Source organism: Chiloscyllium punctatum, chromosome 43 (genome assembly GCF_047496795.1).
Source record: "Chiloscyllium punctatum isolate Juve2018m chromosome 43, sChiPun1.3, whole genome shotgun sequence".
NCBI classification, from domain to species: domain Eukaryota; kingdom Metazoa; phylum Chordata; class Chondrichthyes; order Orectolobiformes; family Hemiscylliidae; genus Chiloscyllium; species Chiloscyllium punctatum.
In genome coordinates, this window is record NC_092781.1 from 37,895,506 (window position 1) to 37,967,594 (window position 72,089).

General features: G+C 42.2%; 1 protein-coding gene across 1 annotated transcript; it reads right to left on the reverse strand.

Annotated features, from left to right (window-relative positions):
• Positions 1 to 30,566: 30,566 nt before the first annotated feature.
• LOC140466519 (procathepsin L-like) lies at positions 30,567 to 49,848 on the reverse strand. The gene is made up of 6 exons (XM_072561996.1): positions 49,791 to 49,848; positions 49,429 to 49,570; positions 48,487 to 48,609; positions 44,896 to 45,075; positions 39,970 to 40,185; positions 30,567 to 30,663 (listed from the first exon to the last, which is right to left on the reverse strand). Exons 2-6 carry the CDS (start codon positions 49,558 to 49,560, stop codon positions 30,628 to 30,630), a joined length of 687 nt encoding a protein of 228 aa, XP_072418097.1. The 5' UTR covers positions 49,561 to 49,570; positions 49,791 to 49,848; the 3' UTR covers positions 30,567 to 30,627.
• Between the last annotated feature and the right edge of the window lie 22,241 nt (positions 49,849 to 72,089).

Here is a 72,089-nt window from a genome sequence, read left to right on the forward strand (position 1 = left end):
ACGTTTTTTTTCCAAGTGTGTCAAGGAGGGATTGTTGACTAAATATATACATAGGTCGACTGCTGGAGGCCATGTTGGATTTGGTGCTAGGCCCCGAGCCGAGCCGGGTGTCAGATCGCTCAGTGAGAGACCATTTCACTTAAACTAGCCACAACTGCGTCAGGTTTATCATAGCGATGGCAAGGGATATGAGTAGACAGTACAGCAATGTTTTTAATTGTGGGAGGGAACATTCCGCCTTTATTAAATAAGTATAAATTGGGAGTGTAAATTGGGAACAGTTGTTCTACCGGAAATGTACAACAGAAATGTATAGGCTGTTTATGGAACACTTGTTGCGAGTGTTGGATATCTTTGTCCCACTGACACAGGTAAGGAATGCTAAGTGGAAGATGCCTTGAATGAAAAAAGCAGAGGAGTTTTTCGTCAAAAGGAAGAAGGAAACCTACTTATGTTTGAGGAAGCAAGGATCTGGCACAGCTTTAGGGTATCTGAAAAAAAAAACATGAAAAATGGATTGAGTAGACCCAGGCGGGAGCAGTAAAAAGCCTTGGCGGGAAGGATTAGCTAAAAGCCAAAAGCGTTTGACACAGACGTGAGGAATAAGAAAATGATGACAGGTAGAGTGGGCCAATCTATGATTGCGGATGGAACGTTTGCCTGGAGTCTGAACAGGTAGCCGAGTCCCCAAATGATTGTTTTGTTTCAGAGACAGAGACTTTGTTGTTATGAAGTTAGAGATGTGTAATGTACTTTTAAGAGAGAGTGAAACCTGGCAAGCACCTGTCATATGACTGATAATTGAAATATGCAATTTAAGAGGAAAACTTTGGCTGTAATCTAGAAACCTCAATTGTTTTGTCAGAATTTCGAATTAGCCAATCAGTATAAATTAAGTCCCAAGAAACAAAAATCAAATTGAATTCGAATTTTACTATTTTAACAATATTGAATCAATGAGACGATCCAATACTTGGAGTATAAAAAGCAGGCGTTTTGGACAGTTAGCCAGGAAGAACAGTATCGACAACTTGTAGTATTGTTTTCACCAAATTCTGTGCCGAAGGTACCTTTTTCATATGAAACACACAAGCATCAGATGACTGAGGACGACTCAGGCAGATACACAAAGAGAGGAAGATCGACAATGGGAATGACAACCCTTGTCTGATGTTGAAAACTGAGTATTTATAAATTTAGTAGGGGTTTTATTGGACCAGTGCATTGTTATAGCTTTCGAAGTAAATACAAAATTATTTAGAAAAATGAGACTCAGAGTTGCAAGTTGCTCTTGTTTAACGTTCAGTTTTAGAGGGACAGCATAAAATCAATATTTTTTGTGAAGTGGTTGAATTTTGGACAATTGATTGTCATTCATACTTTAGCAGATTATGAGGCGAAGTGAGGTTGAGTGTGTGTAATTGCTTTAATTAGCAGAAGGGTTTGCCAGCGCGTCACAACAACTTGGGGGCTTGGGTACGTGAATTGTATGGAATAATCAGATCCTGTCTGAGGTTTGGACAGATTTGGACAGATTTGTGGTAGGAAAGATCGCAGCAGAATTAAACATATGCTAATTAGTGTCAGAGATATTAAATAAAATGTAGGCGAGACAATTTCTTTAATTTCTGTTACTTGTGATTGGTTACATTAAAAGTGAGAGAAATGGCTCTTGAGAAAATTGCTAAAGACATTCTGGGATTTCAAAATGGCTCCCAAATTTGCCAAGAACTTTTCAAAACAAAAGGGCATACTTTTAGAATTTGTGAAGAGGGTAGAATTCTGTTTAATCAAGGACAAATGTAAAACTGAAATTGTAAGTGAGTTATTCAACCACTTAGGTGTTTCGGAGAAACACACAAGTACAGTAAAGTTAGAAAAATAAACCTAAATTATAATTAAGAAAAATTGAGTTAGCAGATGTATCAAGAGAGAGCGGGAAGTGAAAAGAAAGAGAAGCTTCTGAGCTGAGCAAAGAGAGAGAGCGAAAAAAGTGATGGATAAAAAGAGAAACAATGGAAAAGGAGAAAGAAATTGAACTTCAGAAATTATGACATTTTCAGGAAAGTCAAGTAACAGGATGGAGATGGAGAGGCAAATTAGTGACAGATACGAATATGTTAAAATACTGTAACGTCTTGATGAGAAAGATGTCGAAGACTTCTTTATTTTATTTGAATTATTGTCGAGGCAAATAGAGTGGTCAGTGGAATTGTGGGTAATGCTAGTTCTGTCTAATTTCGTAGGCAGAGCCAATGAGGTCTGTGCAGTGCTGTCAGCTGAGTGATCAAGAGATAATGAAGAGGTGAAGCAGGTTAAATTGAGTGCTTATGAATTGGTACCAGATGCGCATAGACAGCAGTTCAGAAACTTCATGAAGAAACCAGGAACAGGCTTATGTTGAGACTGAGAGAATTAAAATAGTCATCTTGATAGATAGTGCAAGTCTTAAAAATAGTTAAGACCTATGAGACTCGAGAAGAGATTATTCCCATGGAAGAGTTGAAAAACTCAGGTCGCGACACAACAAGAATTCATGTGGATAAACAGAAAGCTCAAGAAGTGAGACGACGTGGCAGATTGGTGCAGAAGGCAAAATTTAGTTACTGGCAAGACTTGCATCCTGTGAGGGATAGAAATTGGGCGAAGGGGAGATCCTACACGAAGGAACAAAGAGTAGGGAACACTGGTTATTGTTTCCCACAGGTTAAAAAGGAATCTAATGATTTCGAAAGAAAATGAAAGGAAAGTATAATTTTGAGAGATACAGAATCGAGTCATTTTGTAATAGTAAGAGACGAATGTATTTGCACTCTTTTTGATCTGTTACCCGAGACAGTGGTAATTGCTGGGATAGATGGATAGAAATTCAGCATTGCCCTCTGTAAGGTCAGGTTGCAGCGCCAACTCAAGACTGGGGAAGCACTGAATGACAGAGTGTCAGGTCCAGAACGTCAGTTTGTTCTTGGAAATGTCTTGGCAGGATCCAAGGTGGGAGTCACACACTTTTTTGAGGAGAAGCCCGACAAAGACCACGTAACTGAGAACTTAAAAGAAAAATATCCTGAAATTTTCCAAGACAGTGTAGAAACCAGATCCCACAATCTGGGATTCTCACAATAGAGAAAGAAAACGGAGCTGAGGCTCAGTTAACGGACACCTTGTTTGACATAATAGCCTTTGGAAAATCCAGAACAGGAAGGGAGTCAGGCAGAAATGCTCAGTCCCGAAAAACTCTTGAACTTCCAATCGAAAGATGAGACGATAAAAAAAATATGTTGATGCCTACTCTGAAAGGGAGGCAGAGAATGTTCCTGAAGGCTATTATCTTAAATATGGAATCCTAAGACGAAAGTGGAGAGCACGGCATGTTAGTGCACAGGAGAAATAGGCAGAAGTACACAAGATTGTGTTGACGGTAGAATACAGGCAGGAAGTGTCACGGGTTTTACATGAACTACCTGTAGGATGCCATCTCTGTGTACGAAAGACTCAGGTAAAGGTACAAAAACATTTTTACTGGCCTGGAATGAACAAGGACTTGGTTAAATATTACCGTACATGTCGCACATGTCAAATGGTAGGTAATCTAAAGACTAATAAATTCAGGACCTTTGTTGCCAATTCCTGCATTGAAAGAACCTTTCACAAGGTTTAAAACTGCATGAGTATGTCTTTTCCCAAAAACTAAACTTGGGAACCAGCACTTGCTAATCAAAATGAATGCGTCCACCAGATTTCCGATGGCCATTCAGTGACAGAATATTAAGGCACAGAGGTTAGTAGAGGCGTTAATTGCTTTCTTCACACAGTATGGGCGACCCCACGAAATTCAGTCAGGACAAGGGTTCAATTTTAATGATAAGCTTTTTAAGGAAGTCATGTATAGTTTAGTCATAGGGCAAATTAAATCCATTGCGTGATGTCGAAAATCTCTGGGAGCTTTTGAAAGCTCGCATCAGACCCGGAAGACCATGCTTATTGTCTGGAATACGTGACAGATCGGGATAAAGGAGTCCCATTCGTATTGTTTGCCGTTGGGGAATTCATAAATGAATCTAATCATTTGACTCCCTTCGAATTAATATCTGGGCATGAAGTTAGAGACCATTTGAATTAATTATTCAGAAATTGGCAGGATGAATGTCGGGGATCTCACATTTAGGTGATGTGTCGGAGGTGAGAGGGACATTAAATTGGGTAAGGAATTTAACTAAACACCACCGAAAGAAGGAACAAGACACAAACCCAAGTGTTCCCAGTATAGATTTGTGCAGAACACCACTTGTCATGGAAAAGTCACAGTGGATCCCATCCATCTTAATCTATTGGATGAACCTACCGTGATGGACCTTGTTAAACGCTTTAGCAAAAAGCATGTAGACAACATTCACTGCTCTATCCTCTTTGATCACCGTTGTCACCTACTCAAAAAGTTCAATCAAACTTCGTAAGACATGATCTGCTCCACACAAACTCATGTTGATTGTCCCTCATTAGCACACGTTTTTAAAAATGCACATACATAGTCACTATTCTTTCCAACAGCTTCTCAACCATTGATGAGAGACTCACTGGTGTACAGTTTCTTGGATTATCCCTTTCGCCCTTCTTGAACAGAAAAACAACATTAGATACATGCCAGCCCTCCAGGATCTGTCCACTGGCTAGCGTGGATGCAAAGATCATCAAGGCCCAGGCAAACTTCTCTCTTTCCTCTGAGGTAGATACCATCAGGCCCTGGAGACATATTCACCTTAACGCTCTTCAAGAAACCCAACACTTCTTTCTTATTTCAAAATGCCCTGGCATGTTCGCATGCCATGCATTAATCTCACGATCCTCCACATCCTTCTCCTGGGTGAATACCAATGAATGTTCCCTCCACTATCTTCGAGTGATCATTCCTTCTCCCGATTATCCTCTTATTTTGAATGTCTGTATACAATGCCTTGCGATACTCTTCAACCTTAATTGCTGAAGTCATTTTATGGAACCTTCTTGCTCTACTAATTCACTGCTTGAGTTATTTCTTGTTTTTATGGTCATTATGGGCCCTGTCTGATTTTAGCATCCGAAAACCTGAAATACGATTCTTTTATCCATTGGACAAAATTTACACTTTCCTTTGTTATCCAAGCATCCCTTATACAGCCTTGTCCTTCATCCTTCCCAGAACATGGCGCTCCCAATATTCACCATTTGCGAACTCTATTCCAAACCTCACTGCAGATTGAAAAACATCGAAACATCCAAACAGATCTTCTGCCTTTCCCACCACACAGTTTCTGTTGCATCCATGTTACCCCTCCCTGTTACACTCTGAACGACAACGAAATTCAAGTCTGTTGCGTGGTACCTTCAGGAAATCCATGTAAACCCCATCAGTAGCATTTCCCTCATTAAACCCTTTGTTAATCCAGTGAAAAACATTAGCAAGTTAGTTATGCACAATTTCACCGTGACTTTTCCTTACCAACCCACTTTTGTCCACATAACTTCGAGATTTATTCCAAATAATTGTTGCCAGAAGCTTCCATGGAGTTAAGCAGCCATGACTGTAAGTAACTGGATTAGCTTTCCAATACGTTTTAGAAAAAGGTTGTCGTGTTGACAACCGTCCAGTCTCCTGGGACCTCATCAGAATCTCGAAAAGGCTATAATCTTATCGCTAGTGTCTCTATAATGTATCCTTTCCTCGCAAAATCTTTGGATTCAACTTATCTAGTCCTGCTACCTCTGAGTGCCAACACCAATTGGACTGGTGATTGGATTGGATTGGAGCCTTTCATTGTGGGAACAGGCATTTCGGCCCAACGAGTGAACACCATTCCTCCAAAGAACAACCCAACCAGCCCCATCTCCCTGCAAATCGCTGCCAAACCCTATAATCCTGCATGTCTCACAACTAACGCACAACTATGCCCCTAAATACTAATGGGATCGTTCGCCTGCCCGATTCACCTAAACTTGCACATTATAGAATGTGGGGGGAAACCAGAGCAACCAGCAGAAACTCACACAGAGAGTTGGAGAATACAGAAACTCGACACAGTCGCCCGAGGGTGGAATCAGACCTGGGTCCCTGGTGCTGAGGTAGTGCGAACCACTGAGCCACCACTTCATCTGAAAGGAAAGTTTCAGAGGGATAGGAGCCAAACGCAGCCAAATGGAGCGAGTTCAGTTGAGGAAAGCCGGTTAGGTGGTGCCAGTCCAGAGAGAGTGCTGTCAGCATGGAGGGTTTGGCCAAAGACAGTTCTCAGGAAAGCTCACTCGACCCGAAGGGTAAACTCCGCCAGAGCCGTTGAGCTTTTCCAGCAATTGGGGCTTGTGTTTCTTGTGGCCTGTTTCCCTGCTGTGGGCCATTCTGACCTCCCTGCCCGGGGAAAGTAAGCTGTTTGATGTTATCTCTCTCACAGTCTACCGACACATGTTAACAGTTTGTGAAACAGCATGGAAGCTGTTTTCTTGCCATCAGTGAATGGATTTTGGTTTTACACAAACCCTTTGACTCCAGTGCAGCTAACACTCCGGGAGAGAGGGAAAGCCAGCAGCCGTCCTATGGGTCCCAGCTTGAAACGCGAAGCATGCGCAAGCCCCGACCCTCCCTCGCGCAATGTCAGTTCAACGGCGGCGCCTCGAGACACCGCGAGCCCACAAGACGGGACCGAGTTCAGTCTCCGGCTCCGATTTGGTAAGAGCTCTGTCAATCCAGTGGTGCCAACCAATAGGGATTGCGGTCCCGCTTGGGGCCGCTCCCTAGCGGTGAATCCTTGGAAAAACTCAGCAGGTTTGGCAGCTTCTGTGAGATTAAAGCAGAGGAAACGTTTCCCATCCACTCACCCTTCATCACAATTGACAGCAAGAAGGAAAAGCAACCCTCCTTAATCAGCTTATTGTGCAGACAATCAAATGTCTTGAAAAATTCCCAGCACATTTATTTTTGTGACCACTCCAAGTAAACGTCTTTGAGAACTGGAAATGTGATCTTCGAACAAGAAGGATAGGAATTTTATTCAGTAATAAGATGGGGGACAGGGGAAGGAAATTTGGGTTGAGTGTGATCATATCAGCCATGGTCTGATTGAAAGGTGGAGCGGAATTTGGGAGTGAATCACTTCCTTCTGCTGTTCCATTTTATGATGATCCCTGTTCCATTGGGACAAGAACAGTCCACACTCAGTCCCATCAATGTGACTGTTCTCCTGTTTGGTCTAACAACATTTCATATGGTGGCTGGTGGATCAGAGGGTCAGCATACCCCAGGTGAGGGGAGAGTTTGAGAAGGTGAATCCTTCATGATAACCCCTGGTTGTGGGCATTGAACCCACACTGTTGATATCACACTGTATTACAAACGAGCTCTCTATCCAAAAGAGCTAACAAACTTCATTCCAGGGGGCTTGCCTTGTACAACACAATTATAGCCAGCTCTCAACTCGATTGGAGCCAGGAGCAAGCCCATTAGCGCCCCGCCTGAGCCAGAAGGGAGAGCAGGGGAAGCCAGTGAGGGAAATTCGTCCCTCCCATGTGTCTTTCACAAACTGCGCTGGAGAAGAGAGCACATCGGGCCTGCTATTTTTATCCTCGTGACTGGCCTTCTCCACCTTGCACTGAGAGACTAAGGGCAGCTTCGAAGAGATTTAACTTCTCACTCAAAATCTTGAACTCAAATCCGAAAAAGTTGGTTTACTCCTAAACTCTAAGAAGAGTGCAGCAATTTTTGGGCCAAGAGTTGGAGGATTGCATTAAGAACATAAGACCATTCCAAATTGAAACAGAAGAGGCCAGATATTGGAGTTGAAACTCTGACAATACAGCGAAAGAAAGAATCATCAGACAAGAGATGGAACCAGAGAGAATAGTTGAACACCTCCTCTTTACTTGTCGTTCATAAACACACAGCGAAGAGAAATGAGGGGTTTAGGCTGTCTCTGGGATTTTACCCCCAAGGTTGAGCTCTAGGTTGGGTCGTGTTAAATAGCAATAAAAGATCGCGCAGGGGCTGCTGCATAGTCTTATCCAACAGCTATCACTGACTCCCTCTGTCACTACAGCTCTCATCTCAATTTCCACTTTCCCAGAAGTCTCTCCTGCATCTTTTCTTCAATCCCCATCCTACCCCACCGTCTTTATTTCTCTACCCTTGTTCAAATTCCTTTCAGATTCCTTTCCTACAACTTATGGCCTCCCTGTCACCTCGCCATCTTTTTTTTTCCAGGAATGCTTCTTCATTCAATCCCTTCAAAACTAACATCTTTGCTCATTTCTCTCTGCATCTGTCTCTCAGCTCTATGGGACTTTGTTGTTTGTGTCTGTAGACCATTTTGTCTGCACTGCAGTGGCACACCCACTCTCTTAGCTCTACCTCTCAGTGTTTGCAAATCTCTTTCACTGCCCTACATTTCTCCTTGGGATTTCTCTCCTCCTCTCTGTCTTACCTTCTTTCTTTCTCTTCCTTTCTTTTCCCTCCCTCCATGCCCTCTTCCATCCTATACCTGTCGGACATTCAGCTGCGTTCCGCAAATCCCACCCCCCCCCTCCCCCCGGCTTTCACTGTCGATCTCTCCCTCACGTTCTCTGCCTGCCCTTCTCTCATTCTCGCACTCCCTCCTTCTATCTGTTGGTCCTTCTCTCATTTTTCTCCTTGCATTTTTCACGCTTTTATCCTTTGACTCCTCTGCTCTATCCTATTGACTGTACAGGCAGCATTGGGAAGACATGGACTCAGTGACACAGAGAGCTGTGCAGTTAATGCAGTGGGATCCTCCTTACACCGCCTCTGTCCCACGTTTTACCACCACTATTTTTCTCAACAGAGGATGGGGAGTGGAAGGGGCATGAAGTAACCTCCTGATGACAGTGTGCCCAGGATGGCTGAAGACTGGAACCTTGCATTGAATTCATGTGGTCAGTGAAACGGCGAGATCGTATTGAGCGAGGGTGGAGTGTTTTATTTGGGTTTGGGAGGGAGGAAGGAAGGGTCTGTTGTATGAGAGAGATAGAGGAGTTAGCACGAGATGCAGTATGTAGGACAGGATGAAGGAGTGGTCTCCACAGAAAGATTAGTCAATGAGGCCATTCGCGGAATATCCTGAGCAATCGCACAGGACCAGGATCATTGCATGAGGAGCCTAAGAGGACAGCCATTGTGACGTGAAGCTTCTGTAATTTTAGCACTGGGGTCTTGCTTAGCGTTAAAGCCATCTGATATTTATAAGTCAGTCCACACAGACTCACTTAACTCTACCTCAGAGAGTGGGCTTGGCATAATATTTGGGGACATTGGTAAGGCCACTGTTTGCAATTCTCGTCTCCCTGCTTAAAGAAGGATGTTGTGAAACCTGAAAGGTTTATAAAAGATTTACAAGGACATTGTCAGCTTTGGAGGGCTTGAGCTGCATTGAGATGTTGAATAGGCTGGGCCTATTTTCCCTGGTGCACTGGAAGCTGAGGAGTGGTCATATAAAGGTTTAGAAAATCATGGGGTGCACTGATGGGGTGATTAGCCAAAGTCGTTTCCCTTGGGTGGGTGAGTCCAAAACTAGAGGGCATGTTTCGAGGTGAGATGAGGAAAACGTTTAAGGGATCTAAGGGGCAACATTTTTATGCAAAGTTTGGTGTGTCTATGGAACGAGCTATCAGAAGAAGTGGTGGAGGTTGGTACAATGATAACATTTAAAAGGCATCTGGATCGGAATGTGAGCGGGAAGGATTTGGAGGGATATGGGCCAAGTGCTGGCAAATGGTTTAAGAGTAATTTCTGTTATCAGATCGGCATGGACAATTTGGACCTCAGAGTTTTCTGTGCTGTACAACTATGACTCTGTGACAAACGTAGAGACACGCTGATACATTTCCAGGCAGAAGTAAACCCCAGGAGAGGAGGAGTGTCATAAAATATCAAAAGCGATGGGAGTAACTGGGATAGTGAGAAACACCCTTCATTCTGCCGTCCTTGTTTCTCTCTGTTCTCTCTCCCGCCTTCTCTGTCCTTCTCTCTATCCTTTCTCACTGTCCTTCTATCCATCTTTTGTCTCTATCCTCCCTTTCTCCCTCTTTCAGATCTGTGTGTGTTTCTCCGTGGCAGTGTCTCTGTGAATGGGATCTCTATTATATTTGGACTGAATCCTGTCTGCCTCTCTCATGTTCTCTCTCTGTCCAGCTTGTGCTTGGAGTGATAAAATACCACCTTGTACTGGACAGCCACATCACTGCATAAGTAGCTGATTTTGAGGCGGGAATATCAGAGTCTGTGTGCATCTCACATTGCAAAATAAAAATCATACAGATTGTGGATGCCATAAATCAGAAACATACATAGAAAATGCTGGAAATGCAGAGCAGTCTGGTAGGATCTGGGAAGAAACCTCAGAATTATCTTTTGCGTCGGTGCAGTGGAAGCATTCTATATAATGTATATAATGTCATGAACACTGCACAAACACGAATCATTTACCAATTCGAGAGGGAGCACAACATTTCCCCCAATGACGATGTTCCACACTGAGACGTCTACGTCCAGTTGCAACCCTTTCCACAACTGTCTTGTATTTGTGTCTCCCAGTGTGTGTGTATGTGTGTGTGTATGTGTTTTTGCATTAACAGTGTTGTTAGTTTAGATGGTGTTGTGAGCTGCTGCCCTCCTCCACTCCCTCCATGATTGAATACTTGAGTGCTTTCAACCTTCAACACCCCATGTGCAGTAGTGTGGTGGCCAGCAGCGAGTGACTAATGAGACACTTTCAACACAAGGGAGCTTTGTTTGCACTATTTCGACCGTTCACTGCATGACAGAAAATTGCTTTTAAGACTGCATTGGGATTGAAATTGGAATTGGGAAACTTAATGGCTGAAAAGTAAGGAGCCCAGACATTTATTTATCACTTAACCGGTGAGTGTGTTCTGATAATTTTTACTGAGGAGTGAGACAATGTATTTAATAGTGAAACATATCCTGATTAACTATTCTGTTTAATTTTATCAGCACCATAAAAAGGATTTCATGTTATTGGAGACTTACAGAGGATTCCAAGCTGATAGGAATTACCCGGCAGGATAATCCATTTCCTTTGTACAATCCAAATGAATTGTACATGATGGGAAATTCATAGTTTCCAAGCTAAACTCTACCCCTAAAGTGGGATAAGAACTCACTGTCAGAATGCGATGAAATACTCCTGGATTAGTACAGCTACAACAAACATTCGAAGCTTGACACTAGCCTGCTTGATTGGCACCACATCCACAAACATCCATTCCCCCAACACCGACCCTCAGTAGCAGAAATGTGTACCATCTACAAGATGTGCTGCAGACATACATGCAAGATCCTCAGACAGTACCTTCCAACCTCGCGTGCATTTCCATCGAGAGTGTGTTGCAGACTCTAAAGAAGGACAAGGGCAGTAAACACATTGGAACACCAACCTTTTGCAAGTTCCCTTCCAAGCCTCTGACCCTCTTGATTAAGAAATATATCATACTTCTTTTGTGATACTGCATCAAAATCCTGGAATTCCCTCCCTCACAACATTGTGGGTCTATCCACAGCACGTGGACTACAGCAGTTCAAGAAAGCAGCTCACTGCCACGTTCTCAAAAATAAAATCAACTAGGGAAGGGTAACATGTTCTGGACCCAACCAGTGATACCCTCATCCCATGAGTGAATAACAACGATTATTTCATAACCTGAAAACAGTGGGACCGTCCTGTGGACTACACTGAGGAGTTTGTTAAGTCATAATTCAAGGAATTCATGTTAGCAGTTATTTTATTGCATGACCGTTCTTCATTGTGCACCTAAACAATCATGTCTTTGTGCAGCAACGTACGCTTTATGACATGAAACCAACTATAATAAAGTCATATGGAATCAGCAGGTAATCGACAAGATTAAATCCTTGAAAGACATAATATGAAAAATTTAAATGATCGACTGAACACAGGTAGTTGAAGCTCCGAGATATGGTGAAAAGCAAAATCGCAGAATTCCTTCTGTCTTCCATCTCTGGGTCTCTGATTCGGTCCTTGTTCTCTCCCGTCAGCCTCTTCCAAACTTGACTGATCACTATAATGTGTCTGACTGTCAGAGCATTGAGCAACAGACTTAAAGCGAATGGCAGTAAAGGCGTTAGAAACAAATCAATCCAGTCTAGTGCCACCCACAAAGTCTCAGTAAGATAGCTTCATTTTGTGTGGGCCAGGCAGGATCAATCGTTGTGTTGGGGCCTGAAACCGTTTCACCTGAGTGTGTGAGGAGGCAGGGTGAATTGAGGATTTAGGGACAGGGACAATGTGCCGAAGAGTGTGGTGAGGACAAGGTCAATTGAGGGGTGAGGATCAGTAACATAGTGCCTGAGAATGTGGGCGAGGCAGGTTCATTGAGTTGTGCTGCACGTAGCCTGGTCCTTCAGCCCAAACTGGCCCGTGTCGACCAAATTGTCAATCCATGGTTACCCTATTTCCCTGGACCTGGCCCGAATCCTTGTAAACTTTTCCTATCCATGTATTTGTTCAAATGTTTTTTTTTAAAAGTTGCCAATTGAAGTGTTAAGATATTGAACACATTGACTGAGAGTGCTTCTCAAGGATTAAGGGTATGAAAATGCTGCCTGAGGGAATAATAGATTTAGGGTCCACAAAACACTGCCTGAGAGTAAGGCAGGGGAATCGAGGGTTTAGCGTCTGGACATGCTGCCTGACAATGTGGGGAAAGCAGATTCGATCGAGTATTTAGGGTCTGAACATGCTGCCTGAGAGTGTTGATAAGACAGGGTCCATCGAGGTGTTCAGGCCTGAAACGTGCGCCTTAGTGTGTGAGGGAGGCAGGGTTGATGAAGGGTTTGGGGTCTCGAACATTCTCCCTGAAAAAGCAGTGCGAGCAAATTCAATCGGGAACCTTTGGAGCAGAGTTCGACCAATATCGAAAGGGACACTCCAATACTGCGGCACTTCTTCAATACTAACCCCTGACAGTGCGGCACTGCATCTCTACTGTCCTGAGACAGTACTGTACTAAGCATTCGATAGTAGAGCACTCCCTTAGTAGTGATCCTTCCAACTATACAGCACTCCCTAAGTACTGATCCTCCCACAATATGGTGATTCCTTAGTTATGACCCTCCAACAGTGCAGCACTCCTTCACTATTGAAGTCATTTGCTACCTTTCCTATTAATTTATCTGCCCAATTTACCTTCGCTGTTCTGACCGTCATTTCATTATAATTGATTTTGATGCAAATTACTCACTCCCAAACTGAATATTATATTCAATCATGTTATAATTGTAGCATCCGAGAGGATCTTTCACTCAGACGTCCTCCCTTAAACATGCCCCATTCCCATTTTCAGATTCAGTGTAAACCACAATAACAAAGTAAGAACAAGGAGCACACATAGTCCAACTGGCCCATTGAGCCTGCTCAGCCATTCAATTACAACATGTCTAATCTTTTCATGGGCTCAGCCCCACTTACCAACATCTCACCATCGCCCTTAATTCCTTTACTTTCCCAAAAGTTATTTATCTTCGCTTTAAGACATTCAATGAGGAAGCTTTAACCATTTCATTGGGCAAGAAATTCTATAGATTCACTGCCCTCTGGATGAAGAAGTTCCTCCTCAATTTAGTCTCAAATTTGCTACCGCTAACGTTGAGGTTTATGCCTTCTTGTTCCAGTTTCACTTGCCAGTGGAACATTCTCTCTAATTTGATACTGTCTATTCATCTCATAGTTTGATATGTTTCTTTTAGATCCCCCACTATTCTTCTAAGCTGCAATTTATATATTCCCAGTAACCTCAGCCTCACGTCATCGGTCAATCCCTTCAACTCCAGCATCAAACAAATTAATCTCCTCTGCTCCCTCTCCATAGCTAGTACATCCTTTCTCAATTAAGGAGACCAAAAGTGCACACAGTGGCGTCAACAGCACCCTGGAGCATACACGCCCATTTGCATGAAGGACAAAATTCTAAATTACCTCATGTACTTGTATACCAACCTTCTGTATATCTTGTGCAATTCCACTGAGGTCCCTTCCGCAGCAGCTTGTTGCAATTTTTCCCATTCAAATAATAATCTTTTTAAATGTTATTCCTACTAAGTTGGATGACATCACGTTTATTAACATGCATTCTTTCTGTCAGATGTTTGTCCACTCATTTAAACCATCTTTGTTCCTCTGCAAGCTTTCACAGTCTTCTGCACACGTTGCTCTACCACTCATACTAATGTCCTCTGCAAACTTTGACACACTACACATGGTCCCCAATTCCAAACCATCTATACAAAGTGTGAATAATTGTGGTCGCAATACTGATTCCTGAGATGCAAAACTCGTCACTGATCACAAACCAACAATGCTCATTTATCACCACTCTGATTCCTGTTAGTTAACCAATCCTCTGTTCATGCTAACAGATTGCCCATAACGCCACACAACCTTATCTTATCCAGCAGGCTTTTGTGAGGCACCTTGTTAAATGGCTTTTGGAAATCTTGATAAACTACATCTACTGTTTCCCCATTGTCCACAGTGCTTGAAATGTCTTCATTGGATTTCAGTAAATTAGTTAAGGATGACCTGCCTTTCATGAACCCATGCTGCATCTGTCCAATGGAGTAATTTCTATCAAGGTGTTTTGCTAATTCTTCTTTGATAATAGCTTCAAGTACTTTTCCCACTGCTGAAGTTAATATCACCTCCCTATAATTCCCCATCTTTTGTCTACCTCTTTTTAAAAAACAAAATCGTTGTCAAATTTGCTGTTCTCCTATCTTCCGGAACTGCCCTTGAGTCCATTGAATTTTGGAAAATTACCAAAAGTGCACTTGGTATTTCCGTCCCTATCGCTTTTCATACCCTAAGAGGCATTTCATTCGGACCAGTACAGTTGTGTTATGTTTAGCTTCCTTAGCTTCAACAACACTACTTCTTTTGTGATAATGCTCGTTTGTAAGTCCGAACCTACATTACCCTCCTTGACAATTACTGATATGTTATTCGTGTCCTCCACGGTGATGACTGACAAAAAAAGCTTTTCCATGTATCACACATTTCCTCATATCCCATTATTAAATCACACTTCTTGTCTTCTGAAGGACTAATGTTTACCTGTGCCACAACTTTTCATTTTATATCCTTGAAACCTTTGCTCTCAGTCTTTTCATTCTAAGCTAGTTTACTATCATAATTTATCCTACTTTCGGTTATCTCTTTTTTGTGGCTTTTTGTTGTCCTTTGGTGTTTTTCCAATCTTCTAGATTCGGGCAGTTCTCTGCCAGTTTGTATGCCTTCACTTTCAATTTGATAGCCTCCCTTGTTTCCTTTGGCATCCATGGCAGATTACCACTTTTCCTACAGTCCTTCCTTTTCGCTGGTATATACTTTTCATGAGCACTTTGAAGAATTGTGTTTGAAAGTCCTCCACTGTTCGTCAACTGATCTACATTAAAGTCTTTGCTTCCAGTCTACTTTAGCCATCTCCTCCCTCAACCTATTGTAGCCTCCTTTGTTTTAGTACGTGACCTTGAAGTGGGATTTTATTTTCTGAGTTTCCATCTGTATTCTAAACTCAACCATACTGCAATCTTACCTACCAACAGGATCTCTTACTAGGAGATTATGAATTATTCCTGTCTCATTGCATAGGACCAGACCTCGGGTAGCTTGTTCCATTGTTCGTTCCGTTACAGACTGTTGAAGCAAACTATTGTGGATACATTCAATGAACTCCTCCTCAAGGCTACCTTGATTGACCTGGTTCAATCAATCGACATGTAGATTAAAAATCCCATAATACTTTCCATACTATTTTTACATGCAAATGTTACATCATTGTTCGTTGTGTACATCACTGTGATGCTATAATTTCATGGCCGACAAACTATGCCTTTCACTGTCTTTTTAGAATTTCTAATCTCCACCCAAATGAATTCAATCTTATTTTCCACAGAACTTACATCATCTCTCACCATCGCCCTGATCCTTAAAAATGAGAGCTCCATTACCTTCGTTCCCTTCTTTTCTGTCATTCTGAAGCGTCTGAATCACCTGGATATTAAACTCCCAGTTGTGATCATCGGCAACCATGTCTCTGTAATGGCGACTAAATCATATTCCCTCTCAATGATTTTTGCCATTAACCTTGTTTCAAATGCTAACAGCATTCATGCAAAGTGCCTTTCTTGTAGTTTGTATACCCTCTTTTTGAATTGTAACATCTCTATTAATAATATCTCTTGAGTTGTCCTTCCTTTCAACTTCTTTCTTAGTTAAACTCTGCGTAGTTAAACGCTACGTAATTAAACTCTGCACTCATGCAAACGTGCTGCTTCGCTGTCGTTTGCCCCTCCCATCCTCCCCACCAATGCACTCGTGTGAATTCCAAGTGACCACCCGATTTGTCCTTTTCGCTGCAACACTGGTTCTGTATCGGTTCAGACGTTGACCATCCCATTAGGTCAGATTCCCTCGTTCTAAAATTGATGACAATAGCCCATGAAATGGAACCCCTCTTCCCACACCACTCCAAGAGCCATGTGTTTACTTACTAATTTTCTTATTACTAAGCAAAGTTGCAAGTGGTTCAGGTAGTAACACAAAGATTATAAACCTTGAGTACCCGTTTCTTAATTACTTTTCGAGGCCTTGATAATCCCCAAACAGATCATCTCTCCTAGGCATGCCTATGTTGTTGGTCCCAAAGTGGACCACAGCAACTGGATCATCCTTCACCCTCTCAATCTCCTTTCAGGCCGGTCAGCGATGTCCCTCTGCCGAACTAGGGTAGGCAACAGACTGTATGAGACCTGTGATCCTCCTTACAAGGTATTCTACCTATCCCCCAATTAAAAATCCCCTACAACTCTCACTTGGCTTTCGCTGCACTCTTTTTTCTCTCTGATTTCTCTCCCATATCGCTCCTCTCACTCATGATATTGAGACCACTACCTCCATCATCTGGTTTCAGATACGAATTATCACTGTGGTCCTGAATGCAATCTATTTTTCTCTGGTTTTGGTTGTATCCTGAAAGTTCGAATAAAGTTCATTGATTTTCCTTTGTTTTCTCAGCATTGTTCTTTCACGTCTGTGTTTTTCCTCTTATCTTATTGTTAAGTTTTCCCTTGATCATTCTATACTCCTTTATAAGTTCTGCTGTCTTCAGCGAACAGTATTGACGCTAAGGATGTGTAGAAAATACTGATTTTGAGGGTTTCACGATTTTTATTTAATTGAACATCCTGGCATGTACTCTCCTCACTTTATTGTTGAATGTGCAAACTTTCCGACACTTTCAGACTTGTCGAGAAAAAGTCTTCTTCCTGTCCTCTCTTGCCAAACCTCACATGACTTTATGTAAAGCGGTCTTCCCCTCATTTAGAACTTCGATTCCAGTCTGATTCTCGTCTTTTGTTTTCCATACAAACTTGATTAAAACGGAGTCTCTCATCTCCAGCATTTGCAGTTTCACTTTCTCCTTGATTATAGTGGATTTGTGAACTACTAGATGGACTTTAAGAATTCTCCTGCCTCGAAGTCATTCACGTTTTCCTTATTCCAATTAATAATCGGAAAGTTGAAATCGCCAAACCAGCTCCATATGAATTTGACAATTCCTGGAAATTTACCGACATATATACTCATTTTTTTTCCCGAAGTAATAGAGGGCATATAGTACATTCCATAGTGATGTAATTGCTCCATTTGGTTTGTTTTATTTACTTTTAATTGGATAAATTCATTTGAGGAAATTCTTCATGCTTTATTATTCTTTACTCGTGGAAATTGATCACTGATCAATGTTATGACTTGCCCTCCAATTTTCACTGCTTCTTTGTATTGCTTGAAGCCTGTACATTCTGGAAGGTTGACCGACATATCCCTCTGCTTGCCTTCACTGACATCAATGACTTCAATCCTGTCTCTTAACTTATGATATCAAATCCTCCGTCTTTGATCTTCAGACCCCTTGCTAGAAAATATGTATCATTCAATCTTAACAATTTCAATTTTGCTTCACCGTGACTGCCTTTCTACTTATTAGAACCTCCTAATTTATTTCCGGAATGTTTTTTTTCTCGATCTTGCCCTGATGACTCATCCTCGGGATACCTCCTCCAACCATATTACTTTAATCCTGCCCCAACAGAATGAGCAATCATTACCGGAGGGATTCAGTTCTCATTCTGCTTAAGGTACAACTAGTATGGCTTTGCTCCTACCTGACCAACAATTGTCACAATGTCCCAGAAAGCAAAATCATCAAGATAAATTTAATGCAGACTAAAAACAAAAGTAAGATTTATTCTTGTCGAGAAAGATCTATGATGTACTTTCATGGTTTGGAAAACAATTTAAGACAAATATAAATAAAATCCATGAGTGATACGAGGAAATTCAAAGGATTTGACAGACTGGGGGGGGGGGTGGTTAATGAGAATGGTCGGGGAAATATTCATCCGAGTAAAGCAGCCGACCAACTGTACAATCCTGAGAAAAAGGATTCTTGAATGAGCATCAGATAAACCATAACATTCAAGTCTATGGATGACATACTCAAAAGTGGGAAGAGTTGATAGACCGTAGTTTTGGCAGAGTAGCCTTGATGGTCCAAAGGCCTTATTATTTATTGGGTGATTCGATGATTATGTCTTATGACACGAGGTAACCACCCCCCCCCCCCCCCCCACCCCTCCGGCTCACTAAGTTAAATGAGCAAGACAGATAAGATTTACCCCATGCGGTAATATGAACATTTGAGATGCAAAGAACTATCCCAAAAGTCACTATTTAAAGGAAAAATTAGCATCTTTGCTTAAAGTCTATCAGGAAACATTAACTAACAACTGATTACAACTCAAATATCTCACCCTATCGATTACCTTCCCCTCTACAATACTGGTCTGAAAAAACACCTGATTAAGCTTTGCTGAAAAATTCAAATTTCAAAAAACAGCCAGCTGTTGAATCTTCTCTTGGCATCTTCCTCTGTCGGTTTGGTCTCAGGGTCGGTGTGCAAATTTTTTTACTGTGCAAATTCCATCTCCAGAGAGGTAACTATCAGAGAGTTCTGATGAGCAGCCTACATTTGCTAGTATGTTGGCAATTCTCTCTCAACTGATCAAGTTTTCTTTCTGGTTTTATACCCCAAAACATCGGATCACTTCATGGTTTTAATATTGGCAAAATACCAAATTCAAATTTGATTAGATTTTTGTGTCTTGGGCATAATTCAAACTGACTGGTTGAATTTGCATTTGCTTTTGTCTCACAGCAGGTCAGCCCGTGCTAGTTGTTCTGATCAAACGTAACATTGTTATCTTGTTCTGGGCTCTGTGCCTCTCTGAGTCCTTGCTAGCTTTCAACTGTCTTAAAGTAACAGCACACCTTACGTCATTAATGATTGCAAAAGAATAATAATTGTTAAAAGTCAATTATTTTTTCAGGTCTGTGGAAAACTACAATATTATTCGTTGAAATCACAGCAACCCACCTCACACTGAAGTTATGTATCATACTTCATATTTAATGTAGCACATAATTTATTCAACATATAATACATATCAACACAGTTTACATTACAACATCTTGAAAAGGTGGTCAGCACTCTGGCCAGCATCTTGAAACAGCACACTACGTTTCAGTGATGTTGTGAATAAAATATATCAAGTTGCATTTCAGCTTGATGAATCCCCACTAGAACTGGAAAATGTTTGAGATGTTCAAAATCCAGTTAAAAAAACACATTTTTCATAACCTTTGGTTTTCTACAGATAAAATGCAGTCACTCGGCAATAATTCCTCCTTGGTCAACATAGAGCTCCGTTTCATCAAAGTTTTCGTCATTTCATTCCTCCCAAAAATTTGTAAGTTCTGAAACAAAACAACAGATTCATGGCCTATTCCACAGAAGAATATAAAACATAGAACTTGGGCTGGCATGATGGCTCAGGTGTTAGCATTGCAACGTCACAGTTCCCGGCAGCTGGGTTCAATTCCCGTCTCGTGAGACTATTTGTGTGGAGTTTACACATTCTTCCTGAGCCTGCAAGGGTTTCCGCCCGAAATCCAAAAGATGGGCAGACCAGGTGAATTGTCCATGCTAAGTTACCCGTAGTGTTAGGTGCATTTGTCTGGATTAAATGAAGGGAAATGGGTCTGGGTTGGTTTCTCTTTGGAGAGTTGGGCCAAATGGCCTGTTTCCACACTACAGTGAATCTAATGTACAAAAACACATGAAGGCCCTTCAGCCCATTGAGTGTTTGCTGTCCATATCGTCGTTCTAAACATACACAGTTTGTCTGCACATTGTCCATTTGCCAATTCGTTGGCTTTTCATGCATCTATCTGAAAGATTCTTTGGTGTCCTTATCGTATCCATTTCTAACATTTGTCCAGGCAGCATATTCCAGGCCCTGTTCACGTGCTGTGGAAAAAGACTTTTTGTTGCAAATCCCCATTTAATTCTTCCACCCCCCTCCCCCACTAACTTTAAACTATGCAGACTATTATGTGACATTTCCACCCTGTGATAAAGGCTCTGACTATCGACCCTATTAATTTATCCCAACATTTTGCAATTCTATCAGGTTTTCCCTTGGCCTCTGAAACCTCTGGAGGTCATTAATCCAAGTACATCCCTCTTCTACTGATAACTAATGAATTCCGATCCATGAAATATTCTTGTAAACCACTTTTGCATGCGAAACCCAGTCTTCATATCCTTTCCTAAATTTCAAACAGAACTGCATGCAATACTCCAATGTGGCTCAAATCTTACATGCTTACAATATGACTGGCCAACTATCGCAGTGAAGGATCATACCGATGTCAAAAAGCATAGCATTTGCCTTCTTTACCACCTTATGAACTTGTGTTGTCACTTTCGGGTACAAATGGTATTTATCCCATCGAATACTTCATCCAAAATGAAAAAGGAAATCTGAAGTAAGTTTGGAAAGCGTCAAATTGAATTCAATAAAATCTACAATTAAGTTTAGATTTAATTAAAATTAAACTAGTTTGATGGATATCATGTAACTATTGAAACAGATCAAAATAACATCTAGTTTACGATCATGCTTCTTCGAAGGAAATTTGCATATCTTACCGGGCGTGGTCTACATGTCATTAAAGAGATATAAACATTCCGGTTGATTCTGAAATGGTCTTTGAAACAGCTTCGGAAGCCAGTCATGTGTGTAGATAATTGTGAACTATAATAGTTTTGAATTACTCATTGAGAATTAAATTATTCATTTCTAGTGTGTGGTAATGTATACATATCACCTACGCATATAAACATAAAAATCAATGCATTTCTCGGTCACAGTTAACTGTCAGAATCAACATAGTGGGATGATTAACAATCGTAACCGCAACTTATTATCTATAGTATATAGAGCATTATTGGCTTCGTCGGAATTAATTATTTTCCGACACTTTTGTCGTGTGAAATTTATTTGAAAATGATCACTGCTAATCTGGAAGTTGTGCAGCTCATTAAGCACGTGGACATGGTTGATTTGGGTTCTGAGATGTCACTAATATCGTACAACCTTTGAACATCATTGGTCGAGATGGACAAATGTGATAATTCCTCATTTATTAAGATGTGATGCATCACTTGGTATGGTTCGACTGAGCACATTGGGCTGAGGGACACCTGAATTGGCAAGGTGTGATAATTGTAATCCCTATCAAGAATAACAATCTTGTATGATTCCTGCTTTGACAGTCCTGAGACTTACCGCTGGCTGCAATTGATTTAAGATGCATTTGGATTCTTCGATGTTGTGATTATTTAATAGCTTACTCCAGGTCATGAGTAGTTCGCCATAGTATGTGTATTTCCTGATCTCGCTCATCCCCATTAGCCAAATGGAACATTTTTTTTTTCCTTTCAGCAAGTTCTGCAGTAATTGAGCATAGTTGAGAGGATGGTATGTCACATCTGATTTGCTGAGACCTCCTTTCATGTTACTAATGGGAAACAATTGGACAAACTGATCTTGTCACGTTCTTTGTCAAGTAATTGACATCTTTCCCCAACAATGCACTGGTGCAGACTTGGACAGTGTGCAAGTCACCCTGAACAATACTTTAGACAATGGGATTGATACAAGTTGCTGCTGCCAGGTATAAAGCCACTGGAAGATTGATCTCTGCATTAGATGACATACCTGCACTATTAATAACGTCTGGATTTGCACAACCTGTTCGGAGGACCGGGTTCGTTGACATTAACCCATTATTGGAATTTATACATCACAGGACCATGTCAGCTCGATATGAAGGTGGTTCAATTTCAGTTTCTTCGTTGAATAGTTTGTATCATTAAAGAATCTCTACTGTTCGGTGAATCATTACAGATTGGGGGATACTCTGGAGTTGTACCTCAAGCACTTGTGGGAGAATGTCTGTTTTTTGGATGATATTACTCAATATATATTAGATTGAGGGACTGGGCATTCAACTTACAATATAATGTGTTGGGATCATTTGTTTTAATTGTACTTATTTCGAAAGTCGAATAGGCTGCATTGTTTGCAACATGTGCTTCTTGGAACTGAAGTTCATTTGAAATGTTTTATTGCCTCGAACTTCCGTCGAATCCCTACACTGTGAAAACAGGTCATTTGGCCCAACACATCCACAACGACCGTCTGGAGGGTAATCCACTCAAACCCATTTCCCGACCCCATTTATCTACATTTCCCCTAATGCATCTCACATACACATCCCTGAACACTATGGTAAATTAATCCAATCTGCACATCTTTGTGTTGTGATTGGAGATTGGAGCACACAGAGGAAATCTCTACAAACACAGGGCGAATGTGCAAACTCCACACAGACAGTTGCCTGAGGCTGGAATCGAATCTGGTCCCTTGAGCTGTGAGGCAGCAGTGCTCACCACTGAGGCATCGTGCTGCATGAGGTAGAGATACTGAATGAGTATGATGTCATAGAAGTAGATTCAGATTTTCAATTGAGTGTCTGTTTCTGTGTGTGCATATGGAGAGTGTTTGTTTTACGTGGTTGCAATCGTCTTGCACAGTTGTGAAAACTGCTGCCTCAGAGGACAAATTGCTGGAATGAACCGAACTTGACAGGCCTGGAGACAGTGTTTAAATATAGGTTTGTGAAATTGCAATATAATTCCAACCGTCCACACTGAATTTTAAGGCAGGCTGATTGTAAATATATACATATCAAAGAGGAGGCGTAAATGTAATTTATAACTCTGAGATATGAAGCAGGCATCAGTATTATTGATGACAATGGTATCATTGAATAAAAATCGATTTAAAAAACTGCGGATGCTGTGAATCAGAAACAAGAAGCACAGATGTTGCTGGAAAGGCTCAGCAGGTCTGGCGGCATTTGTGAAGAGAAATCAGGTTTAACGTTTCGTGTCGACTGACGCTTCCTCAGAACTGTTGGCTCCTAGGTCAGCTTATTTGCGGAAGATAGACTGAGGGAGGGGGTAAGGAATAAGGGAATATAATACGAAGAAAGAGATGGAATGTTGACCAAATTGGTATGGCCCAGGAATGTGACTTCCAAATTTACAAACATGCCTCAACAGGTCAATCAAGCAATTCTGATAGATTTTGAAAATGTTCCATGAAAGTCTATGGCAGGGGACATTGATCATAAACTTGCAAAACCACGAATTGTGAAATTGGAAATGGCATTCTTCGGGCACAGCAACGGAAGTGGGTGATAACACTGAGGAACATGAAGGTGAAGGCCATCGAGGAATTCGCAAACCCATCCTCAAAGAAGGAAGTACTACGAGTTTTACAATTGAGTGGATTCTACAGGAAATTTGTTCTAAACATTAGTAACACTTTTAGTTCGTAGTTCGGGGGTCAACCTCCAGTTCATAATAACGTGGATTTCGCTCGTGCATACATTACATCATCTGTGACATAGCTAGCGTTGAATACAGCTGCAGATGCTGGAGATCAGACCGGAAAATGTGTTGCTGGAAAAGCACATCAGGTCAGTCAGCATCCAAAGATAAGGATAATCAACGTTTCGGGCATGAGCCCTTCTACACGAATGAGGAGAGTGTGCCAAGCAGGCTAAGATAAAAGGTATAGAGGAGGAACTTGGGGGAGGGGTGTTGGAAATGTGATAGGTGGAAGGAGGTTAAGGTGAGGGCGATAGGCGGGAGTGGGGGTGGGGGCGGAAAGGTCAGGAAGAAGATTGCAGGTTAGGAAGGTGGTGCTGAGTTAGAGGGTTGGGACAGTGTCAAGGTGGGGGGAGGAGAAATGTGGAAACTGGAGAAATCTGAGTTCATCCCTTGTGCTTGGAGGGGTCCGAGGCGGAAGATGAGGTGCTCTTCTTCCAGACGTGGTGTTGCTATGGTCTGGCGATGGAGGAGTACAAGTACCTGCATGTCCTTGGTGGAGTGGAAGGGAGAGTTGAAGTGTTGAGCTACAGGGTGGTTGGGTTGGTTGGTCCAGGTGTCCCAGAGGTGTTCTCTGAAATGTTCCGCAAGTAGGCGGCCTATGTCCGCAATATAGAGGAGGCCAAATCGGGTTCGGGGATGCAGTAAATGATGTGTGCGAAGGTGCAGGTGAATTTGCAGCGGATATGGAAGGATCAACACGACGGCTGGAGGAAGAGCGCCTCATCTTTCGCCTAGGAACCCTCCAACCACAAGAGATCAACACGACAGCTGGAGGAAGAATGCCTCATCTTCTGCCTCGGAACTCTCCAACCACAAGGCATGAACTCAGATTTCTCCAGTTTCCTCATTTCCCCTCCCCCCACCTAGTATCAGTCCCAACCCTCGAATTCAGCACCACCTTCCTAACCTGCAATCTTCTTCCTCACCTCTCCGCCCTCACCCCCATTCCGGCATATCACCCTCACCTTAATCTCCTTCCACCTATCGCATTTCCAACGCCCCTCACCCAAGTCCCTCCTCCCTACCTTTTATCGTAGCCTGCTTGGCACACTCTCCTCATTCCCGTAGAAGGGTCCATGCCCGAAACGTTGATTCTCCTCCTTCTTGGATGCTGCCTGACCTGCTCTGCTTTTCCAGCAACACATTTTCAGGTCTGATCTCCAGCATCTGCAGTCCTCACTTTCTCACTACATAATGATTAATTCACTGGAAAACGATTTTCTCATCGAATTAGAAAGACCCATAACTGTTGTTTCTGACAACCCGGACAACTGTCAAATTGAATAGAAATCCAGCATGAGACCTGCTGCAAGCGAGCTCCACCACAAACAGCAACAAACAGGAAACACAGCCAAAGTCAGCTCCGCTCCCTGAGGAAATTCTAGCTGACCGCCGCTATACTAATCATTTATCTCCTCACCCTGATCATCCTGCCACGGGATGATTGGAACTGGGGGCAGGTAAAGAGAAATGTTAGGTGTTCACGAGTTACGGGTCAAGCAGATTAGATGTTGTGTTTGCGCTCATGCCTCCATGTACTCCCAAGAGTGAATTCCCTTGAAACCCATCCCCTTCAACAAATCAGAAATCAATGGCGGCTGGAACGCGACAAGTCCCTGAAGTAACCTCTCTCAGCTTGTCACCGGGAATGGAAATTTACGGGTGTAAATGTTTGGCCCACTGGAAACCCGCAGGGCACCCATTAAACAAACTTTAGGGATAGGTCTTCGCTTATGCAACCTTTCCAACGATACCCCGGCACTACCCCTCACAGACTCGACCAGACAGTGCAAACCCCTGTAATCTATCAGCCTCAAAAACAGCCATCCAATCAGATGGAATGCCGGCTGGCGCCAGTGCATGAACTCGTTGCTCCTCACTCCCGCAGCAAAGTGGTCCATGGGAGAATACAGTTTACTGATCCTTCACGTCCTCAACGTTACCAGCCAAAACACCAAACCCGAGAGAGAGTTCCAGACCGACAATTTGAGACTCTGTAATGGTATCTATGCTATTTGTGGCCACAAAGCCTAACTTTCATTATCCTGACCAGGAGCTGTTATGTTGTATATGCGGTGCAGTCTCATTTGCATATCATTCCCAGTATTTCCCTTTACGACACCACCATATCACAGGAAGCGAAGCCTCACCGATCTTGACCTGGTTCTCTCTATCCTTTCACCCAAATACGCAACCACTCGATTCAAAATAAAAACTCATCAGCTGGCCCCCACCTTGGAGGAGGTAGCCAACGACCAGCTGAATGTCAAAACTGTTGGCATCCCCAATGGCACCCTGAAAAACTGGATGATCTAGGACTATCTGCTGTTCGAAACAGTGGGCGCATGCACCCTCATCGTTTCCAATTGCTGCACTTAATTACCCAACCCCAGTGAGGACATCAGTAACCCAGCCTGGCATATCCAATGCACTACCGCTGTACTGCTCAACCAAAAACCAAATGGGACCTATGGAACTGGGCAAGAACTGTGACAGTTGTCCTGGAGCACAGCCTTGCGACAGGGATTCATATTCATCATTACTATCATTGTCGATACCGCACCTCTTGCATGGCTATTAAAGTGTGTTTAAATCGCCAGCGTTTGTGCTCCAAGGTGCTACCCCCGCCCCTTTACCATGGATCAATGAAGGCCCATTCGAACAATAACTTTGCAACCGACACGGAATATGCAGCTTTGGACTCGGACTCCAAATACAACCCAACTGATGCTGCCCCGACCGCGTCAGATAACCTTCTGGTTCTTGCGACACAGCCTCTTCATCTGAAACACAGTTCTCAGACAGAAACAAAAAAAGGAGGAATTGTCGGAGAAAAGAAAATGAACTACTCTGCGTGCCCACTACTTGATTGCAGAAGCCATGTCGGTTATTAACTAAACACAACATACGCAAAATAACTCAACTTGACTACAACGAGCTCAGTAACAAAACAACAAAACAAGCCATTTGCTCAACGGCTTCCAGACTCAATAAATACACTCCTGAGATGATCTGACAACAGTATTCCTAGCTCACAATAGCATCATCTCTATCGAAGTGATGTGAGGACACCCCCAGTCTCCTCAAGTACTGAACTCCACAAAGCCTCCCTAGACTGAGTGACACCTGATACGACGGAAGATTGCACACCACCCTGCATAAGAATTGAAACGAGGACACTGGAGATGAGCACCTGCACTAGACGAGGAACGGACACCCCTGTTACAATTACATTGTTTTCCATTCACTATAATTTAATTCATATTGTCTTGGAATTAACAATGCACGACGTGAACACGGATGTAAAACTATGCACACTATTTGTATGTACAGCACGGGATAAAGAATCCTGGAATTATCTGTGCAGTATGTCCATGCTGTACCACTCCTAGCAATATCTCTTGCCCATGATATCGTCAGAAATAAACCAGTATTCGTCTATTTCACAAGATCTGTGTGTGACCTCTTTTTGTCATTTACGATTCTCCACCAGTATTGCTTTGTCATACTTAAAGTATTCAGTTTTCCAGTTTTTCAATTCAGTACCAATCAATAGGTGAAATTGCATATTCGCATTTGTCTGAACTGAATCTCATCGGGACACTCCTATTCCACAGTCTGGCCAGCTTAACCTGTTTCCAGGAGAGTTTCTGGTTAGACTCTGTTCAATTAAGCCTTATTGTCCTCAACAACCCCATTGCATTTATTCAGTAACGGTGCTGTTGTCAAAAAACACAGACTCTTCACATTTTCTGTGCATTTGTCTGCAACATGTTTGGTCAATATATTTCATAGCAGTCAACACAATTCATTAGGCACAAAGCTAAATACATTCCTTTGGAACAAACAAGCTCTGAAAATGATTGCTGGCAGCCTTTATTATATTGTTGGTCATCAGCAGTACATGCAGATTATTGTCTTCTACAAGCTGGAGAATTTATTTATTCTATCATTTACAGTGGCTATATGTATCAATCAGACAATGCCATTGGTTTTATATGAAGCGATAGAAATGTGCAAAAATCGTTATTATTTCACTTTTTAAATTTGCAGCAGACAATTAAAGCAATGTCCTTGAATGAGTCAGCAATATCAGAAATGGTCCGGGTTTTCATTCAGCTGGGATTGATGCAGCTCTGTCTTATCAGTTGGCTCGTTACACGATAGGGTACCGCACAAAACTGGCAATTTCACAGTGATTACCTCTATCCTTAGCAATTTTGATGTACCCGTCATCACCCCAGTTTGTTCCCCAGCTGGAAAATAAGAAATTCGATTGGTGTTAGAATCAAAACGCTGATAAAAGGGACATGGTTGGAGAAGCAGCTGTTTTAACTCTGGTATACAATTGGAATTATTATAGGGACTGAATTCTGGAATTACTGAGCTAGATAATGAGTTGGAAAGAATAATTTGCATCAGGCTAAAAAGAGACAATTGTTTTCTTTTGCATCAATTGCTGATAAGTACAGTACGTATGGACTCACTACAACATTGAAAATGACATGAGGTGAGATCAATATCAGGGATAGGTCTGCAGCTGTAGTAGATATGAAGGGGAAAGTGAATAGGGACGAGTGAGAGCTTGAAATATGGCCTCTTGTAGATTTCCTTCTTGCCTTATGGAAGATGAGATTCTCTCAGGTTTTTTTTTACCATCATCGTTTGGAGATTGCCTGCCACTGGATCGAGTGTATGCAGAGCATGAGTTGATTTGGGCACAGGTTATCCAGTGTCTCCTTAACTGCAAGGATACTTCGGCCTTAAAATTTGTTCCATATCCGGTTACCCTGCCCAAATCACATTTCCAGCTTTACCTAACAATTCCAGCACCCATTACACTGTAATACTGTCTACCATATTAAACAACAATGTGTATTTTTTATAAGCTACCCACATACTGTTTCTTCTGGGAAATCATATCGAAATGTGTGTGTGTATGTGTGTGTGTGTGTGTATTCACCCGAAACACAGGACTTATTTAATCAAACATTTTGTATCCAATCTGGCCCTGAAGATGGGACTGCTTCTTCCAAACCTGACTGCCGTGATTGTAATGATGGCAACCAGCGAAGCCTCAAAGAATAAATGGCTGAAAGGAGACAGACGGTGGTAGTATTCATTCTAGAGTTCAGTTACTAATAAAGTACCGCAAGGATCAGTTTCGGATCCACTTTTGTTAGTCGACTTTTATATGAATGATCTGAATGAGAGCACAGAAGAATGGTGGACTGATATGCGGATGACATTAAGTTTGTTGGGGTTGTGGACAGTTACTAAGGATGTATGGATTGCAGAGAGAAGTAGATAAGCTGCAGAGCTATGACAACAGGTGGCGAATGCAGTTTAACGCGGTAAAGTGTGAGGTGATTCAGTTTGGAAAGAATCCAATGTAATGGGCGAATGGTCAGATTCGTGCTTGTGTAGATGAGCACAGAGATCTCGGTGTCGAGGTACATAAATGTTTGAATGTTGCCTCCCAGGTTGATAGGGTTATTGGAATGGCATATGGTGTGTTTGCTTTGATTGTTAGGGGGATTCAGTTTCGGAAACAGGAGATCATTCTTCAAGCCGTACTAAACTCTGTCGCAACCACATTCTGGGTAATATGCACACTTCTGGTCACCATATTACAGGAAGAATGTGCATGCTTTGGAACGGGTTCAGATGAGATTTACTGGGAACTCGCCAGTTATGGAGGGTGATAGCAAAAGGAAAAGCTGAGGGAGTTAAGGCTGTTTTCGTTAGGAAAAAGTTTCAGGTGAATTAATTGAGACACATAAGTTAATTAAAATATTTGATAGGTTGAATAGTGAGAGGCTTTTTTTCCTTGAATGGCGAGGGCTGGCAGGGGGGGGCTTTAAAATCAACAGAGATAGATATTGAACAGATGTCAGTGATAGTTTCTTTCCTCAGATTGTTGTCGGTGCTTAGAACTCTGCCTGCATCAGTGGAGGTATTGCCACATTTCAGAGTATTTGAACGGTCATTGGTCAGGCATATGGACGAGAATGGAATAGTATTTGCTCCATGGACTTCAGATTGGTTGCACAGGTCGGCGCGACATCGAGTGTTAAAAGAAATGTACTGGGCTGTAAAGTCTTATGTTCTACGTTCCAGAATTGGGGCTGTTAATCTGATCCCATCAGTGTCCTCGTGACAAGTGATTGGAGCTTTGTCCTTGTTTCCCTGTGAACAGGTTGTACAGTTGGGTTTGAGATATGACTTTGCCGCCCATTTCCCTAGGAAATTGTTTTCTTTTGTTGTGTATAGCTATTAATTTTAACCATATGTTTGTAATTTGTACTGGTAAGTTTAAAAACTGGTTGTGATTCAGGGATAATGACACTCTGATGCCTGCCTCTGTGCGAAGCAATACTTCAGACAAGAACTGTACACTTGTAAGTGCAGCGTTACTTGGTGATGGGATACCTGCCTCTGACGTTGTTTTTAGATATCATCTCAGACAGCACAACCATTAAGCATTCACTTCCAGATAAACACAGCGTTACATGCTCGCTGAACAGATACACAGGTTGCAGCAAAGAGACAGGAAATTCATTCCATGCCACTGTCCCTTCTCCGTCTGTGATCAGGTGTTTGTTATTTCAAAGATTACGGACCTGTTTTTAACCAGCCAATACTTCATTCCATCCTCAATTCCAAAACCAACCACCAGCACTTCAGCGGTTACATATCCATTGCAATTTTCATCATAGTAAACTCCTGTAAGGAGACACATATTAAATGGTTTATCTGTGAAATATTTAATTAGTGTTAATTTAGCTTTGATTAATGAATACTGACATGTCTGTTTGCACTAACTGTCTTCAAATTGATCGTCCTCACTCCGCACCATGACGTCTGTTGACTTTAATCAATGTTTCCCAATGACATCGCCTCCACCATTCTCACTTCCTCTCGGCACATCCTTCAGAGACATAGACTTTTATAGCGTAGAAATGCTTCGAACTGGTCGATCGAAATAGTCCATGCTGAGCACATATCCTCAACCAATCTCGTCCTATTTTTCAGCACTTGGCCAATATCCCTGTAAACCATTCCTATTCATCTACCCATCCAGATGCCTTTTCTAATGTTGTATTTGTATCACTCTCCACCACTTCCTCTGGTATTTCATTCCAGACACGTACCATGCTCTGTGTGAAAACATTGCTCCTCAGATACCTTTAAATCTTTTCCTTCTCACCTTAAACGTACAGCCTCTAGTTTTGGACTCTCCTCCTCTTTATTCGTCCCATACCCATTATTGTTCATGAACTTCCATAAGCTCACCCTTCAGTCTCTGTCGTACCAGCGAACAAGGCTGCAGCCTTCTCAGCCTCGGGCGAAAGTGAGGAGTACAGATGCTGGAAATCAGAGTCCAGAATAGACTTCTGCTGGAAATGCACAGCAGGTCAGGCAGCATCTGAGGAGGGAGGAAAATCGACTTCATCAGGAAGGGCTTTTGCTCGAAACTTGATTTTCCTCCTCCTCAAATGCTGCCTGACCTGCTATGATTCTCCAGCAAAACTCTAAGCTTGACTCAATTCAGCCTCACTCTAACCCTCAAATACTTCAACCCTTGCTAAGTCCTTGTAAATATTTTCTGGATCCTTTCAAATTTAACAACATCTTTCTTACAGCATAAAGTCCAGACTTTAACATAAAATTCTAAAACTAGCCTTACCAATGTCTTTTGCAGCTGGAACATGACATCGCAAAGCATATACTCAATGGACTGACGAATGCTGCTTTCACTACCCTGTCGACGTGTGACTCTAAAATCATGGAACTATGCACGCGGGCCTCGAGATCTCTTTTTTAAAAAATAACACTCCCTCAGGCCCTGAAACTTTCTGCATACATTTCTTTACTTTCTTTAATTGTCTCCTGTCCATTCCGGCTGGCACTGGACCACCATCCCTGTTCTTATTTAATTTCCTTGTTCCACCCAATCACAGACTATCTGTTTTCCAATTGAAGGTCCGACCTTGATTACATTCTTCCATTTTTCAATAATTTTTGCTGTTGTTTTTATATCTTGCTGAGATTATTTTCGGTGTAGAGATAATTTCCCAGACATGTGCAGAAGACACTGACCATGGGATCTGACCGTGTGGAATATCGGTTTGCTGCCATGTGTGTTAACACATTCTGTTAACTTACAAAATCCTACACCTGGGGTAATAAAGGAGCTCCACTCTGCATTCAGTATTTTTCGGGTTTGTCTCCAATTGTGGGTTGTACAGTAGAAGTGCTTTGTGATTTGAAATGTTGATGCAGTCAATAGAGAATAGTCCTGCACATGGAGACGACCTGTGTCATCATCACAAGGAAGCTGTGCAGGCGTCCACCTCCCTGTTCATACCACCATCTTTGCAAGTCATCTCGAGTCGCCACACGAGATGAGATCAAGAACAGAATAGAAACAGCTGCTGAGAGAAGAGGTGGAGCAGAGAGTGAAAGACTCTCAGCAGGAGGCTAAGAGATTTCAAGTCCAAGGTCTCGCCCTTCCTCTTAATCCAGATACAGTGAGTGTAGCGTCTTCGGTTTACAATTAATAAAACACTGACATGTGCAGGCACTCAGCAGCACATCAGGACAGTTACACCTCACTGTCAGTTCTCTTAGCTACAGCACAACGTTTTGAGCTATTTGCATCACTCCGAATGGGAGCAGGTCCATTTCTCATTACCATTCATGAGCTCACCTTGTAGCATAGTCTAGCTTTAACTCGATGATATCTGACAGAACTGGACGGCATGTAACACGGGAGGAGTGTAGGGAGGAACAAGGGTAAGGGTCATGGTCCATGGTGAACTTTGCAGTAATATTAATACCAAAATAGTGACAGTAAATGTGTCTGTAGATTTATGATTTCTAATACCTTTTCTTGAACAGTCAATAATCTGATTCAAAGACATCATACAGTACTCTGCGACTTACCTCCTTTATAATGTTGAAAGGATTTCAGACTTGCATTAATCACAGCAGTCATCGGTCCTATCTCTCTCACTGCTTGTTCCAATGCTGCCTCGCCTCCCCAAACCCATTTGGAGGCAGTGATTTTAGCAGCAATTTTATCTGATTCAAATCTGCAGTAGTCTCCAGGCTAAATTTTAAATAAAATGTTCAAAAGGAATACTTATTAAGATCATAATAAAGTTATTTTTTCTTTGCTTGACTCGTTCCTGCATTCCGACTTTGGCAGCCAATTTATTTTCCCAAAACTGTGCGATATTTGTTCACTATTTGTTTAGAAAAAGGCACATTTTGCGTGACTTAGCACGAAAACAAACTGTTTCTTCTAACTCGTCCACGCCAATCACACATCCTGACGTATTGTACTCCCATTTGCGACCACTTGGCCCTGAACACTTCCACTCCATATACCCATCTCCGTACCGTTTTAATTTTGTAATTGTAACAGCCTCCGCCACTTCTTCAGGGAGGTCTTTCCATACGTACATGAAACTCGGCGCGAGACAGTTACAACTCAGATCATTTTTAGGGTTTTCTTGTGTCAAACTTAATGTTTATTGCTCAATGTATTCGAAACATTCTACACTGAGACCAAGCAATGGTATTACAAACGACTTGAAATGTGAGAAAATAAAAAAAATATATACTTTGCCTTGACAACTCAATATCCCAATCAAGCTCACCATGTAGTTAGCTCATACCGAAACAACATTAGAAATAGTTGAGGCTCTTCACAGTTTTCAGTCGACTCATCTGAAACTTGTGATCATACAGTAGTGAAATAAATTCTTCACATGCAGATAAACGTTTCCCAAACCGTCAATAATGACATCATTAGAGTCATTGGATTACAATTAATTAGTATTAGTCTCAGTGCCTATTCAAATATTTCCCCTTTCATCTTAAGGCTCTGCTCTCTTGGTTTGGACTCCGATCCCATGGCTAATGCATTCTGCTCTTTACCCGATTCATGTATTTCATGATTTCATAGACCTTGATAACTCTGCCTCTGTTCCTCCGCTTAGAGAAAAGCCCCACCCTATTCAGTCTCTCCCGATAACTGTAACCCAATCCCAGCAAAATCCTTGCCAATATTTTCTGCACCCTGTGAATTTTAACAACATCCCCCCTTTAACAGAGCAACCAAACGCGTGTACAGTTTTACAAATGTGGCCTCGCCAATGTCCTGGACAGCTGCAATATGACGTCCCAATACCTGTATCAATGTTTTGAACAATAAAGGTAACCACGCCAAATGCCTCCTTCACCATCCTATCTATCCTCGGCTCCACTTCCAGTGAATTATACACCTGCACCCCTCGGCCTCTCTGTAAATTCTTGCATGATGGAAATGATGGAATATATTGATTGCCTAAAGTATGGTCTCAATGCCCGTGTTTAAACGAAAATTGGACAATTATAAATGTGGTGATTTTGCTACTCTGTGATGGAGTAAAGATTCTGGTCAATAATTTTCAATTATTTCTCAACAATGTTGCAGTTACTTCAGTTTCAGGACACAGGGCAGAACATGATGCCAACTCTGGGGTGAGATTGATACTGGGAGTGATATCGAAATGGGTGTGTGTGTGTGTAGAAGGATGAATTGCCACATACACCCAGATTTAAATTCAAGATGGCTTAAAATGTAGTTGTGGCAGATTGCGTCAGCGTTCAATCAAACTTGGCTTGGAGAAGGTGTGATGAGTTGCCTGCCAGAACATTTGCAGAATTTTTGATCGGTACTATTCTGTTCAAGAGAGAGTTCAAGGCTTTTGACCTAACGTCGGAGACGGAATGACAATAAATTTCTGAGCCGGGATGGTGAGTGATTTGAGGGGATGTTGTAGAGAGTGGTGTTAAGTGTACCTACTACCCTCCTTGGCGGAAATGGCCTTCGGTTTGGAAGGTTCTGTCTACATTCCATCAGTCAACTTCACAGCTGTAGCTAGTGGATTGTACATACTGCTATCACTTTGGATTGATATTGAAGGGAATTAATATTTGTGGCTTTGATGCCAGACAAATGGAGTGAATGACCTGGATGGTGTCAAAGCTACTCAGTGTCCAAACATAGAACACTGAACAGTGCAGCACAGTGCAGGCCCTTCGGACCCCAATGTTGTGCCAATCATTTATATTAATCTAAGATCAACCTAAATACACACCTCTCCAATTGCTGCTGTGCATGTGCTTGACCAGCGGTCGCTTAAATATTCTTAATATTTCTAACTTTACTAACAAAGCTAGCAGTGCAGTCCACGCATCAAAACCTCTTTGTGGAAATAACCAACCTCTGATATCTTCCCTTTGCTTTCTCCAGTGGCCATAAAGGTATGACCTCTCCTGACAGCCTTTTTCCGGGGTAAACGTCTCTGGTTACCTTCCACTTCTTTATCCAAACCATTTATAAAAAAAAACATTCCTTAATCCAAAATCTTTATCCAAACAATCCAAAATCCTATATCTGTGAACATTTTTCAGTACCTTGCTGACCACAGACGTAAACCTACCATACAATAATTTCCAGGTTTTTTCCCTATTTACTTCCCTGAAGAGAAGTACAATATATGCCTCCCTCCAAACATGAATAACTACTATGGAGAGGTTGGATTCAAAGATCATTGCCAGAGGTGCAGTAACCTAATTCCTCACTTCTCGTACGAAATGTGGATATATCTGATCTGGCCCTCGAGATTTAATCATACTCATGCTTTCCAGAATTTCAACCAAATCCACATTCTTAATATCAATCTGCTCAAGCCTATTAAGCTCTTCCACAGTATTCTCTCTAACATCAAGCTCCCTCTGTCTCCTGAATACTTAAGCAAATAAACTTATTTTGCTTCTTCTCTACCTCGCCACGCTCAGTGCTTAAGTTCCCATCACTGGGTTAGATCCAGCTTACACTCTCTCAGATCATTGTCTTATTCCTAATGAACGTGTGTCAAACATTTGGATTTTTTTCAAATCCTTCCCGCCAGGGCTTTCTCATGCCGCCAACCAGTTTTCCTCAGTCCATATTTGCGTTCTTTCCTTTCGACCCTGTAATCTTCAAAATATGCGCCAGATCCTCTTCTACTCTTGTCATCCAGGGCTCCTTCCCTTTAAAATTCCACACCGGTCTCATTGGGACAAGGTTATTCAACATAGCAAAAAAATGCTCCACATTTCTGTTGTGTATTTCCGTAAATCAATTATTCCTAATGTACACTCCACAGGTCCCGTCCCCAGATTAAATTTCCTCTCATAAAGTCATTTTCTATTCCTCCCCATGGCGACCTCAAATTTGAGGCATTTATGCTCTCTGTCACCAAAATGCTCTGCCACTGAGTTATCTGGCACTTGGCCTGGCGAATTGCCTCGCACCAAATCCAATATGGCCACCCCAGTCGGCATATCTACATATTGCGTCAGGAATACTTCCTGGAAACACCTAACAAAATCATCTCCATCCAGGTAATCTGCACCACGGATTTTCCATTTAATATTGGGGAATTTCAAATCACCCTTATCAGCAATTCTGTTATTTCTGCACGTTTCCAAGATCTACTGCCCAATCTTTCCAATGTCTATAGGAGACAACCAATAAAATAACTGTTTCTTTCTTTGTTGTCGGAGCTGCAGTCATCCAGAGAAGTGGAAGTATTTCACCATATCCTTGCCTTTTGTGTAGTTGATGGAAAGGCTTCAGAGATGTTGATAGTGTGCAATTCAGTAATGGTCAAATTCTCTCCCATGTTGGATTATGTCATTGCCTGGCACTTGTCTGGTGAGAATGTTATTTGTGATTTATCTTCGCAAGTAGAGATATTGTCCACACTTTGCCGCATTGGACACAGATTTCTTCAAAATATGATAAATTCAAATGTTGCTGACAATCGTGTAGATATTCCCCCTGCGTACCTTTTGTATTGAAGAGCAGTGACGAAGCAGCTGAAGATGGCTTTACCAAGAAGGCTACACTGAGGAAATCCGATCGACAAGTCCTGAGCAGAAAGACATCAAATAACTGCAAACACCTTTCAGTGTGTTCGATATAATTACAACTAAAGGAGCTTTTTCTTCCCATTCCCATTCACCCCAGATTTTCTTGGGCTCCTTGATGTCACGTCATGCCTTAATGGAAAGGGGTGTCATCCTCACTTTAACTCTTGAGATCATGTCATTTCCCCAAATGTGGACTGTAAATTAGGCACTAAACGTGTAATGAATCACAAGCCGAGTATTCGTGCTGGAGTTCAAACTGAGGCTGCCAAATTGGCAATTTATAATACTGACCAGTTCTGATACAAATGCCAATATAATTCATTCAGCGGTGAGTGAGGTGCTCAACATGAGAGGACAACGACATGCAAATGTGTTCAGAATTGCTTGGGGTCTGGAAGTATCAAGTACCAGTTGAGGAAGGGTACACCTGCTGATATGTGACCTTACTGCACCACACCCTACCCCAGCCAAACACACTCCTACACAAAGCTGTGTTGTGATCGTCACGTCCACTCCTCTCACTCAATCACTTACTGTTGGTCTGTTACCCAAGATCAATACCAGCCCTCAGGTTGTTGTTGTACGCAATGTTACTGCCTTCCTGTTGAGCAGGGCCACTGTCCTCTGGCTGGTAATGACCACTCCTTGGTGATGTCATTTGTGCAAAGCCCTTCTCTTGTCCAGCTCAGTGTCCGAGTGACAATACGAACACTGGGGCTTCATGAAAAGAGGAGACTCTGTTAATGTCGACTTGCCAGCCAGTGAGTGAGAGGCCATCACCTCCATAAAACATAGCCAGAGAATAGGTTTAGTTTAGAGTGCTGCCCAGTCACCAGATCATGTATGCCTGTCATATGAAGAGAGCGTTTCTTTCGTTCAGTTGTTTATTTGGCCAATGAAACGCTGGAGTTTGGAGAGCAGAGTGGATGGGCAGACAATGAACTTAAAGTCTGCGTGGCCTCAGGAACAATTAAACAGTGTTGGCAGAAAGCCAAAACAAAAGCGACAGCTGTCCTGGATAATAACGCACAAGTCATCTACAAGGAGTCCAGACATGAGAGTGTGGAAGAGCTGGGGTAAGGGCTTGAAGAGTGAACTGAAGAACAAGGTGAAGCTGTGTGGCATTGAGACAAAGAGCTGGGATTTGCAAGCAAGAGGCTGATCCCAATCAAATTCAATACTCGGGGCAATTGTGATGTGTAGAAAGACAACAACGGCTTCTGGAAGAACAACATCAACCGTAAAGCAAATTACGCAAAAAGGTCTTCTGAGTATCGATTCAAGCCAAGTTTCTTAATTACACCACAATATGCCAAATGTCAACCCAGCAAGTTGCACGGTAAATGACATTCCTAAAGAGTAAACACCTCTCTTAACAAAGGACCATATTTACACACAGACCTACCAACGACATGAGCACATAATTCGAAGATTTCTCATCAAACGTTTATAACTTCTTGTCTCTCACACTCCAAACGTAACATTGCAGCTTATATTAGAGTGACTGACCAGCCCAATGGGGTACATGGGAGAAGGAGACAGACTAAAATAGTTACCTTTATTCCTGACTCTTCAGATCTGTCCTTCGCTGTGTTAGGATGTTAACTGTTATAGTGGATGGTGCACGTCCCCGTCTGAAGGACAGAACATGCTGAATGTTCCGTTGATTCAGCTGAACGTCACATCCAAGTATCAGAGAATCCACAGAATGTCGAAAGTGCCCATTCGGCCCTACCGTATCCCTGTAACACTGCGTCTCCCAGGGCTTACACCCTAACCTATAATTCCATGCGCACTATAGTTTGCTTAACATAGACAATCCCCCAAACCTCCACACCTTTGAACTGTGGGAATGGTGAGCATTAGTTCACAGAAATGGAAATACTCTTAACTCCTCAGACACATTGTACGAGGTGTTGTGTCACGATGAAGGAGAGCATTCCAAGATAAGGTTGAGATGACTTAGGAGTGCTGAAAGATTATATAGTCCTTGCTAAGTGCTCCACCATGGACATGCTGGTCAGGCATGTGTCCCCTTCTCTGTCACCGTCGGAATGAAAGTCGCCCAATCTTTGGCAGCATCTTGACTCCGCTGATGCCTTGGTCACAAGGAGGTCTTGATGGACATCAGCAAATTAGATGGCACTGATGATGCTGGGCATGACATTGGTCCAAACACGATTCTGTTGTTACCACGAGGCTGCTTTAGATATCGCTTATTAATGCAGTCACTGCAGTTGCTGTCAGATCTTGTACTGGGCCTAAGCTCCATTGCTGCCTCCATGAATCTGTGATGGAGACCTGCACTAACAGGAACCCAAACTCACGTTCTCCTAATCTCCATGAATCTGTGCTGGATACGGATCATGACAGGAACCCGAAACCACCTTTCCCCTCTCTCCATGAATTTGCGCTGGACAGCGATACTGACAGAACCCAAACTAATCTTCACTCTGCCTCAATTAATCTATGATGGATGCAGTAATGTCAGGAAACCAAACTCACCTTTTCTGCCTCCATGAATCTGAGCTGGTTACAGATACTGATAGGAAACAAAACTCACCTCCGCTTTGCCTCCATGAACCTGTGCTGGATACAGACACTGACAGCAAACTGACCCACTTGCACCCTACCTCCATGAATCTGTGCTGGATGCAGATGCTGCCAAAATCCCAGACTCACCTGCACAGCTAATTTTGTGAATCTATGATAGATACAGATATTGCCATGAACAAAAACAGAGCTCATCTGCTGCCTGCACGAAACTGTACTGGATATGGACACTGCCAGGGATTTAGACTCATCACCGCCTGAGCAGCCATGAATTATCGTCAGGACAGGAGCCATCAGGAACCCAAACTCTCTTGGCTATCTCCGTTGTGAGTCCATGCTGTTCGACAAACTCACAGATTTCGCTGCTCTTCACCAAGAGGTAATTAAAATAAACTCCTAGAAAACTTACAAGCGAACACAGACAGGACCGAAGAAATAAAATAAAACGAAATGAGAATGAATCCCGACTCCACCACAATCTTACGAGAAGTCTTGGGGATTTACCTTTCCGATGTAAGGGTAAGTTTCAGCAGAGTTGATGCCTTGAAATTGAATCACTGTCTCAAAGGCGTGCGGTGCGCTATAACCAGAGCATCTAGGTTTGTGTCCACAGTCAATCAGATTCTGTTCACTGAGAGAAACCAGGTTTCCATGCCTTTTTGCCCACTGTCCTTCTATGCTACCAGTTGCACTGAAAGCCCAGGAAGAAGAACATTGACCCTAGTGTTGACAGAAATATAACCACATTAAATTATATTGATCGAAAAACGATATCCAGTTTGCATCTAAATTCATTTGGAACACATTCTCACACTTAGTCTAAATGTTTGTTCAAGTTTCTCAGAATTACATGGAATCTGTGAATATCGGTGTGCCTGGGTTCGGATTTGATTTGATTTATGTATTGTCACGTGTCGCGAACAACAGTGAGACCCTTTGTTTATGAGCAATATAGGCACATGATAGTATGCGAGGATGAAGAGATCAAAAAAGACTTGGACAAATGGTACATTGCAGAGAGTGGGCACAAGGCAAATTCAATGTCAGCAAAATTAGTATGATTGGAGCAAGACAGACTCATAACCGTCTAATCACATCTGGGGAAAAGCTGTTCCTGCACCTGCTGGTGGATGTGTTCAAGCTTCAGTATCTTCTACCTGACTGAATGCATGTAAGGAGTACATTACCGGGGTGAGGTAAGTCCTTGGTGATGTTGCCTGCCGTTTCGTGGCAGCGAGATGTGTAAGTGGAGTTCATAGATAGAGTATTCGATTCCATAATGGTCTGGGCTGCGCACATAACCTTCTGTAGTTTGTTATGATCCAGAGCTTCGCAGTTGTCATACCAGGCCTTCCGATCCCAGACAGTATGCGCTCAAAGGTGCAACTGCCGACGTTAGTGAAGGTACTTGTGCACATGCCAAAATTTCTGAGCTCTCTGAGGCAGAAGAGGCGTTGTTGTAAACACATGGTATTTTCCAGAAAGAATGTCCATTATGGTCAGTCTAGGAAATTTGAAATTTTCCATTCTGTCAACCTCATTCCCATTGATGTACATGGAAGCGAGTTCTTCTCCTTTCATTCTGAAGTCAATTACGTGTTAATTAATTTTCCGAAAATTGAGAGAGAGAATGAAGCTATTCTCATTGCACCACGTCAATGATCCCTCTATCTCCCTTCTGCCTTTTCATTCATCATTGTCATATTTCGCTCCTGTTACAGTGCTGTCGTCAGTGAATGTATAGATGGTGTTCGTTTGGGATTCGTGGGTGTAAAGGGAGTACAGTAAATGGCTGACCATTCATTATTTGGGGACGCAAGTGGTGAAGGTTTTTCGGGAGAAGGTGCAGTTGCCTATATTCAATGATTGGTATCTGTGGGTCAGACAGCTGCGAATCCAGTTGCAGACCATAGAATCATGACCAATGTCACAGGGTTTTGAGTTCAATGTGGAGAGGATAAGAGTGTTGAAGGCAGAGGGGTAGTCAATGAGCAGGAGTCTGACAAATGTGCCCTTGTCCAGATGTTCAAGGTGTGCAGGGCGAGAGATATTTCACCCACTGTGGACCTGTTACTTTAATAGGCAAATTTTAAGCGACTGAGGCAGGCAGGGAGAATGGAATTGATGTGGACCCTCACCAGCTTTTCGAGGCACTTCATGATTATTGTGCTCAGGTCACTGGTCTGTATTCATTAAGAAACAATGCATGAGTTTTGTTTCCTCACTTACGAAGATGATGGTGGTCTTCTTGAAGCAGATTGGGACTTCAGCATGTGGAAGAGAGATTTTGAAGATGTCGGAGAATTTTCCACTAGCTGGTCCAAACTGGAGCTGAGTGCCTGGCGTGGAAAGTATTTGGGCCAAGCAGCGTCCTTAGGGTTATTCCCAGGAGGACTGAACTGATTTCTACAACAGTGACCAACAACCTGAAGCATTGACATTTAAGAGGATTATTTGATTATGAAAAGTCTTCTTAATAGGAGCACTTGTCTCATTATTCAATTTCCACTTTTGCCAAAATCACGAAATGCATTGGCTATCAAGGGAATATGGCATGGCCCTCCGAGAGGGACAGAATGAACGCTGTTTCCGATTGGTTACAAACGATCATGGTGTTCGATCAGACCAAATAGGATCTCAGGGCAAGATGCACAGGCTCCAATTGTGTGGGCCTTGCTAATGAACTTTGGTATCTGGCATTTGCTGGTCCCCAGTCCGGGGATCGACCATAGTCTGCTGCCAGGGCGGGGAGTCGTCCTTGAGTCTGCAACCCAGAAACTTGGTTTCAACAATCCTTTGGCTACAAAGTGACCAGTTCGAGGATTGGGACCTGTTGTCACAGGAAGAAGAGTTTGCAATTGTTCACCTCTGAGGGCTGTGCATTGAGAGGTCAGGGAGATTGCAGTTGTGTTCGAGGATAGGTGATAACACTATATGCAATGGTGAATAAAATGAATCTTGGATGGGAAGGGAGTCCATAAAGTGGTTGGATGAGGTGCGACAGTGTAAGCAGCAAAACCTTACCTCTGCAAACCTTGCTCCTCTTCCTTCCACATCTGACACCAGGCTCTCAGTACACACATTGATCCTATCTGACCATGACATTAGGCATCATGGTGGTGCAGTGACATTAAGGCTTCTCTCCACAGAGAGAGAAACAGCCATGTGGAAGGTCAAGCTGATACCACTTATCGAAAAGGATAAAATAATGTACGAGGTTTGTCATGCTCCTTTTCCTCCTTTTCCTTCATTGTCTCAGATATAATGAATACCAGTTTTGGGTGGGGCAGGAAGGATCGGACTCATTGTTGCAGCCTGTGAGCCCTGCAATGGTTTGTTCAGTCAGCCTCGCAGCATTTTTGCCTGGCGGGAGCTCTGACAATGCTGAGCAGAACTGGGCAGCAGTTTGGAGGTGGAGGCTCAACCACTTCTATGATATCTTGAGTCTGGGTCTTCGGAGTGACCTGTGTGTGCTTTCTCCTCCAGCAGGGCACTGTCCCTATTACTTGTGATTAGAAAGTGGCACCTCTACTACAGGCCTGTGGAGCAGTTGGCGATGGGGTACAGCATAGTGCCCATGGCCAGCAAATGCTGAGGGTGGTTTGCCTGCTTCTCTATGCCAACTGCCAAACTGTCCTTGGAGGTTAGATTATTCATTTGATTGGGTATCTGGGTCCCCGCAGTGTGTCTGCATTCCTGGCATCTTTCAAGTGTACATTCCTGTCTGCTGCATCTGCTGCTCCCTGGTGCATGTAGATGTTTGCCGACACGACGGTCTCTTCTGCCCGTATCGGGTCGCTGGCAGCCCTCCGAGTGCTGTGGGAAAGGACACAGTGAGGTGCTTACCAGACTGTGCTCCCACATCCTCAATATCTCACATTCCCAGGGAGCTGGTGGTGTGTGCTGGACGCAGACTTACTGATATTTCCTCTGAGGCTGCAATACTTTCATGTTCAGAGAACGAGGAGTTGTCTTCTTTCCCTGAAGAGCTCGAATAGATGCTGATGGAACCGACAGAACACGAAAGACAGAAGTTTCTGGGGCTATTGCAAAGACACACTGAGAATTAATGAGACTGACAGAATGCTAACAAAGCAGTGATGAGTGGTATTTACTCGCTTTGTAGAATGTGGGTGTATCATGTTTTCTTGTGAGAAACAGGATTCACTCCTCACAGGCTGAGGAATCTGGTGTCAGACACCTCTTCACCAATCCAAGAGCTTTCTGTCCACCAGTATTCTCTCATCTCCTGGAATGACAGAAAGGGAAGGATTGAGAGAGAGATTTAAGTTTGGCATGACCGTTGGTGTTGGTACATGACGGGAGGTATTCCGAGGTAGTGAATTGGCAATGCCAATGCAATGTTGGTTTTGAAGATGAGGAAGACGTCAGTGACAGCATGAATCTGGGTAGGAGGGGGTGCTGGGGCTGGGATAAAGTGAGTCGGAGGGGGAAGGTGGGTTGTCACAGCGATTCTGACACATAGCATTCTTATGGCATGTTGGTTGTTTTTCTGTACCATTCTCTGGCCTGTTCGAAAACATTCCTATCTGAGCAGGGCAAGGTTACCATGCTCGTGCTCATGTTGGTTCACTGCAGCTTTTTCGTGATGGCTCAGCTCCCAGGATATCGGGCACTAATCATGAATCTATTGAATTGCTCCGGGAAGAATGTGTGGGAAGATTAGACTCGGAGTGGATATGTGGGATGTTATAGCTGCATTGACATAGCTACCGAGATGCTTTTGATAACGATAGTGAGAAATCTCACTGAGCCTCATGGTGTTCTCCCTCCCAAACATTCAATGCAACTGACACTTAGTGAATTACAGTATAATCCGATCTTTTACAACTCCCATTTGTACACAATATTTCATGTACTTACCATCAGGCTCTGCCCTCCTGTCGATCAGCCTTGACCAATTGGAGACAATGATTGAGAGAGGTACAAGGCCCAACAGAAGTGAACTGTGAGTTAGGTTTTAAAATTTGGGGTGTCGAGCATATGATCGAATATTCTTTGAATAAGACTGGACATGGTATCACAAGGAAGCTTGGCACTGCAGCTCGCAACATTAACATTGTTGAGTTACGCCAATTTACATCTGAACTTATATTTATTACATCGGAATTGTACTGGTAGACTTCAATTTTACAATTTAATCTAACCATTGAATTTGTTTTTGCAGTAAGATTTCTCTAGATATTATGAGTAAAAGCACGAACATTACCATTGATACATATACCATGCTCCCTTGAATACTAGGAAACAAATGCAACAAGAAAACAGGAGAAGCAATTTCTGTTAAAAATGATCTACTGAAACGGAGCCTTTCCTAACAATTCCGACAAGCTGATCAAAACGTCCAATTCTGTTGAGAAATTAATGTCTGCACTTAATAATCTTGAGAGCTTTTTCTGATTTGTTTACCTGGTTTTTCACTGGAGTAACTAAACCTTCTCTTCGCCAGTCAACAGTTGCAGTTCTTAGTTCAAAGTGACTTTCTTTAGATGCACTACTTTCATCTGTTTCATCAGCTTCAATTTCAGTCATGTTAACAGCTTCGATTCGGCGATGTCCATTCATGAGCTTATTGAACTCTTCATTGGTCTGAAAATTCAAACACATTGGTGAAATGATTGACTTTTAGTGGTGATTATGTCGGAGAAGTGTCAATAACGTAAGAGAGCTACATTCTACATAATCGCTGACTTTAGCATGAAGTGCGGGGAAAGCAATGAGGGCACTCGTTACTCGTGTTTAATCTTGGACTGAATAAATGAGCAGCAGGCAAATAAGTGGCCATCCATTTCGTCCCAATCCAATAAAAAGCTGTGTGAGAAGGCTCGAGCAGCTCAAATATCTCTGCTCGATCGTTCAATTACCAAAATGGCAATTGCTTTATACATGTGTTTCATTTTGCAAGAATCAGTTCGATAATGGTCTCTGATCATTAAAACCTGACAGGTCAATTTCATCATGGAAGGATAGGTTAACTCACCTCAGATTGGTGGGCTTTATTGGTGTTTGAGATGAACCTTCCCAATCCACATTCCATCACTGGCCTGATCTGAATTCCGGATAACGCGTTGGTCTTGAGTTGGGCTCGTTGCCCATGGACTATTAGGTTTCGGTACGAAAATGAAATTGATCTTTTTCAAGAAGATACTGGATTGGAATGATTAGAAAAGGACCAAATTTGGTGCTATCTATCATCAAATATCGTATCATCAGGAACTTTGGATATCTCCATACCCAACTCAGCTTGCAAACTGGTCGTGAGTCATCTGGTGTCTCTGTTTGATGGGTAGGAAGGGATACATGTCGGTTTGAAAGGGGAATGAACATGTCCCATCCTCTGAGTAATAAGCGTGGCCCTCGGTTCATGCAAAAGTCAGAGTTGCGCCTGTCTTTTTGCAGGCTATATGGAGCATGCCTTGTTCCAGTCCTACTCTGACCCCTGTCAAAGTTCTGTCTCTGATCCATTGATTGTTGCTTCCTACTCTCACCAAGAATTAGAAATAGTAATCAATTTTACTCCGAATTTCCACCCTTCCCCCAACTTCACCTGGAATCTCTGAAAATCTTACTTTCCTTTCTTGAGTTTAGTGTTTCCATTTAAGGGCTAGACCATCTACTGTCTCCCAGAGTTACGTTGAACTACGTCTCCTCACACCCTGCGATCTGCAAAGATTCCATTCCATTTCCCAGGTTCTCCACCTGTACAGCATGTTCATCGGTGTCACCACCCATTGGGGTGTTTGTCACATCTTCGTTTTTCCTTACCGAAGGACTCCTCTCAATGCCGTTGACAGGCATTTCAGCTGTCTCACTCAGTTTGCGCAATTGTTTCCTCCCCCATAAGAACATAACAAATAGCAACATGAGTAGACTATTGGCCCCTCCACCTTGCTCCATCATTACATTCAGCCTCTCCCTATCGCTCAAATCCTGCAGTCCTGCCAAAATACTTGTAAATCTTTTCTGACCCCTTTCAAGTTTCACAACATCTTTGCGAGTGGAATGAGACCAGACTTGCACGCAATATACCAACAGTGGCCTAACCAATGTCCTCCACAACAGCAACATGACATGCCAACAGCTCTATTCAATAACATGACAAATATAGGGGAGAATCACAAACGCTTTCGTCACTGAACTATCTTCCTGCAAAGACATTCAGGCCTCAGAGAGAAGGAATTCCTCTTCATCTCGATTTCAAAACGCTGTCAATTTATTGTAACTCGATGATGTCAAGTCCTAGCCTCTCCCATTCGCGTCAACATCATCTGTGCACTCACCCTGTCAAACCCAGTAAGAACATGTAAATTTCAAAGGGATCACCTGTCATTCTTCTAAACCCCATTCACTAAAGTCCCAACCTGATTCGCCTTTACTCGCTGGACAGTCTTTGGTGCAGTGGTTCCCCTCCATCCCAGAAGGAAAATAGGATTATTTCTGTCTTCACTTTCCATAATCCCATTCTCTGTTTTCTGTTTAGCGAATAAATCCTCAACCAATGTCAATATGTTACGCATTACACCATAATCTTTTATTTTGTTTAGCAACAGCTGGTGTGGCCCTGCATGAAATGTCTTTAAAAATTGCAAGTGAACACAAACTATTGGCTTTCCTGTGGTAAAAAAAGTGTTGCCTGTTTGTTCACTTATTAACATTTGTCTGCACATAGGTCCAGCAAGTTATTAAAGAGGCAAAAGAAATATTTGTCTTTAATGCAGAGCAAAGACAGCATCAAAGTGGGGAAGTCTTGTTGCGATTGGACCAAGTCAGTCAGACAGCACAGAGGGCACTGTGATTAGCACTGATTTCACTCTTTGCGGAGGAATATTTGGAAGGAAAGTTGAAGCAGGTTAATCAAAACTATTCCTATGAAGAAGAGAATTATCACGAAAGAAACAGTTTGACAGACTGGGCCCACTCCTCATGAAGGATGAGAAGATTGAGTGCTGAACTTACTGAAACAAATAAGATTCGAAGGCGATTGACAGGGCTAATGGTGAGAGTATGCTTTTCATGATGGGAAAGGTGAGTACAGAACAATGTCCTGGCATAGACATTGACGCTACTATTTACTTATCAATGTGACTGAACTCTGTGATCTGCCTGTATTGTTCGCAAGACAAAGCCTTTCACTGTGCCTTGGTACACATCACATTAAATTCAATTCGATTCAATTCAATTCAATTAAGTTCAATTCAGCTCAATTCAATCCATTTCAATTCAATTCAAGCCAATTCAATTCAAATCATTTCTTTTCGATTCATGGGATGCTGGTGTAATGCTGATGTCATTAGTCACATTTTTTGGAAGTGCCGAGAACAGGGGAAATGAACAACTGTCCTGAGGAGCAATAATACCGAGAGCAGGATTATTCTTTAATATGTTTGGAAAGCAGGTTAGTTTATCTGCTGTGGATAAAGTTTAGTCAGCGATAGGTAGGACAGAGGCAGAGATCCAGCAGACTCAAGAAGAATATTATAGCCGAAGGGAGCAGCCTCCACAGTACAGAATGCAACTCAGGCGTCCAGACGTCATAACAGACAGCATCGATGAAGGCGCAACAACACAGAGGTGTATCCATGGTGTGACTGCCGTCCATAGAGTGTGCTCAAGCCAGCTGGTGCTGTATAATGCAAATTAGTTGTACAAAATATGATCATGCAAGTGAGCAGAAATTGTCAAATTCAGGGGATTGCCAGTCATTAGAGTTGTCTTCCAAAAGAGAAATGGAGACTTGAGTCATTGAATATATTCAAACTTGAGAGAGATTATTTTGATTTCCAGAAGAGTTACGGGTAATGGAAGCCTGGAATGAGAAGGAAGGAATCAACAAATTGGGGTAAAGTGAGATCAGTCATTGAGTGCACTGAATGAGTGAGTCAGCTTGGGGGACCAAATGACCAAGTGCTGCTCCTGTAGCTGAATATAACCTTGTACCAGCTTCACAATTTCACAATGACCGGCATCATACAGATCGTAGACGATATATCCTGTACACACCAGATCTCCAAACTTGTTCATTCCCAATTTAGATGTGCGTTTCCCCAATGAGTGCTCGAGGTTGTGTTGTTCGATGTATCTCATATTGTCCTCCCATATCATTCTCCTGTCGCTCTCCTCATCCTGAATAAACAGATTAATATAATTAGACTCCAGCTTCTTTCATTCATAAAATAATACAGAAGCATTAGAAAACGGTTTGTGAAATCTGAAATAACATTTTCCTGTCAGGATTCATCGTCCCACCCAGATGTGAAAATGATTACTCAGGTTCCCCAGACCCATCTCAACATAACGCACCCATAGCAAAACCTGTCGAGCTGCCAGTCTGAGAGATTCATGCTGAAAGTGAATTGAAATTAAATAGCTGAACAGGAGTCCCTGTCTGAAGCAAGATTAGGCCAGTGGCAAGCATGGAATTCCTTGCAAAATAACCGAGGCCACTACATGGGCAATTACTGTCCATGTATGTATCTTCTTTACCTGTTGTGTGAGAGAACTGCGTTAAGCTGCCAGCATAGTAAAGTGGGCTTCGGCAAAGAGATGCTTCACTGAATGGGCCGCTTGGGATGATCAGACGGCTCCCCCATCCCTCAGTCTTCAAGATGCCCACTTACAAATGCCTCTTCAACACCAAGAATGGATTTTAATCTTCTAGAGTCAGATTTGTGTTTTTTGTAGTGAATCCAACAGGACTGCAGCGGGATCCTAGTAAATTAAGATAAACCAAGTGGCTGCTGCTTCACTTTGTGTTTGGTCAGTTCACTAATGAAGATAGAAACTTGGAGAATACCATTGAATTTCAAGATCAATATTTTCTCAATGTCACTTCACTCAGCAGATGCCTCTCATTGACTACAACTACATATTCTCAATCTCTGTCAATTGTGTGCAGTCCATTTTTATTCTGAGTGAGCTGAACAGTACAGACTCTCCTTTTACCTTGGTGTACTGGTTCCCATGTTGTGATTTCCAGTTTTTCCAGTCTTCGTCCAATTTTGAATCAAATGTGTCTGTTGAGACCGCAGCCAGAATAGATACCTCCACACTGCACAGAAACAGCCAGACGTTCATGATGCACAACCTAATAGGCAAGACCAGTGGGTTTTAGCCAGGGAGTGGGCAACTTTCAAGTTAGCTGTTTCCTTATTCTGAGAAGAAACAATACACATTGTACAAAAAATACAAACAATAAAAAACCAACATTTCATCCAATGCTGAAAGTTTAATGTAATTCACCTTCACGAGACATCGTCTGTGGACTGGAATCTTCCAGCACTAGATTGATCAAATTAATGACGTACCAAATTGAAAACCAAATATTGGAAACAACACAGTATGATGAAATTGTACTTTTCCATAAACTGCCTCCGTGTGATGAACGTTATTTGAGTCACGGTCCACAGTTCATGTCGTGATAATTATATTGCAATAAGTTCTTAGAAGGTTTGACTGTGGGATTAGCAACAGGAAAAGATGTAAATGTATCAGTATCTACTGTCACTTTAGACAATGCAAAAAGCATCCGAGGACTACATGTAAACCGAGAGTTGAAAGCGAAGGAAGAAATTGAAACAAATTCAATCCAAATGAAAGATACAGGTAAAACAAATCCAACAGAAAAAGCTCGTATGTCCTCAGTAAAAAGATAGAATTAATAGTTCCCAGATTGAATGTGTGCAGCATTTTTAAAATGTTGATGTAAAAAGTCACAAAGAAATGGATATAACATGAAAGTAGTTTCAGAGATGTGGTTCCAAAATGATCACGGCAGGGAACATTCAATTGAGTATTCAAGAATCCTTCATCTTTATGAAGTCAACGAACAAACCGGAGGGAATGTTGCCAGCTAGTTTGATAATCTTCAATGTGAAAAGAGGAAATTTAAACGAGAGGCAAGCGTTTGTTTGTTTTTTACACAGAGTCTGGCACATGCCTGGAAAAGGCTGTCAGTTGATGTGCTAGAAGTAGATGCAATTTCGAAGTTAAGAGACATTTTGACAGACACATGAACAGGCAGGATATGGAGGGTCACATAACATGTGAAATCAGATGAGGTTAAATTAGAAAATCATCATGGTAGGCGCATGCATGGTGGTCTGAAAGGCCAGTTTATTTGCTGTACTATTTCAAGTTTAAAACATTGGATATCAGTGAAATAGTGAGAAATGGTTTTGTGGATGTTTATGTGTGGTGATGAGAAAGGAAAATAAGTCTCTGTTGGGTCTCATTCATGTGTTTTTTAAGAGTGTAGATGGAGAGCACACACACCAAGGAACAGTGGGACTTTGTAAGAAAGGTACCGAATTAGTCATTACAATAATAAATTTCACGTTGATTGGATGAATCAAATTGAAAAATACAGCCTTGCGGTTGAATTCATGGGGTGTAACTATAAGAGTTTTTTTTCGAAGAATACGTTCTAGAATCAACTGGAGAACAAGCTATTTTCGTCCTTGTATGTATGAAACGGGACAGGATCATCAATAATAATATCGTAAATGATTCGTTCAACAAAAGTGGTCACCGTTTTTCGGAATTTCATATGTAATGTAAAATTGAAAATCTTGGATATCAAGGTAGTGCCTTAAACTGAAGGAAGATCAAGCACAAGGAGATGATGACAGCGTTTACCTGAGTGGGAAACGGAAAAAATGTTGAGAGGGAAAAGACTGGATTAACAGCGGGATACAGTTAAGGTGATATTTCGGTGTTCTTATCAAGGAACTATTCGATAATGCAGAATGTAAGAGAAGGATGTACCATTTATGGCAAACTACCAAGTTCAAGGCGAGTCTAAAGATATTGATCATCATCTATGCAAACATCGATTAGGACATTAAAAAAGTAGAAACTGACAGATGACAAACATAGATGATGAGAACAAGAATATGAATGTTAATGACAAATAGAGAAAAGAAACTGAAAGCAAGGACTTTTATACTTATTTAAATGAAGAAGCTAGCTGAAATAATGATTAGTTCGATGGTGAGATTTGCATATGGATAACGGGAAAGAAGAAAGTAGCAGAGAGTTTGAAAAAATATGCAGTTTCATGTTAAAAAGAACGAAACAAAAAGATTCAGAATCAAGAGGTAAAGGGAGGGAACTACCTTGATCGCTGAAGGAACAATTACTCAGAAAGCAAATGAGATTAAAGTCTGACATTCACTTGGATCTGAATGATTAGACCTAAACGTTCTAAATATAGTTACTGCAGTGATAATGGCTACGATAGTGGCAATATTACTGCGGCTCAGGAATTGTTTTCGCTACGGGAAATCTGCAAATAGGGCAACCCACAAAAAGGAAGAGAATAGCAAATTGGAAGATTTATGCAAGTTAGGAAATATGATGTCATTGGCTAAAATCGAACAAAAAGTAACGACTGTTACAGCACACCAACAGGCCTATCGGCCCTACAAGCTTATGTTGACACATATTGCCCGTCACCAATGAACTGTCTTCAATTAGAGGAGACAGTCAACCTCCGTTCCTATTCTTGTTTTCTACCAGGTACTGCCATTGTGTCTGTTTCCAGCAAATCTTTCGGAATGCGCTCTCAGCACTCATCACTTTTTGTGAAATACTTGCCTCTTTTAAAATGCACGCCCGCTCCGCATGTTTCCCCGAGTAACTGACCCCTCCCCCCTGGGAAAAAGGTCTCCGACTCACCATTCGATCAATGCCATCCATGTCCTATTATCTGACAGGTCACCCCCAAAAAGCAAACCCAGTCTCCGTGATAATGAACATAACACATAGAAAATTACAGCACAGCACGGACCCTTCGGCCCTCGTTGCAGCGACCTGTGGAATAAAAGTCAAACACATCTACCCTACACAATAATGCATTCATCCGTACGTTTTTCAAATGACCATTTAAATGCCCTTAACGCTGGCGGGTCAGCTGCTGTCGCAAGCAGTACATTCCCCACCTTTACTACTGTCTCAGAAAAGGAACTACCTCTCTCATTCGTCCTCTCTCTAAGGTACAGCCCCACAATTTAAAGATGTCCCGTCGTGCTAGCCATTTGAGTAATAAAGGCTGTCAGTCTCCACTCTGCCTACCTCTCTGACGATCTCTTATGTCTCAATTAAGTCACCTCTCAACATTCTTTTCTCCGACAAAACAGCCTCAATTGCCTCAACCTTTCATCATAAGACCTTCCATCCAGACCAGGCAACACTCACGTAAATCTCGTCGAAAGCCTCTCCAAAGCTTAAACACTTTTCCTCCAATTCAGTGAGAAGAACTGTACGCAATATTCGAAATGAGGACACACCACAATTTTGTACAGCTGCAACATTTCCTCGTGGCTACGAAACTCAATTCCTCTGCCAATAAAAGTGAACACAGCCCGTATGCCTTATCAACAAATTTCTTAACCTGCATAGCTATTTTAACGGATCTCTGTACATGGACACCGAGATCTCTCTGCTCATCTACACTTGCAGGAATCTTATCATTCGCCAAGTAAATTTATTCCTGTTACCCCTCATACTTTTGCGCGTTGACTAAATACAATGGTATCTTTGGAAGTTAGAAAGTGAAAGCATAGCAAAAACCTTCTTCACTATCCTATCTACCTGAGACTGTACTTTCAAGGAGCTATGAACCTTCACTCCAATCCCCACTTTGTTCAGCAGCATTCCCTAGGATTTTACCATTAAGTCGAAGCTCATTTGATGCTGCCTGAACTGCTGTGCTCTTCCAGCACCACTAATCCAGAATCTGGTTTCCAGCAACTGCAGTCATTGTTTTTACCTCATTGATTTTTACCATTAAGTGTATAAGTCCTGCTCTGATTTGCTTTCCCAAGATGCATCACCTCACATTTATCTAAATTAAACTTCGTCTGACACTCCTCAGCCCACTGGCCCATCTGGTCAAGATCCTGTTGTAATCTCAGGTAACCTTCTTCGCTGTCCACTACATCTTCAATTTTGGTGTCATCTGTGAACTTACTAACTGTACCTCTTAAGCTCACTTCCAAAATATTTATATAAATGACAAAAAGTAGTGGACTCAGCACTGATCCTTGTGGCACTTCACTGGTCACAGGCCACCAGTCTGAAAACCACCCTCATCCACCACCCCCTTCTACCTTCGAGCCAATTTTGTATCCAAATGGCTAGTTCTCCCTGTATTCCGTGAGATCTAACCTTGTTAACCAGTCTCCCATGGGAAACCTTGTTGAACACCTTACTGGAGTCCATATAGATCGGCCTAAGCAGCGGAGCTGTGGTGGCCAACCCTTCTGGAAAGATAAGGTAAGTTTTTCAATGCCTAGACTTCAATTAAAAAAACTTTATTAACCTACCAAGTGTACTTAAACTAGTTCTTGAAGAAATCAGCAAACAGTATGCCACTCATGCCTGGGCTTTTTTTAACACTGTGGTACACCCGTCATTTGACCATGTTGTGATCTGTTCTTCTTAGGTCCAAGGTTATGGATATTACTTCAGGAATGGATTCTACTACAAGCAGTTGTTTGGGGTCCAGAGGCTGCAGATGGTGTCTGCCTATGTGATGACAATGTCAATTTCAGGACTTTTAAATTTAGCCAGGTGAGAGAAGAATGTTGCTTAAACTTCACTGGTTCTTACATTGGTACCCTTCAATGGGATGTCTTCACAAATTTGTCAGGAATCCAGGTCCTGGACCTCTCAAGTTGTAACATATCTGACATTCACAAAATGGATGAAAACCCAAGTTCTCTGGAGGCTCTATATCTTGATCATAATCAATTAGAACAATTACCTTCGAACTTCCTCATAAACGCACCCAGCTTAAAGATCCTTCATCTGGAGAAAAACCATCTTCAACAGTTGCCTGATAACCTTTTAAAGGCTTCAGACCAAATTCAGGAGCTGTACCTAGATTCCAACAACTTAAAATCTATACCTTCAAATGTCTTGAAACCAAGCCTCATGAAATTGTCTCTTTTCAATAACACCTTGGAGTGTACATGTGCCTTATATGATGATTTAGCAAAATATGTTACTAAAAATGTAAGCATCGGTGGATCAGAAAACATGATTATGTGCTACACACCAAAGCACACTCAAGGTGTGAATATCATAGACATTCATCGCTCAGATATCTGTCGTTCCCATGGTCTCACAGCTCTCTTTATTTGCCTGCCATTGCTTGCAATTCTTGCAGTGGTGTTATGTTGCTACTGCTGGAAAAGAAGAAGGTCTGATTTTAAAGCCATGAGACAAGACAGTCAAATTTGCACCATTGAGAAATCTGGCTTTTCAAATGCAGGGGATCATCAGTATATAACTTGCAGGACTCCAGAGACAGCTCCCATTCCCACAGGATATGAAAACAGTATTCTCGGCAGAAACCAGTTTATGTTACGTCCCTCAACAGCCTTGCTGGGTAGTAACCGTGATTTGTATGAAGAAGTGGAAATTAAGCCGAGTGTTTCTGTTGACTCAGTCACATGTGTTGATGTGTCCAATAATAACGTGCAAGAAGATAGAGATGAGGAAGTCCGTGCTGAGCCAGAATTGGTGAACGTCACAGAGGAGTTACAAGAGTCAGATCATCAAAGGCTCTACATGAATAAGACAGCAAATTACTACAATCTAGTTCCTGACATTGAATTAGATGATTCTGACCATGGTGAATATGAAAATATCGATTTGACCTCGTGATGTGCGATCATTTGTATAAAAGACTTCACAAAAGCCAGAGTGAAACATTTGACAGTATGCAAGAATGATGAAGATGGACTGAGGACTTGTATTTTAGCACATTTACATGAAGAATAAAAACAGAATAATTGATGTGGTAGAGACACCTTACTAAGGTTAAAATATAGACCTACTATTGGGATAATACCAACAACATTATAACTACTTGTTAACATACGGGATATCAAAGCAATGTTTTCACCTCGGTCCAAGACATAGTTCAAAATTAAAGTTGCAGTTCCATTGGCAGTTTCCATCAATGAGAAGCAAAGTTCCATCAAATAAATCCAGAACAAGTCAGGAGAGTCAAAAGGGAGAGAAGTGGTCCAAAATGGTGCAAGTTCTATTATTCTCTTGATAACTTTGAATGTTCGTCAAGTATAATCCAATTGGAAGTGTGGACTGTCTTTATGGAAGGCACCAATAGTTCAGTCTAAGAATTTGAACCCATTTTGCACTCACCCACCTAGGGTACTGAGTGTATTTGGGGGTGAATGCTAAGTTGTAGCCCATTTGATTGAAATTAACAGAGAGCACAATTTGAATTTACCCGTAACTCACATTAAGGCTAAAATAGACGCTCACCAGTTTGATCAGAAGTCTATACCATGTTTATAGTGGCTCATTGTTTAAATTTAATAAGTCAATGTCTTGTCTTTTCATGCTGTCATCATTTCTGAAACTGAAATCTTACGTGCAATACGTCCTGACAGGTGAAACTGCCTGTTTGACCAGTTCAACAAGATATTTGGAATGAACCTCCATACGATCCTTTGGTATATGTCAAGCATATTTCGTGAATTTATGTTAAAATGACAGAACATTAATATTCAGTACATTATCCAAGTAGCCATACCAAAGTCATATCAGACAGAATATTGTTTGAAACAGTAAGAAATTGGGTCCGTGAGACCTCCTTCCATGCCTCCCTATCAATTGCAAAATGATAACTAGATATCCTACATCCACAATGATAGCAGGGAGGCAGGGCCACATACCAGCTTTTCACTTAAGCCACCAGCACCCCCATGGATGCTATGACAGGTTGTTGACAGTCCTTAAGGTTGTAATGGAAACTTCCTTTGGAAGGACAAGGCCAAGTAGTGGATCACTCCTCAATTGTCAAAGCCTTACATTTGTTAGCCTTTGGTTCAAATTAGATCTTTCAAGCTGCCCTCTTACTATCAGGATCCTCTGTCTCTTTCAATTGGGCTTTGCTTCCTTATGTACTGCAGCATGGTTTCACAGGACAAGGCCAGTGCAAAATCATTCACATTAAGTAAAAGGAAAGTATGTAAGTTAGCTTCCAGAGTTTGAATATTTGTCTTCAGATGTTTCATCACCATACTAGGCAACATCATCAGTGAGAGTCTCTGGTGAAGTGCTGGTAGTATGTCCTGCCTCTCTGTTTATAGGTCTTGGCTTCTTAACGTGGGTGATGTCATTTCCAGTTCTTTTTTCTTAAAAGGTAAGGTAGATAGGATCTAAATCGATGTATTTACTGATGGAGTTCTGATTAGAATGCCATGCCTCTAAGAATTCTCATGTGTGTTTTTCTTTCACCTGTCCTAGGATGTGTGTGTTGCCCCAGTCAAAGTGATGTCCTTCTTTGTCTGTATGTATGGAAACTAGTGTTAGTGGGTCATGTCTTTTTGAGGCCAATTGGTGTTCATGCATCCTGGTGGCAGGTTTCCTGCTAGTTTGTCCGATGTAGTATTTTTTACAGTTCTTGCATGGTATCTTGTAAATGACGTTAATTTTGTTGGTAGTATTTAATAGATTGTTCAGGTTCATGAGTTGCTGTTTAAGTGTGTTAGCAGGTTTGTGAGCTACCATGATGCCAAGGGGTCTGAGTCAACTGGAAGTCATGACTTCCAGACAACTCAGACCCCTTGGCATTATGGTAGCCCACAAACCTACCGACACACTTAAACAGCGACTAATGAACCCAAAGGATCTATTAGGTACTACCAGCCCTGAAAACATGCAGATTAGTGAGAACATTTGCTTGAACGATTGCCTTCATAATGAGTGAGGAATTCCAACAGGAGCCTCTACTTCCACATACTGAATGATCCCAAACCACAATACCTGGCTAGGGTCATGGTAATGTGATGGCCAAGTGAATTCCCTCCTTAATCCTCTTGGGGTTGTAAAAATGCTTGGAAATTGGCAAAATATTCAACTCTGAAGTGAACTGAGCCCTGTCCTGCCTTCAGTTAATACCCCTGGACTTCCCTAAGGCATTCTTAGAAGAGTCACGAGCAAAGCTCCCCCAGTTGTTTATTCTTCCTATCCCAGGATAGGAGGTACATGAAGCCTTTTTATTCCTTCCTGTTGGCATTAGTACTTAAACCAGTTAATGCATTTACAAAGTTAGCAATTGAGATCCTTAGGAATGTGCTTTAAATATACCAAAACTGGTGACACATTAACAGCATTCAGACACCAACATTTGCACCCTAGAATAGTGTTGTGGGAAACTGAATAATTATCACCACCTAGCAACTGGTTCAAGTAGCAGTGGGAAAGGTTATTGAGAGTTGTATTGTGATTGAGGAACACTGAATTCCTTGTATTAGCATGTAGCGTTATTACTTTTGAGCAATGTGACATTTGATGCTTTCATAACTGATAACCTTTTATATGTTTTTATATAATATCATGCTACAGTTATCATTAATAATACTTTAATGTACTTGTGTAGTGAAGAAAATGCAAAAGTTGGGATTTCCTGCTTATTTTGTGTTTTGGCGGCATTTGAGAAGTCAGGACAGTTGATCATAATCAAGTGTCCAGCCACAAAGTTGTAAAACTAAGATGTCACAGCTTCCAGGTCCAACGGTTTTGTGAAGGCAAACTATGGTACCTTATTATTAACTTCAATATCATCAATTTAAGCAGTAAATGAGCACCAACACTTGGATCATTTCTCTAGTTAGATAAGATTTAAACCACTGTACTTTCAACTTGGTCTAGATCCTTCCATGTGTTGTTTACTTTCTCAGTTAAGTAAAAGAACCATGAACTAGGATGGAGGGACACAAGTTTTGGGGTGTGCATCCAAGTCTCTGCTGTCTGCCTTTTGATGTGTTCTCATGCAGTAGTTTTTCATTGTATCTAGTCTGCCATGATGGCATTGACATGACTAATACTTTGATATGTTGGACTAGGACTATATAACTGCCCAAAATTAAAGAAAGACTGCATTATTATCATGTAAAAGAAAAACACACATCCTTTTATATTGTTAATTTAATGGTAGATTAGATTAATATCTGTTATCTGTGACCTTATTTAGTCTATCTCTTTCTTTATTTACAAAATCATTACTGGGCAGAAACCGTTATATTTGCTATGTTATATATTTTTCATTATGTCTTCAGTATAACAAGTGTTTTTTTTTTAAATGGAGTTTATTTTCATCAACTCATCTATATGTTGCAAAAAGATATTGTGACCTGGAAATCTGACATGATATTTTACCCAAAAAGTGTATGCTCTTGTTTTTGAACATTAATTAAATATCTCAACTTTAATCCATGCTATTGATATCTTACATGGGAGCTAGAATAAGCCACATGCCTCTCAAGCTACTCTGTCATTCAACTCTTCTATTTCAATGCTATTTTTCCACACCAGCCTATATTCCTTGATATTTTGAATATCGGGAAATCTATTGATTTTTACCTCTGGTATACTTGAAGGCTGGGCTTGCTCAGCCCTCTGGGGCAGAGAATTTCAAAGATTCACTATCCTCTGCGTGAAGTTGATTTCAGACCTAAATGGCCCAACTTTTATTCTGAGACTGTGTGTTCCCTAATTCTAGACACCCCAGCAAGGGGAAGCATTCTTCCTGCATGTACTCAGTCACTCCTTCAAAATTTTACAAGAATTTTGTAAGTTTCAATGAAATCACCCCTCATTCTCTAAAATTCTACAGAATACAGGCCCTCCCTAGTGTGTATCTCCTCATAAGATAATCTGGTCACTCCAGGAATCAGTCTGGTTAACCTTTGTTGCACTCCATTTGTGGTAAATATATGTTTTCTCGGGTAAAGAAACCAAAACTGTACATAATAGTCCTGGTATAGTATCAGCAATGGCCTTTGCAATTGTAGCAAGACTGGTGAAGGGGTAAATGTAGCGGAATGGGTCTGGGTGGGTTGCGCTTCTGCGGGTCGGTGTGGACTTGTTGGGCCGAAGGGCCTGTTTCCACACTGTAAGTAATCTAAAACCTCAGGCAAGGGGTTGAGAAGGAGTCTTTCATGGTAATCTCAGCCAGTGTGGAGACTGAGCTCATGCTGTTAGCATCACACTGCTTCACAAGCCAACCAACCTAATCCGACCCCCACTTCATGCTTCACCTATAATGTGACATGAACCCAAGGTCCCAGTTGAGGCCATTTTCATGGGTACCGAACTTGGCTATTGGTCTGCCTACATGTGACTCCAGAGCCACAGCAATGTAGTTGACTTCTGGGCAATTCGACATTGGCAAAATATGCCCACGTCCCATGAACAAATTTTAAAAATAGTCAGAAGTGGGGTCTTCACTGCACAATATTCAATTATACTCAGGATTCCTCAGATAATGACCTAAGCCATTTCCGTATGAAGCAAGGCCTAAACAACATCCAGGCTTCGGCTGATAAGTGTCAAATAGCTTTAACGCAGTATGAGTACCAGACAATGGTAATCTCCAACAAGAGAGAATCTAATTTTCTGGCCTTGATGTTCAGTGGCATCACTTTCATCATCATTAAACCCCAATTACCAACATGCTGAGGGGATAACCATTGACCTGAAGCTGAAGTGTTACCATAAGAAAAGGTTAGAGGCTAAGCATCTTATAGTGAGTATCTGGCCTCCTGACTCTCAAAGCCTAGCCACCTTGTGTCTTCAAGGCACGCGTCAGGAATGTGACAGAATACTGTCCACTTGCATGATGAATACAAATCTGACAGCACTCAAGAAGCTTGACACTATCCAGGACAAAGTAGTCCACTTGATTGACACCTCTTCACAAACATTCAATCCTTCCATTATTGACACTCAGTCGTCATGATGTGGAGATGATGGTGTTGGACTAGGATGGACAAGGTCAAAAGTCACATGATACCAGGTTATAGACCAACAGGTTTATTTGAAATCACAAGCTTTCGATGTTCTGCCATTTTGTCAAGTGAAGAGAGCATTCAGGCACAGATTTTTTAAACAGATCAAAATATCATTCAAATGGTTTGAATGGAGTGTCGACAGGCTGGATAATAGATCTCTGCAGGTGATCAAGAGTGTCAAACTGTGAGAGTAAAGTGTCAACAGCTGAATAACAAGCAAAGGGATACCTGTTATCTGATTACTTGAGGCAGAGGGATAATTATAAGGTGGTGTTGGAGACTGGAATAACATGCAAGGTATAAGAGTTGCATGCTGAGAGTCTAACCAAAGTAGCATGTAATTGAAAACTGTGCAAACTAATTAGGGTAGAGAGATCATAACAATTTATCAACATGATGGTGTCAAAACAGTTCAGTAAGGAAGATTTTACAGAACATGAACCCAAGATCACAGTTGAGGCTGTCTTCATGTGTATGGAACTTGGCTATCAGTTTTTCCTTGGCAATTCTGAATGCTGTGTATTTCAGAGGCCACCTCAGCAGCAGTGTGTGCCATTTCGAAGATCCACTGCAGAAATTCACCAGTGTTAGCAGCACCTTCCACACCCATGACCATTACCATTTAGAAGGACAAGGGAAGCAGAAACAGGGAAGCATCACTATTTCCAAGTTTCCCATCAAGCCACTCATCATCCTGACTTGGAAACAGATGGGTGCAGTCAGAAGATTAGACCAAATATAAAATGCAGCAAAAAAATCTAAAAAAAAAATTTTGAAAAGTTACAGTTCATGAGAAAGTGAGTTAGACATACCAAAATACATAGTAGAGCTTTGAAAGATATTTAAAAGTGTTAACAATACAAATGGTGGTCCTATTGTAAAATGAGCCTGGGGAATTAATAATGTGAAATAAGGAGTGGCAAATGAATTGAACAGGCCATTTGCATTAGCTTCCATATAGTGAATGTCAGAAACAGTTGAGAAGCAAGAAATGGAAGGAAGGGCCAACAAGTCCCTGGCTCCTGATGAATCTCATCCTTTTGCCTTTAAAGTAAAACTCTTTTTCCGAGGATGATGAAGTCAGCTTGTACGAGGGGACATAACTACAAACTGAGGGGTGATAGATTTAAGGCGACATCAGAGGCAGGTTCTTTATGGGCAGCACGGTGGCACAGTGGTTAGCACTGCTGCCTCACAGCACCAGAGACCCGGGTTCAATTCCTGCCTCAGGCAACAGTGTCTGTGTGGAGTTTGACATTCTCCCCATGTCTGTGTGGGTTTGCTCCCACAGTCCAAAAATGCTAAATTGCCTGTAGTGTGTTAGATAGAGGGGCAAATGTAGGGAAATGGGTCTGGGTGACAATAGACAGACAATAGGTGCAGGAGTAGGCCATTCTGCCCTTTGAGCCAGCACCACCATTCATTATGATCATGGCTGATCATCCTCAATCAGTATCCTGTTCCTGCCTTATCCCCATAACCCTTGATTCCACTATCCTTAAGAGTTCTATCCAACTCTTTCTTGAAAGTATCCAGAGACTTGGCCTCCACAGCCTTCTGGGGCAGAGCATTCTATACACCCACCACTCTCTGGGTGAAGAAGGTTCTCCTCAACTCTGTTCTAAATGGCCTACCCCTTATTTTTAAACTGTGTCCTCTAGTTCGAGACTTACCCATCAGCGGAAACATGCTTCCTGCCTCCAGAGTGTCCAATCCTTTAATAATCTTATACATCTCAATCAGATCCCCTCTCAGCCTTCTAAACTCAAGCGTATACAAGTCCAGTCACTCCAATCTTTCAGTTTAAGATAGTCCCGCCATTCCAGGAATTAACCTTGTGAACCTACGCTGCACTCCCTCAATAGCCAGAATGTTTTTCCTCAAATTTGGAGACCAAAACTGCACACAATGTTCCAGGTGCGGTCTCACCAGGGCCCTGTACAGCTGCAGAAGAACCTCTTTGCTTCTATACTCAATTCCTCTTGTTATGAAGGCCAGCATGCTATTAGGTTTCTTCACTGCCTGCTATACCTGCTTCCTGGCTTTCATTGACTGATGTACAAGAACATCTAAATCTCATTGTACTGCCCCTGTACCTAACTTGACTCCATTTAGGTAGTAATCTGTCTTCCTGTTCTTGCCACCAAAGTGGATAACCATACATTAATCCACATTAAACTGCATCTGCCATACATCTGTCCACTCACCTAGCTTGTCCCTGTAATCTCCTAACATCTTCCTCACATTTCACCCTGCCACCCAGCTTTGTATCATCAGCAAATTTGCTAATATTACATTTAATACCATCATCTATATCATTAATGTATATTGTAAAAAGCTGCGGTCCCAGCACTGATCCCTGCGCTACCCCACTGGTCACCGCCTGTCATTCTGAAAGGGAGCCGTTTATCACTACTCTTTGTTTCCTGTCAGCCAAACAATTTTCAATCCAAGCTTAAAAATGTGTTGCTGGAAAAGCACAGCAGGTCAGGCAGCATCAAAGGAGAAGGAGAATCGACGTTTCGGGCATAAGCCCTTCTTCAGGAATGGTCCTTTCCTGAAGAAGGGCTTATGCCCGAAACGTCAGTTCTCCTTCTCCTTTGATGCTGCCAGACCTGCTGCGCTTTTCCAGCAACACATTTTTAAACTCTGATCTCCAGCATCTGCAGTCCTCACTTTCTCCTAATTTTCAATCCAAGTCAGTATTTTGCTCCCAATACCATGTGCCCTAATTTTGTTCACTAAGCTCCTATGTGGGACTTTATCAAAGGCTTTATGAAAGTCCAGGTACACTACATCCACTGGATCTCCCTTGTCCATCTTCAGATTTACATCCTCAAATACTCCAGAAGAATTGCTCTTCGGAGGGTAGGTGTAGACTTGTTGGGCCGAAAGGCTTGTTTCCAAACTGTGTAAGTAATCTAATCTAATCTTTACACAGAGAGTGGTAAGGGCGTGGAATGCCCTGCCTGCTAATGTAGTCAACTCAGCCTCATTAGGGAGATTTAAACAATCCTTAGATAAGCACATGGATGATGATGGGATAGTGTAGGGGGACGAGCTGAGAATAGTTCACAGGTTGGTGCAACATCGAGGGCTGAATGGCCTGTTCTGCGCTGTATTGTTCTATGTTCTATGTTCTAAATACTTAGAGTATAAAGACAGTAGGAGTCTACTTAAGAGGGAAATGACGAGGGCAAAAAAGGGACATGAGATAGCTTTGGCAAATCGAGTTAGCTTTGGCAAATCGTGTTGTTGCCTGTCCCAAAATCTGCCTTGGAGGACAGTCACATGAAGGTCCGAGGTCGAGTGACCCAGACCGCTGATGTGTTCTTCGCTCCTGTTTATTGATTGTTGTGCAGTGTCCATTCATCTGTGGCTGTCGCTTCTGCTCAGTCTCGCCAATGTATCATACCTCAGGGCATCCTTGTCTGCAGCATATGAGATTGACAACGTTGACTGAGTCACATGAGTACCTGCCACATAGATGGTGAAAGGTGTCCCCACGTGTAATGGTGGTATCCGCGTCGACATCTTGCAACATCTGTCATGACAAAGTTGTATGGTGTTGTCCTGAAAGCCGGGCAGTTTGCTGCGAACACTGACCTGTTTGAGGTTTGATGGTTGTTTAAAGGCAAAATGTGGAGGTGAGGAGAAGGTCTTGGCAAGGTGCTCATCCTCATTGATAATATGTTGCAGCCTGGCATAGTTTTTCAGCTCCTGCGAAATACTGGACAATGAAGCGTACCCTGTTAGTTGCAGCTCTTGCCTGTCTCCTGAGGAGGTCTTTACAGTTTCTTGTTGTGGTACTTCAGAACTGGTGATTGATGAGTTGAGCATCGTACCCCATTCTTATGAGGGCATCTTTGAGTACATCCAAGTGCCTGTCACTTTCCTCCTCATCTGAACAGATTCTGTGTTTGCAGAGGGCTTGTCCATAGGGGATGGCTGTTTTAACATGTTTCAGGTAGAAGCTGGAGAAATGTAGCATCGTGAGGTTATCCGTGGGTTTGCGAAAGAGTGAGGTGCTGAGGTGACCATCCTTGATGGAGATGCATGTGTCCAAGAATGAGACATATTCTAAAGAGTAGTCCCATGATAAGTTTGATAATGGGATGAAACTCCTTGATATCACTGTGCAGTTGTTTCAGTGACTCCTTGCCATGGGTCCAGAGGAAGAAAATGTCGTCAATGTACCTGGTGTATAGAGTTGGTTGGAGGTCCTCTGTAGGGAAGAAATCTTGTTCGAACCTGTGCATGAAAATGTTGGCATATTGGGGTCCCCGTGTCTGCTCCTTGTGTCTGGATGAAGAACTGGTTGTCAAAGGTGAAAACATTGAGGTCGAGGGTAAAGCAGATGAGTTGTAGGATGGTGCTCAGGGATTGCCAGTTGTTGGTGTTGAGTACTGAGGCTATTACCATGATATCATCACTGTGGGGCACAGGGCACCTCAAACCTTCAGTGCATTATCTGAGATGACATGGCACCTATTGTTATAGTTCACTTGAGAATGTAACTTTTAAAAAAAGTTCTGGGGTTTGCATATGAAAGAAGTGACACCAACATGGTCATTCTAAAAGAGAGAGACTTAACAAACAATCCGGGTCTTTCTCAATACTGTATAAAATTTCAGTTGCATCACATTGTAAACGTTTGCTATAAATTCTGTGTTTACATTCTTATACTCTACAACCACCTGATGAAGGAGCTGTGCTCCGAAAGCTAGTGCTTCCAAATAAACCTGTTTGACTATAACTTGGTGTTGTGTGATTTTTAACTTTATACACCTCAGTCCAAATCCAGCATCTCCAAACCATGACTTCCACATTGGAGGGATTCTGCAAAACATCAGGCATCACAACCTCAGAATAAGGAGCAGGCCATCCAGATTTGAGACGAGGAAGAATTTCTTCATCACAGGGTGGGTGAATCTTTGGAATTCTCTGCCTCAGATGGCTTTTGGAGGCTCAGTTGTTGAGTATATTTGAGACTGATAGATTTCTACTAATTAAAAACATCATGGGATATGGGGATATCTGGAAGTGGAGATCAGCTGTGATCTCATTGAATGGTGAGGCGTGTTCAAAGGTTTGAATGGCCAAATCCCGCTCCTGTTTTCTATGTTATTATGAAAGAGAGAAAGGAAAAATGGGATTAACGGTGATAAAAGAGATGCAAGTAAGCATAAAATGAACTCTAATTTCTTTAAAATCTCCAACATTAATTATAATCTCATGGACTGACATTTCACACTTATGAAACCGTGTTTTCATTGCCAAAGGTGTTAAAGTACTGTTGTTTTTAGCATGGAACTGCTGGGCAATTAGCACAATTTCATAATCTTCACATGTTTAAATACTGAGTCCCTGTGCAAGGTATTGGGGTAGCAAAACTTATGGAGAAGCAGAATAAGTAAGACAACAACGTGCTGATTTGTGTGTTTCACTGCGCACATACGGATGACAGAAGTTACTGGCTGATTTACACCTTAATAACTGTGAGCACTGATATCCTCACTGAGTTTCAAACCACAAAATATGGGCCAATATATTATTTGGAGTGCAACTGTTCCAGAATTTATTTTCTGCTCATCATTTGGTAATTTATTTGAGCTAGGTACATATAAATGTCACAATGTACATGAGCAGAATAGGTGTTTTGATCCTCCCGGATCCAAAGTTCAAACTGATTGTTTATTTCAAAGAGTCAGATATATAATCTTGTAGCAATTTAGCCAGGTTTGAGAGATTACAAAGTGATCCTGTTTGATAGGTTTGATTGAGTTTTTTCAAGGAGGTTACTTGGTGTGTAGATGACCTTAGTGGCGTTGATGTAATCTACATGGAGGAGAAAGTGAGGACTGCAGATGCTGGAGATCAGAGCTGAAAATGTGTTGCTGGAAAAGCGCAGCAGGTCAGGCAGCATCCAAGGAGCAGGAGAATCGACATGATGCCTGACCTGCTGCGCTTTTACAGCAACACATTTTCAGCTCGGATCTCCAGCATCTGCAGTCCTCACTTTCTCCTCGAAGGTTTTAACCTACTGTGAATCCTCTTAGAAGGATGCCTTCCTTGAAGAAGCTCTCTTCCTCCTTCTACAAGGATTTCAGTGAGTCCCTCTCTCACTGCACACCCCAGGTCATCTCCTCTGCAGATTCCTGAAGAAGGGCTGATGCCCGAAACGTCGATTTTCCTGTTCCTTGGGTGCTGCCTGACCTGCTGCGCTTTTCCAGTAATCTACATGGACTGTAGTTAGGGTATCACATGGAAGGATCCATGGCATTTTGACAAATTAGATCCAACTTCAGCTTATGGAAGGAGGCAGAATGTGATGTTCAAAGGTTGTGTTTGTGAGCGGAAATCCATGTCTACTGATATTCTGCAGGGTTTGGACTCTTACCATTTGTATTGTACACTCATGATCAAGACATGATTGTAGGAGGTATGAATAGTAAGTTTGCAAATCATAGGAAAATTGGTGGTGTGCTAAATAATGAGGAGGACTGCCTTAGATAACAAGGCAATTCCTGATTAAGGGCTTATGTCTGAAACGTCGACTCTCCTGCTCCTCGGATGCTGCCTGACCAACTGTGCTCTTCTAGCACCACAGTGTCAACAGGGCAATATAGACAGACTGAACAATGGAACATGGAATTTCATCTGGAAAAGTGTGAGGTGATGCATTTTGGGAAGATTAACAAGATAAGGAATTCCACTTGCAATAGTAGGACCTGAGGAAGTCAGGGGTCAGTTAGTTGGACAGCTGCTTTGTAACGAGAGTAATACTAACAGCATGGGTTCAATTCCCGCACTGTTTGATGTTACATGAAGGATTCTCTTTCTCAACCTCCCTTTGCCTGAGGTATGGCGACCATCAGGTTAAACCACCACCAGCCGTCTTTCTCTAATGAGAGAGTGGCCCTCTAGTCTGATAGGACTATAACAAATTGACTTTTTTCACAATAGATCAGAGGGACCTTGATGTACATGCCCACAGATCATTGAGGGCAAGAGGACAGGTGGACAAGGTATTTAAGAAGGCAGATTGCCTTTAATAGTTGAGGCATTGAATATAAAATTTAGGAGTTTATGATAGAGCTGTATGTAATGCTAATGCATCCAGTCACCACCCTATAGGAAGGATGTGATTGCTCTTGAGAAGGTGTAGTACAGATTCACCAAGATATTGCCTGGGCTGGATTGTTTCAACTATGAAGTGAGACAAGATGGACTAGAGTTATTTTTCTTAGAGTAGACAAGGCTGAGGCAAGGCCTGATTGAAATATACAAAATTATAAGGGGAAGAGATAAGGTAGATAGAAATAAACTTTTTTCCCTTTGTAGAAGGGTCAATAATTTTAGGCGCCTATGTTTAAGGTAAGAGATGGGAGGTTTAGATGGGATTTAAAGAAGTTTTTTTTCATCCAGTGGATACTGGGCATTTGAAACCTATGGCCTGAAAGGATGGCAGAGGCAAGAACCATCACAGCATTTAAGAAGTGTTTAGACAAATGCTTGAAATAGGATAGCACATAAGGCTGTAGGCCAGCGGTTGGAAAATGGGACTAGAGTAGAAAGGTGTTTAATGACTGGTATAGACACAGTAGGCCAAAGGGCCGCTTCCCATGCTGCAACATTCCATGATTCTCTGATCAGAGTGACTTGCACAGATTTTTTTCTTCATTGGCAGGAAGGTCAGTGATCAAAAGATACCGTCTTATCAATCCATCTGTCCTCACGATCTTAAACAATGTACATGCAGGAAGGATACTCCCAATGACAGGAAGAGTCCAGAACTAGGGGTCACAGTCTAAGAATACAGGCAAGTCATTTAAGACTAAGATGAGGGGAAATGTCTCCACCCAGAGAGTGGTGAGCCTGTGGAACTTGTTATCACAGAAAGCATTAGGTGGTAGACAATGTTGTGGACACCAATGTCACAATTCCTGGGAAAACCACCTCCTGCATGTTTCCTTCCAAGCCATTCACCATCCTAATTTGGAAATATATCACCATTCCTTCACTGTCGCTGGATCTAAATCCTGGAATTCCCTCCTGAACAACATTGTGGGTCATCCTACAGCACGTGGACTGCAGTGGTTCAAGAAGGCAGCTCACCATCACCTTCTCAAGGGCAGTTAGGGACAAGCAATAAATTCTGGTCTAGCCAGCAATGCCCACATCCCACAAGTGAATTTAAAAAAAGTCAAGTCCAAAAGATTGTTATGATTTCAATAAGGAATTGGATATAGCACTTGGGGCTAGAGGAATCAAGGGTCTGGGGGTAAAGCAGGAGCAGGCAGTTGAGTTGGATGATTGGCCATGGTTGAAATAGATGGAAGAGCTGGCTGAAAGGGTTAAATGGCTTTGTTCTGTTCTTGGTTTCTATGTTTCTATGTTGTAATTGGTGAAAGAAAACAAGGTGAGCTGACGTTTTGTTTTAACGTAGTGAGTTGTTATGATCTGGAATGCCTGCCTGAAGGGGTCGTGGAAGTAGTAATTTCAATTACTAATTCAATATGTACTTGAAAGGGAAAATGCAGGACCATTGAAAAAGACCAGAGGAGTAGAATAAATTGGATAGCTTTCTCAAAGAGCTCATACAGGCATGATAGGCCAAATGATCTCCTCTGCTGTACCATTCTGGGATTTCTTGATTATGTTTAAAAATCAATGCTATTGACTTCATCAACCTTCTCACCTAGAAGGCTAGATCAACCTTGACAAAGGATTCAAATATATAATTTTGCGACTACAGTCAAGCCATTAGATAATTTGCTATCATCTAAGTTGCATGGGATAATTCAAATTCCTCTCTTAGTTGGCCCTGTGCAGATTCAATGTTAAACATTGATCAGATTCTACCATGTCAAACAAGAAGTTACACATTTATAGATTAATTATTAAATAGAGTCATAGAGTCATAGAGATGTACAGCATGGAAACAGACCCTTCATTCCTCTCATCCATGCCGACCAGGTATCCCGACCTAATCTAATCCTATTTGCCAGCCTATATCCCTCCAAACCCCTCCTATTCATATACCCATCCAAATGCCTTTTAAATGTTGCAATTGTACCAATCTCCACCACTTCCTCTGGCAGCACATTCCATACACGTACCACCCTCTGCGTGAAAAAGTTGCCCCTTAGGTCCCTTTTATATCTTACCCCTCTCATCCTAAATCTATGCCCTCTCGTTCTGGACTCCCCCACCTCAGGGAAATGACTTTGTCTATTTATCATATCCATGCCCCTCATAATTTTAAAAAACTCCTTTGAGGTCACCCCTCTGCCTTCGACGCTGCAGGAAAACAGCCCCAACATATTCAGCCTCTCTCTGTAGCTCAAATCCTCCAACCCCTTGTCAATCTTTTCTGAACCCTTTCAAGTTTCATAACATCCTTCCGATAGGAAGGAGACCAGAATTGCACGCAATATTCCAAAAGTGGCCTAACAAATTTCCTATACAGCTGCAATATGACCTCCCAACTCCTGCACTCAATGCTCTGACCAATAAAGGAAAGCATACCAAACACTTTCTTCACTATCCTATCTACCTGCGACTCCACTTTCAATGCGTTGAATTTTTGTTTCACGTCAACGCCATGATGTGGGAAATGCTTGCAAGGCCATCATTTATTGCCCACCCCAAGTTTTTAACCTTGAGGCAATATAGGTGAGCATTATTCTCAAACTGTTGAGTCCATGTAATTTAATGCATTCAGAATACAATTTCAGTGTATGATACATTTAACATTCCCATCTCGTCTCTCACCCATTGAACAATGATGTGCAGCTGGCAACACGTTAATGGGACCATTTCTCAAGAAAAGAAATGCCTAATGATCACCTACACTTGGTCTGGTAAGGGAGGAATTGGATCTGTTCCAAGCAATAGATCAGCTGGTAGTTTCTGAGCATTAGGATTGGATTATTTTTCATTAAGAATAGTGGCTGCATTGAAATTGCCTCTGTCAGATGTTTCCAAATGTTGACAATAAAATGTATTTAAACATTAATGCTGCCATGTTGTCAGAAGACAGTAATGAAAGGTTTTACAATGTAGTCTGAACTTTGAAACAGCAGCCAGAAGTTGAACCAAGATTAGAATAGTCCTGGAAAAGCACAGCAGGTCAGGCAGCATCCAAGGAGCAGGAAAATTGACGTTTCAGGCAAAAGCCCTTCATCAGGAATGAGGCTGGGAGCCTCGGGAGTGGAGAGATAAATGGGAAGGGGGTGGGGCTGGGGAAAAGGTAGCTGAGAGTACAATAGGTGGATGGAGATGGGGGTAATGGTGATAGGTCAGAGGGGAGGGTGGAGCGGACAGGTGGGAAGGAAGATTGACAGGTAGGACAGGTCATGAGGATGGTGCTGAGCTGGAAGGTTGGACCTGGGTAAGGTGGGGAGAGAAGAAATGAGGAAACTGGTGAAGTCCACACTGATGCCATGTTAGGATTGAACTAAACCTGGCCCATTCATCAACCAAAAGTAATTTCAACAAAATCCTAGCTCCTAACCGACCATTATAGTCATAGAATCATAAAGTCACAAAATTGTGTTGCATGGAAACAGCATCTAACTCGTCCATGCCAAACAGATAGCCTAAATTAATTTAGTCCCATTTGTCAGCATTTTGCTAACATCCTTTTGTATTCATATACCCATCCAGATGCCTTTTAAATGCTGTAATTGTACCAGCCTCCACCACTTCCTCTGATGGCTCATTCCATTTCCACATCACCCTCTGCGTGACAAAGTTGCCCCTTAGATCCCTTTTAAATCTTTCCCCTCTCACCCTCTATGCCCTCTAGCTTTGGGCTCCCCTACCCTGGGAAAAAGATCTTGACTATTCATCATATCTATGCCCCTCATGATTTCATAAACCTCCCTATGGCAGGGAGACCTGAATTACATGCAGTATTCCAAAACGAACCAATATCCTGTACAGCCGCAACATCTCCTCCCAACTCCTGTACTCAACTCCTAAACTACACTCATCCAGGCAAGTGGGGAGCAATCCATCACACCCCCAACCTGTGCCCCGTGGGTGGCAGACAAGCCCTGTGGAGACGGATGAGTTACTCACCACAGAATTCCCACTTTGCTATCTCCGCTTAGCCATGCCATTTATATGACTGGGAGAAAGTGAGGAATGCAGATACTGGAGAGTCAGAGTCGAAAAGTGTGGTGCTGGAAAAGCACAGCAAGTCAGGAAGTATCTGAGGAGCAGGAGAGTCGATGTTTTGGGCATAAGCCCTTCAACAGGAATGTGGGGGAGGTAAGGGGGCTGAGAGATAAATAGGAGGGTGGCGGTGGGGGTAGGGGTGAGGTAGCTGAGAAGGCAATAGGTAAATAGAGGTGGGGGGTGTTGGTAATAGGTCGGAGAGGAGGTTGGACCGAATAGATGGGAAGGAAAATGGACAGGTAGGACAGTGCTGATTTGGAAAGTTGAATCTGGGATGAGGTAGGGAGAGTGGAGCTGTGGAAACTAGTGAAGCTGACGTTGATGTCATGGAGGGGGTGGAGGGTGTGGGTGGCGTTGTGAATGGATGTGGCGAGTCCCTGGACCAAGGAAGACAGGATGGTGTTTATATGGCTAGCCCATTTCAGTTTCTGATCAATGGTAATCCCCATGATGTTGATAGGGAGGAATTATTTCCAATGGTGATGCCTTTGAATGGCAAGAAGTGATAGCTAGGTTCTCTCTTGCTGGAGACCATCATTACCTGGCACATGTGTGGCACAAATGTTTCTTGCCATTTGTCAGTAAATT

Excerpts from the sequence above, each read along its gene's own strand:
- LOC140466519 (XM_072561996.1), bottom strand. The coding sequence starts at position 49,560 with ATGAACGTCTGGCTGTTTCTGTGCAGTGTGGAGGTATCTATTCTGGCT. Across the intron at positions 48,610-49,428 it reads ATGGGAACCAGTACACCAAG|GATGAGGAGAGCGACAGGAG; the intron begins GTAAAAGGAGAG and ends CTGTTTATTCAG. Across the intron at positions 30,664-39,969 it reads CTTACCCTTACATCGGAAAG|GAGTTTACTATGATGAAAAT; the intron begins GTAAATCCCCAA and ends GTCTCCTTACAG.